Source organism: Rutidosis leptorrhynchoides, chromosome 7, assembly GCF_046630445.1.
Source record: "Rutidosis leptorrhynchoides isolate AG116_Rl617_1_P2 chromosome 7, CSIRO_AGI_Rlap_v1, whole genome shotgun sequence".
Taxonomy (NCBI): domain Eukaryota; kingdom Viridiplantae; phylum Streptophyta; class Magnoliopsida; order Asterales; family Asteraceae; genus Rutidosis; species Rutidosis leptorrhynchoides.
Genome location: NC_092339.1, coordinates 102,016,420 through 102,088,508, shown reverse-complemented (window position 1 = coordinate 102,088,508; position 72,089 = coordinate 102,016,420). Strand labels below are relative to the sequence as shown.

The window sequence follows — 72,089 nt, the reverse complement described above, 5'->3', positions numbered from 1 at the left end:
TAAAAATAAAGTAAAGGTAAAGTTTAAGTATAGTAAAAGTATAAAACTATGTACGTATAATACGCGTATAAATATATATAATATTAATTTAAATCGTTATATATATTTAATAAAATAAAATATAAATATTGTTATCTTTATCATACTGGTTAAGTAATGAGTTGTCAAAAGTGGTTCTAGATATTTATAAAAGTTATATACGTTTTAATAATAAAGTTCTTTTTAAACTGAAAACGTTTTTGTACGTTTGAAACTAAATCAAATAAATATGATAATTTTGTTTTCCAAAACTAAATATATTTAAGAATCATTTTGTTTAAAGGTTAAAATAATGAAAATCGTTATATCATAAAACGTTTTAGAAAAGTAGAATCATATATATTCATAATAGGTTTCAAGTTTTTAAATTACAGTCTGTTGGTGAAGCATGGGATAAAGTCCAAAGGTTAAATAAACGTATGAAATCATCTTAATGAAAAATGTCGAGTTACTTAACTTGTCGATATCCAACATCTAAGTTATTTACACTCCACGTTCTTACTTATAAATCACTTTACTATTTTCCGAATGTTGTCAAAAAGAATAGATTTCTTAAATTACAGTGGACCTCATAACATGGACTCGTAATCATATCACAATGTATCTGATAAATCAATTATTTGATATTATCTTCTAATTCCATTGATAAACATATTGAAACTAATACGTTCGTGTAAAGTATTATACGTTTAATACTTTATTAATATTCTCAAATTATAATATATATACACATATATACATATCTATTTATATATAACGGTTCGTAAATCGTCGAAATTTGGTCGAGGTTATAATGAATGTATGAACACAGTTTAAAATTCTTGAGATTTAACTTAACAAATTTTGCTTATCGTGTCGGAATAAAATAAAGATAAAGTTTAAATTTGGTTGAAAATTTCTGGGTTGTCACAGTACCTACCCGTTAAAGAAATTTCGTCCCCAAAATTTGATCGAGGTCGTCATGACTAATAGTAAGAATGTTATTATGACGAATATAAGCTGATACATAGAGTTTTATCATGATTAAGAAATACGGATAAAATTATTCGATTTCTTGAAGAGTATGAGTGAAGCTATCGTAAAAGAGTGAAATGAGAAAATAGAGATTTGCCTTATCTTTTGACGTCATCACAGTTGATTTTCGGTTTAAAGAAAATCTTTGTAATCTATATAGGATTTGATTTTTCGGTAATTAAGGAGATTATGATCTTCTTCGATTTAATGCGATAATCCATCTCTATTTCTTCGTCAGATATTTTACTATAAATCCACCTCCTTCGTTCCCTTACAACTCACATCTTCTATTCTTTCTCTCTCAACTCATGCTTTAAAGCATTCATCAATATGCTCCATTCAGTACCGATTCTTGATATACTCCTAACTTTTATATCTGTCATTCTTCTCTTTCATCTACCACCGGAAGATTTTATTTACTTTTACTATTACCTTGGGGTTATAATGTTTTTAATTCTCCCGTGTCTTTACGTTGCAATACGTATTGATATACACGGTTTGTAATTTCTGTGTTGTTATTGGCCTTTATATTTTCTCTTACATCATGCTTTTGTTTTCTCTTCCCGACTTCAAGTCAAGCGAATAATGGTCCTAAATTCGTAGGTATGGATTTTTAAATGAACATAGTTAATGTTCTAAGAGGGGAATTGTAATGGCATGATCTTGATTTGTCAAATTACCAGAATATCCGAAAAAGACCGAATCATCAAGAAAATATTTTCTTGATATTTTTAGAGATTAAATAGAATACAAGAGTCGTGTAACATGGCACATGATGACGTTTTGATATGTGAATCATCACGTTCCATTTAGAAACTCGGCATGACTTACTGTAATATAATCACGTTGATCAAGTATCATTATATTATACTAACTCATGCTTCAGTTCCCAACACTACTTCAAAAGCATTCATATTTTTAAACTTTGAAGGTTTCAGAATTTAGAAACTAAAATAGTTCCTTTACAGATAGCGTGAAGAGGTAAATAATTTCGGATAACAATAATTATGGAAATAACTTTAGAAATATGGAGGATATTTATAATGAAAGATATGATGATATCTTAGAATTTCTAATATCAGAGGATGATGAAGAATATTGTCCGCAAGAGTTGAGAGTAAAGAGCAAGGTATTCGATAATAACTTCAGCAGATACTGAATCATTTAGATTCTTTGAAGGCAGGTTTAGTCTTTGTGATTTGTCCACAACCTCCTTCATGGTCTGCCTAATCCATTTTTCAGTTCCAAACCTTCTCTTTTTCTGAGCTTTGTCAACACACTATTCTTTATCATTAAACTTTTTACTATTAAGGTCGTTTACAGTTTTTTGCTGCTTCATCAGCATTTTCTAAACTTCGGAGAACTAGTTCGCATTTTAGGGTATTTTTCAGAAACTTCACATTCGCAGTATGTAAGTCCAGGAGATAGACGTTATATGTATAACTGTTGGCGTCGACATGCTGCAAGATTTCAAAATACTGATTGCTAATTCCCAATGATTCGTATGGCAATTCTCGTTACAAGATGCAGATAAGTAAATGATGGGGTTTTGATAATTATAATGATTTTTCGGAAAATCAAAGATCAGTGAAGTTGTTGGTAAGTTTATTGCTAATGTGATAGAACATAAATGGTTCTCCGGTAACGTTGGCAAAAAGGTAACGTATATATCGAGGTTATAATAAGACTGTTTTGACTGAGAAGTCGAAGTTGACTTGCTGGAGCTGTTACAAAATTGACTACTTTGGAGAGGAATTGAAAAGTTATTTTAGCTAATAAATGCCAAAGAGTCTGACACAAATACATGTTAAACTATGACTTTGGTTTTGAGAGTTTTTCAGGTACATAACTGTGGTTAATATGTGGTTGGATCATCATCTCGATTGTTCATTATTTGAAGCGTCTTCAGGAATTTCGGAGAGTTTGAACACCGATTGTAATTTTTAATATACATATGATGTTCTAGCACAATTTTGAAGTCAAAGTATAACTTTAAAAGAAGTAGGAATCTAAGAGTGATGATACCGGTTATATCTTGAATTGAATTCTGCGATTTCAAAATCAGAATATGTAATTGAATTTGAATGAGTATGGTTATTTTGATTTTTATGAAAGAATGCATATTATTGAGAAAATAGTGAGTATAGTTGATGATTGTTGAATCAGATTCGAAGAATGTAACATATTAATTGTGAATTTATATATATCTCGGGTATTACCTACCCGTTAAAAAAATTTCACAATTAATATTTTGTACAAAAGAATTTTATTACAGTCTTTATGAAAATATATATTTGCATATTTTCTTTAGACTTAACATAGATTTAATGTGATGACCCGGAAATTTCCGATCAAATTTAAACTTCAATCTTTATATGTTTCTGACATGATAAGCAAAAAATCTGTTATGTTGAGTCTCGAAAGTTTTGAAATCTATATTCATGTAATCAATTACCCTTTGACTGTACCTGACGATTCACGAACAATTAATTGTAAATAGATATGTGTGTGTATATATATATATATATATATATATATATATATATATATAATAATTGAAAATATAAGTTGAAATATTATATGTTGTTGATATTAAAATAAATTATCTAAAATAAAATAAATATATGATATTATGATAATTATTATTTAAAACATATATATATATATATATATATATATATATATATATATATATATATATAAATAAAGTATATTAAATATATATTTTGTGATTTCGAATCTATTTAGTAAACAATAGTAACGTTCAATTATCATTCGATCGATATTAAACTAGTTAAAAGTGTCGGTATCACAATCCAAGAGTGGGATGGCTTTTCTGTTCAATTCATTGAATCTCTGCACATTTCATATGAACATATATGTATTATTATTATTTTAATTATATTATTACATTTATATTACTCTCTTTTCACACGTCCCTTTTCCAAGAAATTTACATATTACTATATTGGTGTTAGTGTGTTGTCTTGGCATATTTCTGTTTACCATCACATCATTTTAGAATCCGTGAATTTCATTTGTAATCTATCTCTGCCACCTAAAAGCATATATTTACATATGTAATGAGATACCACATGAATATCTTGAAAGTTAACCAAACAATTCATCACCTTTCTAACTTATCACCTACCATCTTCAAACCTCAAAAACCATATGCAAATTTGTTAATTTCTGTTTAATTTCAAGAACCATAGGTTACACAACCCACCACCAGTTACGTTATACCTGTTGCTACTCATCTCTTTTGTTACCCAATCATATACTATCATTACTTAACTGTTGTGGTTCGGTTCACAATAAACCCCAAGACCCAAACACTATTGAAACAGGTGGCAACCATCACTACTATCATCTAACAACACCATCAACACCATTTGATACCCAGCAAATTTCGATTCTCTTTCTTGTTTCATTCATAAATAATCCAACACCACAAGAATCAAACGACACATAACCAAACACTGCTACACCTGCTCCAACGATTCTGTTTCGATTAAACAACCATCTCACCACCTTCACCTTTTCCTCTCTCTCCTATCTAGCTTCAATAAATTTGTAAGCGATTATTATTCTTGCACACTCGGCCAAACAGCAGGAACCTGATAATAGTATCGAATGAATCAGATAGTCATATACTGCAGCTGAAAAACAGATAAATTGATATTTATTTGGCGTTTAAAAACTGTAACGATAATGGGCATGATATGATGAGGATCACAATTTCAAAAGTTGTCAACTTGGAAATAATACATATTACTTTACATCTTGTAAACTTTTCACCTAACTATCCTTCACAAAGCTCGGACCCACACATAGTGTTAGTGGGATTTGCTGTATGTATTTACTTTACTATTATTTATATCAAATGTGTATCAAGGGTCACGATTTCAAAATAACAGCTGGGTATTCTTTTTGAACCAAACATCATCATGATGACACCCTTGCTACACCTTTGGTTTCTATCCCTTTCGAACTCAACATCGAATCACAGCTGCAATTACTGTATATTTTTTTTTTCTTTCCGTTACATCAATAAAAGGAGTTGAAGAAGAGGAACAGTAACATTTCTCTGTTTCTATTTAAACCTTCGAAAACCCACACTTCCGGCTATTGTTTTCGTGTCTCTGTCAGGAGAATCATACCACGACTGCAGCTCCTACTGTTGTTATAGTGTTACTTCTACTGCTATCATCATTGTTACTGTTACGATGATGGAAAGTGATGACGAATAGTATTATGATGATAATTGTGATTTTATGTAGGTTAGGATTAGATGATGTTAAATCGATGATGATGATAGTTAAAGATATAGATAACGATGTGATGATGGGTACAAGGAGATGATATTAGGAAAATAATGAGGTGATGATTTCGGCTACAATATGAACCCGTTTTTGTTTTCATTAGATTAGCGATAATATTAATGATGTTATGAGATTATGATATTGATGAAGTAATAAGGACGATGGGCTGAGATTAACGGTATATAATGATGATGATCATTGTCTTGATAATTATTAACGATATATAGAATTGATGTTAAAAGTTGGTGATAATAATAATCGCTGTTATGATATCGAAGATGATGATTGATGTTATAATTAGTTTGATCATGGTCTGTGGTCGATTAGGCTTATGAAGAAGAAGATAGTGAAAACGTAAATTGAATTGGGGTTAAATTTATATTGGTTCTGTAATATTTCGGAAAAAGGGCACAGCCCAGCTGGTTTAAGTGTATGTCGAGGAAGTGTGAGGTCGCGGGTTCGAGTCCCGTCTTGGGCACTTTAAGTCTTTTTAATGCTACAAAGGTATAACAAATTATTATTATTATTATTATTATTATTATTATTATTATTATTATTATTATTATTATTATTATTATTATTATTATTATTATCAATTACTAATAAAAATATTAGTTATCACTTAATATTAGAAATATCTAAAACTACAATTATGATTACTAATATTATCATTATTATTATTTTTACAACAAATAAATGTTAGGCATATAAAATTATATTACATATAATATATATATATTTTTTTAATAAATATTCATATATAACAAATGATGTATTTTTAATATAATATTAATCATATATAAATATTAATATAACTATATAAAAATTAGTCATTTTAAAGATACATACAAATTAAATATATAATATATAATTTAAGATATAATAAATTTGTTCGATTTCGAATATATATATTAATATATATGAATAATATAGGTTCGTGAATCCGAGGCCAACCCTGCATTATTCAAAATTGTCATATGTATTTTTACTACAAAATACATTAGGTGAGTTTCATTTGCTCCCTTTTTAAATGCTTTTGCAATATATATTTTTGGGACTGAGAATACATGCGCTTTTATAAATATTTGATGAAATAGACACAAGTAATTGAACTACACTCTATGGTTGAATGATCGAAATCGAATATGCCCCTTTTTATTAAGTCTGGTAATCTAAGAATTAGGGAACACACACCTTAATTGACGCGAACTCTAAAGATAGATCTATCGGGCCCAACAAGCCCCATCCAAAGTATCGGATGCTTTAGTACTTCGAAATTTATATCATGTCCGAAGGAGGATCCCGGAATGATGGGGATATTCTTATATGCATATTGTGAATGTCGGTTACCAGGTGTTCAATCCATATGAATGATATTTTTGTCTCTATGCATGGGACGTATGTTTATGAGAAATGGAAATATGAAATCTTGTGGTCTATTAAAATTATAAAATGATTATTTATGCTAAACTAATGAACTCACCAGCCTTTTGGTTGACACTTGAAAGCATGTTTATTCTCAGGTACGAAAGAAATCTTCCGCTGTGCATTTGATCATTCTAAAGATATTACTTGGAGTCATTCATGACATATTTCAAAAGACGTTGCATTCGAGTCATTGAATTTATCAAAGATCATTAATAAGTCAATTATAGTTGAATATATTATGAAATGGTATGCATGTCCGTCAACTTTAGATAAAATGAAAGATTGTCTTTTCAAAACGAATGCAATGTTTGTAAAATGTATCTTATAGAGGTCAAGTACCTCGCGATGTAATCAACTGTTGTGAATCGTTTATAATCGATATGGACTTCGTCCGGATGGATTAGGACGGGTCCTTTCAGTTGGTATCAGAGCGGTGGTCTTAGCGAACCAGGTCTGCATTAGTGAGTCTAACTGATAAGTCGTTAGGATGCAATAGTGAGTCTGGACTTCGACCGTGTCTGCATGTTAAAAGTTTTGCTTATCATTTTGTCAGAAATCATCTGCTTATCATCCTTAGAAAAGTACTTGCTTATCATTCTTAGTCTAGACACCTCTTACTGCAATAGTTGCATGAATAGTGTATAGACATATCTTAACGTATCTGCTACTTCATATTTTAGCGTATCTGTTACTGTAACTTTGCCTGACAACATCCGTAGATTCCTGCATAACTTATGGGATTTTAGTATTATATATGCATATGTAAATTATGTATTGTAGGGTACTAATCTACATCCTATAATCTATTTCTTATCAAAAATACTTCATCTGATCGTACGGGATGAATCCCTAAACCAGTTCGAGTCCCTCAGATTCCGATAGCTATTCCGATAGTTATTCCGACAGCTATTCCGACATAGATGTTCACCTAAGCTCCGAAAACAGCGTCATCGGCATGAATCAACCAATCAGCCATTTTCAATTCATCTGATGGGTTCGTAGTCGACTTAATTAATGGAAACGTGAAGAAGGCAATCCCTTCCACCAACCGAATTCACCTCTTGACAATGAACCTGAAGCGTTTACCGGCGAACCTGCTCGAGACACCATTTTCAGTCTCATTTCCAGGGTAACTCGACAAGATCATATTCTATCCACAATTCTGAACCTTATTCATCCGCTCGTTCTGACCGACAATCATCCTGGAGTAATAAGTCAACGAACTTCGCGCTCGAATAATCAATTCGGAGAATATGGTTCAAAATGTACCAGCTTCAGCAACATCACCGACATCAACAGTACCACCAGTAACAACACCAGTACCATCAACAATCCATGCTTCAATATCATCATCTGTGCTTTGAGTATGATCTTCGTTCTACGTATCGTTCTACCTCATTTATCTTCGTTCGACCTGGCGAATATGTAATCTCTAAAGTTTTAGAGATTATTTATTCTATTCCCAACCGAAAATCAAATGAGTTTAATATCATATTAACTCATTAAATCCATGAATACATCTGAAGAAAATATATATGTATATATGTTTTCATAAAGATGGTAATTAAAAATTCTCTTGTACAAACTGCTAATGGTAAAAATATTTTAACGGGTAGGTAATACCCGAGGAATATTTAAATTTCACATTAATAAGTTACATTGTACGTTCTTCGAATCTGTTTCAACAGTCATTTACTATACTACTTACATCCACAGATATATGAATCCGTTCACCACAGAATAACCATTTCCATTCAAATTTCATATTTGGATTTTGACCTATCAGAATCCAACAAGTGGCATAATGAAGAAAACATTTGACGGAATAAAACTTGTTAGAAACAAACAAATTAACTATGAGAAATTTTGTTAAGAATCCACGCTAATAAAATCCTAGCTAACTGTTCCTAGCTAACTGTGGACTAATCAACTAAGGACTACCAACAATGGACAATTAAAATGAATCAAAATATTGTTTATAATATATGAAACTGAACATTTCTTCAAAATTGTCACTTGATTTCATCTTAAAGCTCATTTGTATCTTGACGATTATAATCTGCGTTCAAACCTTTCATGATTCTTGAAAATATCTCAATCGAAAGTATGAACCAACCGCACTTCATCTACGGAAGAAAAGATTGATGCATATAGTTATGCACCTGAAAATACTCGGAACCTGTGTAAACGTTCAACACATGTCTGTTCTAGCTCTTTTGACATTGTTATTACCAAAAATAACATTTCAACTCCTTTTTCCAATTAGCAAATTTTGTCATAGTTTCAGCAAATCAATATCGACTTCCATTCGAATTAGCCTTATTATAACCTCGATATATAAGTTTGCCTGTCGTCATCGTTACCGGGGAACCGTTTATATCTCACCACATTAGCAGTAATTTTACCAACAACTCCGTTGATCTTTGACTTTCTGAAAAAGCGTTATATTCAGTGAAACCCTAACATTTACTCATTTACTAACTACCGAGAATTAGCAATCAGTATTTCGAATCTCATAGCATTTCTATATCAATAGTTATATGTATACATATAACAATTATCTCCTAGAATTACGATCTTCAATTATGAAATTTTGAAAAGGCACTCAGTTTACGAATCGATACTCTGAATGTTGAAAAAGTTGAATGAAGCAGCATAAACTGTAGGCAACCGTAAACGACCTTAGTCGTCGGAAGTTTGATGATAAAGAATAATATGTTGGAAAAGTTCAGAAACGTTGGAACTGGAAAACGGATAGCATGAAGGAGACCAAGGACAAATACAAGGACCATACTCTATATACAAAGAATCCAGATAATTCTGGATCCGTTGAAATCTTTAGAGAATATCTTGCTCTGAAGTCATGTTAAAATCTTGCGGAAAATCTTTCTCCATCAACCATCGAACTTAGAAATTCCAAAATATCATCATCAATATCTTCGATATTTCTGAGGATATTTTCATAAATATTCTCGTTCGAAATTATATACCTCCTCGTGTTTCCTGTGTATCATTATATTGGAAACATTCAATAGAAAATTTTGTACCGAAATGCAGATTATGCGAAACTATAAGGGAAGCCGTGGTCAAATCACAAAGAATAAGTTTGACTTCAAAGAATCCAAATGATTCAATGTCTGCTAAAGTCTTTAGTGAATATCTTGCTCCTTACTCTAAACCCTTGCGGACAATAGTCTCCATCATCCTCTGATCTTAGATATTCAAAAATATTATCATATATTTCATTATAAATATCTTCGATATTTCTGAATATATTTTTATAACTAATACTATCTGAAATCATTTATCTCTTTGTGCTATCAGTGTTACATCATATAGAAACTGTTAGTTTCTATATTCTGTAAACTTTCGAGCTTAAAATATGAATGTTATTGAAGTAATGTTGGGAACTGATGCATGAGTTAGTATAATATAATGACACTTGATCAACGTGATTATATTACAGTAAGTCATGCTGAGTTCTAATGGGACATGGTGGTTCACAGTAGATCATACCACCATCATGTGTCATGTTACATAACTCTTTCATTCTAATTAACTTCTGAACATATCAAGAAAATATATTCTTGATAGCTCTATTCTCATTGATTCTATTAATTTAACGAATCAAATCGTGCTATTACGTTCTTTCTTGATTATAACATTAAATTCACTCGAAACTCCATACTTACAAATTCTAGACCATTACTCGTTTTACTAGAGATCGAGAGGAGATTAAAAAGACGAAGAGCTCCGAAACATAAAGGAAGATATAAAACTCGACAACAACACTGAAATTACAATAATTAAAAATTAAAACATCACGACAATTAAAAATTAAAAGATTACAATCAAACTACTCGTCGTCATCAATTATCATCTGCAAAGTAGCATTCACCAGTCATTTCATCATCTGTGAGGTACTCTGGAGACATCGGTATTTCTCTTGATGCCTCAACTGCTGCTTCAGCTGATTCATCGAGGTAACGATAACCCAACGTCTCTTCATCTTCAAGAACCGCATACAAAGAAATGCGTTTACCGCGATCTTCAATGGTATCTTTTATAAAGTACCATTGATCATCGGTACACAGAAAACTTGCCCTACAATCCGCATCATAATCGTCTTTATAAAAGAACACAGACGTGAATTCACACGGAACTTTTTCCTTCAGAAAGGATAGCAAGTCTTGTAAACCAACATCACGAATGTCGATATCTTCAAACGAAATACTGTCGCCCCACTCATATTCCTTCATTTGATTACGGAAATCACCTCCGTAATGAACATCGAATGAAACAATCATTGGGGGAAGTGTTAACATTTTTGCAGTTTGGGAGTGTTTGATTTTAATTTTGAGAAAGGTGGAAATATAAAAGAAATATATGTTTGAGTGTATAAAATGAAGTATATGGTTGGTGTTTATATAGTGTAAAAGTGACCGTTGGGATAGCCGTTGGAATATTTTTTATTTTTATTTTACTTACGGCTAAAAATTTGGACAAGTTTTTGGGCGAAGGTGGACGATGCCCGTAAGAACCTCTCTCATGATAGTTTCATTCGTGCTCTTCGAAGAATCGAATTATTTTATCTGTATTATTTTATAATGATGAAAACTCTAGTTATCAACTCATATGCGTCATGAAAACATACGTATTGACATCCATGACCATCCCACTCAAATTTTGGGACGAAATTTCTTTAACGGGTAGGTACTGTGATGACCCGGAAATTTCCGATCAAATTTAAACTTCAATCTTTATATGTTTCTGACATGATAAGCAAAAAATCTGTTATGTTGAGTCTCGAAAGTTTTGAAATCTATATTCATGTAATCAATTACCCTTTGACTGTACCCGACGATTCACGAACAATTAATTGTAAATAGATATGTGTGTATATATATATATATATATATATATATATATATATATATATATATATATATATATATATATGTATATATATAATAATTGAAAATATAAGTTGAAATATTATATGTTGTTGATATTAAAATAAATTATCTAAAATAAAATAAATATATGATATTATGATAATTATTATTTAAAACATATATATATATATATATATATATATATATATATATATATATATATATATATATAAATAAAGTATATTAAATATATATTTTGTGATTTCGAATCTATTTAGTAAACAATAGTAACGTTCAATTATCATTCGATCGATATTAAACTAGTTAAAAGTGTCGGTATCACAATCCAAGAGTGGGATGGCTTTTCTGTTCAATTCATTGAATCTCTGCACATTTCATATGAACATATATGTATTATTATTATTTTAATTATATTATTACATTTATATTACTCTCTTTTCACACGTCCCTTTTCCAAGAAATTTACATATTACTATATTGGTGTTAGTGTGTTGTCTTGGCATATTTCTGTTTACCATCACATCATTTTAGAATCCGTGAATTTCATTTGTAATCTATCTCTGCCACCTAAAAGCATATATTTACATATGTAATGAGATACCACATGAATATCTTGAAAGTTAACCAAACAATTCATCACCTTTCTAACTTATCACCTACCATCTTCAAACCTCAAAAACCATATGCAAATTTGTTAATTTTTGTTTAATTTCAAGAACCATAGGTTACACAACCCACCACCAATTACGTTATACCTGTTGCTACTCATCTCTTTTGTTACCCGATCATATACTATCATTACTTAACTGTTGTGGTTCGGTTCACAATAAACCCCAAGACCCAAACACTATTGAAACAGGTGGCAACCATCACTACTATCATCTAACAACACCATCAACAACATTTGATACCCAGCAAATTTCGATTCTCTTTCTTGTTTCATTCATAAATAATCCAACACCACAAGAATCAAACGACACATAACCAAACACTGCTACACCTGCTCCAACGATTCTGTTTCGATTAAACAACCATCTCACCACCTTCACCTTTTCCTCTCTCTCCTATCTAGCTTCAATAAATTTGTAAGCGATTATTATTCTTGTACACTCGGCCAAACAGCAGGAACCTGATAATAGTATCGAATGAATCAGATAGTCATATACTGCAGCTGAAAAACAGATAAATTGATATTTATTTGGCGTTTAAAAACTGTAACGATAATGGGCATGATATGATGAGGATCACAATTTCAAAAGTTGTCAACTTGGAAATAATACATATTACTTTACATCTTGTAAACTTTTCACCTAACTATCCTTCACAAAGCTCGGACCCACACATAGTGTTAGTGGGATTTGCTGTATGTATTTACTTTACTATTATTTAAATCAAATGTGTATCAAGGGTCACGATTTCAAAATAACAGCTGGGTATTCTTTTTGAACCAAACATCATCATGATGACACCCTTGCTACACCTTTGGTTTCTATCCCTTTCGAACTCAACATCGAATCACAGCTGCAATTGCTGTATATTTTTTTTTTCTTTCCGTTACATCAATAAAAGGAGTTGAAGAAGAGGAACAGTAACATCTCGCTGTTTCTATTTAAACCTTCGAAAACCCACACTTCCGGCTATTGTTTTCGTGTCTCTGTCAGGAGAATCATACCACGACTGCAGCTCCTACTGTTGTTATAGTGTTACTTCTACTGCTATCATCATTGTTACTGTTACGATGATGGAAAGTGATGATGAATAGTATTATGATGATAATTGTGATTTTATGTAGGTTAGGATTAGATGATGTTAAATCGATGATGATGATAGTTAAAGATATAGATAACGATGTGATGATGGGTACAAGGAGATGATATTAGGAAAATAATGAGGTGATGATTTCGGCTACAATATGAACCCGTTTTTGTTTTCATTAGATTAGCGATAATATTAATGATGTTATGAGATTATGATATTGATGAAGTAATAAGGACGATGGGCTGAGATTAACGGTATATAATGATGATGATCATTGTGTTGATAATTATTAACGATATATAGAATTGATGTTAAAAGTTTGTGATAATAATAATCGCTGTTATGATATCGAAGATGATGATTGATGTTATAATTAGTTTGATCATGGTCTGTGGTCGATTAGGCTTATGAAGAAGAAGATAGTGAAAACGTAAATTGAATTGGGGTTAAATTTATATTGGTTCTGTAATATTTCGGAAAAAGGGCACAGCCCAGCTGGTTTAAGTGTATGTCGAGGAAGCGTGAGGTCGCGGGTTCGAGTCCCGTCTTGGGCACTTTAAGTCTTTTTAATGCTACAAAGGTATAACAAATTATTATTATTATTATTATTATTATTATTATTATTATTATTATTATTATTATTATTATTATTATTATTATTATTATTATTATTATTATTATTATTATTATTATCAATTACTAATAAAAATATTAGTTATCACTTAATATTAGAAATATCTAAAACTACAATTATGATTACTAATATTATCATTATTATTATTTTTACAACAAATAAATGTTAGGCATATAAAATTATATTACATATAATATATATATATATTTTTTAATAAATATTCATATATAACAAATGATGTATTTTTAATATAATATTAATCATATATAAATATTAATATAACTATATAAAAATTAGTCATTTTAAAGATACATACAAATTAAATATATAATATATAATTTAAGATATAATAAATTTGTTCGATTTCGAATATATATATTAATATATATGAATAATATAGGTTCGTGAATCCGAGGCCAACCCTGCATTATTCAAAATTGTCATATGTATTTTTACTACAAAATACATTAGGTGAGTTTCATTTGCTCCCTTTTTAAATGCTTTTGCAATATATATTTTTGGGACTGAGAATACATGCGCTTTTATAAATATTTGATGAAATAGACACAAGTAATTGAACTACACTCTATGGTTGAATGATCGAAATCGAATATGCCCCTTTTTATTAAGTCTGGTAATCTAAGAATTAGGGAACAGACACCCTAATTGACGCGAACTCTAAAGATAGATCTATCGGGCCCAACAAGCCCCATCCAAAGTACCGGATGCTTTAGTACTTCGAAATTTATATCATGTCCGAAGGAGGATCCCGGAATGATGGGGATATTCTTATATGCATATTGTGAATGTCGGTTACCAGGTGTTCAATCCATATGAATGATATTTTTGTCTCTATGCATGGGACGTATGTTTATGAGAAATGGAAATATGAAATCTTGTGGTCTATTAAAATTATGAAATGATTATTTATGCTAAACTAATGAACTCACCAGCCTTTTGGTTGATACTTGAAAGCATGTTTATTCTCAGGTACGAAAGAAATCTTCCGCTGTGCATTTGATCATTCTAAAGATATTACTTGGAGTCATTCATGACATATTTCAAAAGACGTTGCATTCGAGTCGTTGAATTTATCAAAGATCATTATTAAGTCAATTATTGTTGAATATATTATGAAATGGTATGCATGTCCGTCAACTTTAGATAAAATGAAAGATTGTCTTTTCAAAACGAATGCAATGTTTGTAAAATGTATCATATAGAGGTCAAGTACCTCGCGATGTAATCAACTGTTGTGAATCGTTTATAATCGATATGGACTTCGTCCGAATGGATTAGGACGGGTCCTTTCATTTAATGAGTTAATATTAAATTAAACTGATTTGATTTACGGTTGAAACTAGAATTGAGTAATCCCTGAACTTTAGAAATTACATAACTTTTACGGAGTATTTCTTCAATGATATTATGAATCAATACTTTGTTATTTGTTGATGCATGATGTTGGTTTTCGTGAAATTCTTGTGAACTTCACAAGGTACGAATGATGTTCTTGGAAAAGTTCGAGTACATCGATGATGAAAGTGTAAAATCAAACATATATTTGATTAATACACTTATTTTATTATGAGATGAAATTCATTGAATTAAAACAGAGATTGTAGTTAACGATGGTTAAGTTGCGGACGAAGGACGTACCTCATTGCATATTAGTAATATGAATTAACCGAATAGTTAAGATTCACACATAATAGCTTAGTATGGAAAGATTTATTTTGATCTCAAAATTTATATATATATATATATATATATAAAATATACATATAATTTCTTCAGAGGGAGTGAGTTAATACTTCATAACTCGTTGATACAATATATGCGTTATTGATTCGTAATGATGTCCACAGTGATTCTTGAACTGACGGAGTTTGTGATGTTATAGGTGCTGCTAATTCTGATGACACTGACGGCACTGACTGTGATGGTGATGCTACGGTACTGTTGATGCTGTTGGTAAAACAAGTCTAGCTTATAAATCACGCATCATTCTTGTTAGGGTTTCTATTCTTCCTTCTATCATTTTGATTCACTCATCTGATTTATGGTTAGGGTTAGAATAGATAATCTCTAAGACTTTAGAGATTACATAATCGCCGCAGAGTGTTTCTCCAATGAAGTTATGAATCAACACTTCATCGTTTGTTGTTGTTGGTATTTCTTGGTATCTACAGGGCGTATGACATTGGTGCTCGTGGGACAGATTGTAAAGTTGAGGTTGACGACGCGGTTGTGGTTGGGGGTGGTAATGGTACTGTTGGCGTTGATGATGGTAGTACTGGTTATGCTGCTGGTGCTGCTGCTGGTGTTTGTAACCTTTGCACCATATTTTCCAAAGCCACTACCCGAGCGCGAAGCTCGTTGACTTCTTCTATTACACCGGGGTGATTGTCGGTTCAGACGAGCGGATAAATAAAATCTAGAATTTGATGTAGTATATAATCGTGACGAGATACTCTGAAAATGAGAGAGAAAATGGTGTTTCGGACAGGTTCGCCGGTAAGTGCTTCAGGTTCTTCGCCAAGAGGGCAATGTGGTGGATGGAAAGGATCGCCTTCTTCTTGTCTCCAATGATTGAGGAGGCTACGAACCCATCCCCAATTCATCCAAAATAGATGATGGCTGATTGGTTTATCCATTCCAGTCACACTGCTTTCGGAGCTTGAGTGGGATTCCATATCGGAATTTGAGGGACTTGAACTAATGACGAATTCCATTTCGTTCGATTGAATAAAGGATTTTTCGATATGAAATGATTTTCCGGCTATCGGGTGGTATTCTAATTACATAGAATATCTATATATATAGCGCAAAAGATTTCATAGATTACGGAGGAATTTACGGGATATGTTAGGCAAAGTTTACAGTAATAGATACGCTAAGATATGAATTTTGTCTATACACTATTCATGCAATCAATGCAGTAAGACGCGTCTAGACTAAGAATGATAAGCAGGCAATTTCCAACAAAAATGATAAGCAAAACTTTTGACATGCATACACGGTCGAAGTCCAGACTCACTAATGCATCCTAACGACTATCAGTTAGACACACTAATGCAGATCTGGTTCGCTAAGACCACCGCTCTGATACCAACTGAAAGGACCCGTTCATATACATTATAAACGATTCACAATAGTTGATTACATCGCGAGGTATTTGACCTCTATATGATACATTTTACAAACATTACATTCGTTTTTAAAAGACAAACTTTCTTTACATCTAAAGTTGACGGCATGCATACCATTTCATAATACATCCAACTATACTTGACTTAATAATAATCTTGATGAACTCAATGACTCGAATGCAACGTCTTTCGAAATATGCCATGAATAACTCCAAGTAATATCCTTAAAATGAGCTAATGCACAGCGGAAGATTTCTTTAATACCTGAGAATAAACATGCTTTAAAGTGTCAACCAAAAAGTTGGTGAGTTCATTAGTTTATCATAATCTATTAATTCCATAATTTTAATAGACCACAAGATTATCATTTTTCATAAATAACATTACACTTGCAAGTGTAATAAAAATCATTCGTATGATGAACACCTGGTAACCGACATTAACATAATGCATATAGAATATCCCCCGCATACTCGCAAGTATGCTATATAACGGCAATCACAATCACCTTTTTAAATCGAAGTACTAAAGCATTCAAAATTCCAGAATGGGGTTTGTTAGGCCCATAGATCTATCTTTAGGATTCGCGTCAATTAGGGGCCATTTTCCTAATTCTTAGGTTACCAGACTTGAAGGGGCTATATTCGGTTTAATAATCCAACCATACGATGTAGTTTTAAGTACTTGTGTCTATTTCGTCAAACATTGATAAAACAGCGCATGTATTCTCAGTCCCAAAAATATATATTGCAAAAACATTTAAAAAGGGAGCAAATGAAACTCACAATACTGTATTTTGTAGTAAAAATACATATGACGTCATTGAACAAGTGCAAGGTTGGCTTTGGATTCACGAACGTATCAATATTGAGATTCAATATTGCAGGAAAAGTACGTAGACGCAACGGGGATGATAAACACTAGTTTGACTCACGAGCAATACTCCCGAACCATACCCATAACCTCTATAGCTATAACCCATAATTTCCTTAGCTCTATCCCGTTCGAAAAACAATTTCGAAATCACTCGGACAGCACTCCGTCGTAATATTTTATGTATACTAATAATATCTTGAAATAATACGGAGTAAATATATATATGTAAATTGATTGAGAGAGTTTAGAGAATTTTTTTTTAAGTTTCTATGAAATAATGAAACATATTGAATTCTATTTATAATTGATTTTTGAATTATTAAAGTGAATTATTAAAATGAATTACTAAAGTATGAATTATTAAAGTGAATTATTAAAATATGAATTATTAAAGTGAATTATTAAAGTATGAATTATTAAAGTTAAAGTAAAGTAAAAATAAAGTAAAGGTAAAGTTTAAGTATAGTAAAAGTATAAAACTATGTACGTATAATACGCGTATAAATATATATAATATTAATTTAAATCGTTATATATATTTAATAAAATAAAATATAAATATCGTTATCTTTATCATACTGGTTAAGTAATGAGTTGTCAAAAGTGGTTCTAGATATTTATAAAAGTTATATACGTTTTAATAATAATGTTCTTTTTAAACTGAAAACGTTTTTGTACGTTTGAAACTAAATCAAATAAATATGATAATTTTATTTTCCAAAACTAAATATATTTAAGAATCATTTTGTTTAAAGGTTAAAATAATGGAAATCGTTATATCATAAAACGTTTTAGAAAAGTAGAATCATATATATTCATAATAGGTTTCAAGTTTTTAAATTACAGTATGTTGGTGAAGCATGTGATAAAGTCCAAAGGTTAAATAAACGTATGAAATCATCTTAATGAAAAATGTCGAGTTACTTAACTTGTCGATATCCAACATCTAAGTTATTTAAACTCCACGTTCTTACTTATAAATCACTTTACTATTTTTCGAATGTTGTCAAAAAGAATATATTTCTTAAATTACAGTGGACCTCATAACATGGACCCGTAATCATATCACAATGTATCTGATAAATCAATCATTTGATATTATCTTCTAATTCCATTGATAAACATATTGAAACTAATACGTTCGTGTAAAGTATTATACGTTTAATACTTTATTAATATTCTCAAGTTATAATATATATACACATATATATATATATATACATATCTATTTATATATAACGGTTCGTGAATCGTCGGAATTTGGTCGAGGTTATAATGAATGTATGAACACAGTTTAAAATTCTTGAGATTTAACTTAACAAACTTTGCTTATCGTGTCGGAATAATATAAAGATAAAGTTTAAATTTGGTTGGAAATTTCCGGATTGTCACATTATTTCTTAGTTATTATTATTAATAATATCTTGTATTGGGAAGGTTGGGTGTTGTGTTAAAATGGATAAAGAATATAATATTTTTACAAACCTGAAATGATGAAAGTGGGGCCAGATGCGCCGCATCTAGACATGATAAGGTAGTTTCTAATTTAAGTTTAATTCGTTGGAAGTGCAGAGGGTCCTTTGTAAATCCGATTATTTCAACTTTGTGTTTCGAGATTTTTCTTATCACTTTCACCACACCACAACTTTTAGGCAATTTTGTCCAGTTAAAATGGACACACTTTTGTGTAGTTCCATATTTTTCAATGCCATTGCCTTTTATTAAGATTAGCTATTTAGCGTTTTGATACTGTTGGTACGATTTTTCGTGTAGCGGTTGTAAGGTACCAATGCAATACAATAACTGCCTAGCGTATAGCGTATGATGCCGACTGATGTTTGCCCTCGAGAACTAGTCTCTGCAGACCCGGAATGAGACGACCCGACCCAATCCATAGGGACGAATACAATAACATATGATTACATCGCGAGGTACTTGACCTCTAAATGATACATTTTACAAACATTGCATTCATTTTTAAAAGACAATCTTTCATTACACCGAAAGTTGACATGTATGCATACCATTTCATAATATCCAAACTATAAATGACCTAATCTGTCATTTACTTAATAATAATCTTTAATGAACTTCAACGACTCGAATGCAACGTCTTTTGAAATATGTCATGAATGACTCCAAGTAATATCTTTAAAATGAGCTAATGCACAGCGGAAGATCTCTTTCAAACCTGAGAATAAACATGCTTTCAAGTGTCAACCAAAAGGTTGGTGAGTTCATTAGTTTAACTTAAACAATCGTTTCCATCATTTTAATAGATCACAAGATTTCAGATTTCCATTTCTCATAAACATACGTCCCATGCATAGAGACAAAAATATCATTCATATGGATTGAACACCTGGTAACCGACATTAACAATATGCATATATAAGAATATCCCCATCATTCCGGGATCCTCCTTCGGACATGATATAAATTTCGAAGTACTAAAACATCCGGTACTTTGGATGGGGCTTGTTGGGCCCGATAGATCTATCTTTAGGATTCGCGTCAATTAGGGTGTCTGTTCCCTAATTCTTAGATTACCAGACTTAATAAAAAGGGCATATTCAGTTTCGATCATTCAACCATAGAACGTAATTTCGATTACTTGTGTCTACTTCGTAAAACAGTTATAAAAGTTGCGCATGTATTCTCAGCCCAAAAATATAAAGGGTAAAAAGGTAAATGAAACTCACACAAAATTAGTTTTAGTATTTGTATCCATTTAGTAAAACAGTTTATAAAACTGCGCATGTATTCTCAGCCCAAAAATATAGTTTGAAAAAGGGATCATATGAAACTCACGCATATCAGTTTTAGTTTTTGTATTCATTTTATAAAACAGCGCATGTATTCTCAGCCCAAAAATATGTATAAAAAGGGATCAATGAACTCACACATATAAATATTGTAAATCAGTTAATAAAGCATTTGCATGTATTCTCAGCCCAAAAATGTAGAGATTAAAAGGGATCATATGAAACTCACCATACTGTATTTTGTAGTAAAAATACATATAACATCATTGAACAAGTGTAAGGTTGGCCTTGGATTCACGAACCTATATTAATTATATATATTTATGTATTTGTCAATATTTGTCTAATAAAGTAGGCCAAGTCATAGTGTACCACAATCCCAATGCTCGAGACTAATGTGCAAAAGTCAAAGGTTAAAGTAAAAACGAGGTCGCATGCAAAAATACAATAACTTGTACAACAAAATGATTTTTCGGTCAAACATGACTAAACGGCCCCTTCAACGATTTTTAGAAAAATTATCGGAACTCCGATTGATAAACGGCCAAAGATAAAAGTTAAACATTACCAAAAAGATTAAGTATACATTTTACAGAAGTAAACTAAACCTAGACAACTCGTAGTTGCCAACGCGGTTTCGGCGTTTCAAAGTTAATTTTTCATCTTTAATAAATTTACAAAAGTGACCGAGTAGCCTACTTTGGAGATTTTTAGAAAATTCCTCGAAACTCGGATTGACAAACGGTCAAAGCCTTCAAATTCTCGTTACCACAAAGATATAACATGATTTTTGGCAAAAGTAAACACACATCAGGTAGACCATGACAACTGATACAAAACTGACATTTTTAACAAAAAAGTTTCAGCTCTTTTTAGAATTTTAAAATGTGACCCAACAGTCAACTTTGACGATTTTTAGAAAAATCGTCGAGACTCGAATTGACAATTGGCTAGAGTGGTTTGTTAGACCTTACAGCAAAGAATTCAGTGGTATTTTTGTTTTAATCTAAAACAACGCAGATAAGCGAGAATTTCAGTTTCCGTATCGACGTTTCATCAAAATTTACAAAACTTCTTTTATCCATAACTTGACAACCGTTCAACGAAACGAGACGTGCTTTATATGAAAATTCATCTACTCGACGAGTAGAATCCAAATAACCACTTTTTATTACCCAGAAAATTAATTCACTAATTATTATCAGCAATTTTAATTACGAAATTAATTGTTTAATTCATAACTTTCTAACCATTCATCGAATCCATTCGATATCTAAATGAAAAGTTCTTAATTTTTCGCTAGCTTTCCAATGACATGCATATCTTATATCTTATTTCATCCCTAGTATAACAACCTTTAAGATTCAACATAACCTATCTAAGGGCAATATCAAATGTACAAATATGCATAATCCTAATTTCTCGAGCACTAGTCAGGGATACACTATTAGTATGTAAAAATTAAATTATGAGTACTCACATATCAATATTGAGATTCAATATTGCAGGAAGGTACGTAGACGCAACGGAGATGATAAACACTAAATTGACCTCATGAGCATATCCATGAACCATACCCATCACCTCCATAGCTATAACCCATAATTTCCTTAGCCCTATCCTACTCGAACCCAGTTTTGAAATTACTCGTTCATGACATCGTCGTAGTATTTTATGTAATACTACTAATAATAATACTACTAAATAATACTAATACTAATAAGTTTATTATTAATAATCTTTATATTAATAATAATAATAATAATAATAATAATAATAATAATAATATATATATTTATGCGTAGTGCAGAGGAGAAAAAATGAATCATTAAAACCAATTTCTCTCAATTTATAAGCATTGAATCTCACCTACCCCTCATGGATCCATTTTACAATCGACACATTCATATTATAATTATATATATATTATTTAATATTTAATCTTTAGAATTAATTAAATATTATATTATATTTACACTCATGGTAAAAATATAATTTTTACAAAAATGACACGGTCGTGGTCTCACGACTCATGTACCACTTTCGGTTTTTCGGGCGCACTTTCGTACGTTTAGAAAACTAGCCTTTTACGTTACGTGACGTGTACCTTTTACAAAAATTAGACTTACTCAACAATAAATTACCTTTATAAAAATATAACTTATAAAATTGAGCGTTGTGGTCATTTCCTTCTATAAATTAAAGTCTCGTTGTTTGTCAAAATATTTTATTTTAAATTAAACATTTTGTGACACGTACCTTTATTAATAACTAGACTTAAATTAATTAAAAACTAACCCACTCAAAGTGTAACTTAATCTTTTGAGTGTTTTGGTCATTTACTTTTATAATTCATAATCTTGTTATTTATCAAAGCCTATTTATTAATATTAGTTTAATATCAAAACGTTTTATGACTAATTTAAATTAAAATTTTATAATCTTATACATATTTTTGAAATATTTATCTAATAACATACTAGTTATCCTTTCAAAATAATTATATAATTTAAGATCCTTTACAAAATCGAAAAATCCTATAACGTTTATGCTTTAAAACTTAATTTGATTTCATTCTTTTATGCGTAAATGTTTAGTTTAATTTCTTTAACTTTCTAAATAATATATCTTAATATAACATATCAAATGGGTTTATCTAGTCAACGAATCTTATCCCAATTATTCCTTCTATATGATAAATCGAGTATTATGAAATTCGATTCTCCACTAACTTTTGTCTAACTCCCAATAAGTGATACTTTGTTCTTATTCGAAGATCACTTCACCATTATTTCCGAATACCGTTAAAAGTAAGAGTTCTCTAATTCAAAGTGGACCTCATAACCGAGACTCGTAATCCTAATTCAATGTATTTGATAATTCAATCATTTGATATTATCTTTTAATCTCGTCGATGAACTTACATTGAACAAATACATTCATGTAACATATTATTCATTCAATACATTGATAGCATTTCCAAGTTCATAAGATAGATCTCAGAGCTTATATTCATAATAACTAATCCGTTCAATGTTTCATTAATATAACTCAATTTAAAATCAGACATATGTATATGTATATATATATATATTTATTTACACCTAATTGTTCGTGAATCGTTTGGCATGGTCAAAGGATATTTGATTACAGAAATATAGTTTCAAAACTTTCGAGGCTCAACATTACAAATTTTGCTTATCGTGTCGGATATATATAAATATTAAAGTTTAAATATGATCGGAAATTTCCGGGTCATCACATTACCTACCCGTTAAAAGAAATTTCGTCCCGAAATTTGATCAAGGTCGTCATGGCTAACTAATAAAATGTTTTCATGGCGAATGTGAATCGATAATAGAGTTTTATCATAATTGAGTGATATAGATAAAACGATTTATTTTTGTGAAGAGCACGAATGAAGCTATCACTTAAGAGTGAAAATGAATAAATGCAGGTTTGACCTAACAGGTGGCGTAGTCAAGATTGATTTCCGAAATTTAAGGAATTTTGAAGAAGATCTCCATAATAAGATTTGATTCGTCTGTAATTAAGGAGATTAGGATCTTCTTTGGTTATATGCGATAATCTGCTTTGATTGCTCTGTCTATAAATCCACCCCCTTCGTTTCCTTACAACTCACACCTTCTATTATTTCTTCCTCAATTCATACTTTAAAGTATTCATTAATATGCTCCATCCCATCCTGATCCTTGATATCCTCTTAACTTTCATATCTATCATTCTTCTTTTTAATCTTCCACCGGAAGAATCTATTTACTTCTACTATACTCTTGGGTTTATAGTTTTTCTAGTCCTCCCGTGTCTTTATATTGCTATTTGCATTGACATCTACGGTTTATAATTTACGGGTGATTGTTGGGTTTTATACCTTCCCTTATACTTCGATGTCCCTGCTTCTGTCTTCTATAATCATTGTCATCCATAGTTAATGCTCCCTTCTATTTGTTGCGATCTATACTCCAATTTCTGTTTCGGAGCTTTGTCCTTTCGTTTCTTCTTCTTGCGATTAAATAGCTCTTGTAATGGTCCAGAATTCGTAGGTATGGATTTCAGAAGGAATATAGTAATTGTTCTAAGAAGGAAAGGGCAATGGTAAGTCCTGATTTGTTAAATTACCAGAATACCCTGAAAAAGACCGAATCATCAAGAAATAGTTCCTTGATATGTTTAGAGATTAAGTAGAATGTAAGAGTCTTGTAAATGGTACATGATGACGGTATATTCTGTGAATCATCACGTCCATTAGAAACTTAGCATGAATTACCGTAATATAATGACGTTGATCAAGTGTCATTATATTATACTAACTCATGCATCAGTTCCCAACACTACTTCAAAAACATTCATATTCGAATTTTTCAGAATTTAGAAACTAACACAGTCTCTTTTATTTTGCAGATATTACGGAGAGATAAATGATACTTGATAAGAATAGTTGTGATGATATTTCCAGAAATATGGAGAATATGTATAATGGAAGATACGAAGATATCTTATAATATTTAAGATATGATGATGATGAAGAATATCTGTCTGTGAAGGTTTAGAATAAGAAGTAAGGTGTTTGCTAACGAGTTCAGCAGGCACTGAATCATTTAGATCCTTTGAAGGCAGATTCAGTCTCTATGATTTGTCCACGGCTTCCCTCATACTTTGCTCAATCCGTTTTTCAGTACCAAATCCTTTCTTTTTCTGAGCTTTACCAACTCACTATCTTTTATCATCAAAATTTTGACCGTTTAAACCTTCTACCATTTTTATGTTTCCTCTGCATTTAATGCTATAATATCTGAATCTCTGGTTATCAATCCGAGGTGGGTTCAGAAGAATCGTGTTTCAGATGATTAAACGCTGGTGGTAATATGGTGGAATATGAAAGGTTCCCCAGTAATAATGATGAAAGAGCAACGTATCTATCGGGGTTATAATAAGACTAGTCCGACTGAGAAATCGAAATTGACTTGCTGGAGCTGTGACAAAATTGGCTACTTTGAAAAGAAATCGAAGTGTTGTTTTTGCTAATAAATGCTAAAGAATTCGACGAGGGTACGTGTTAAACTACGACTTTGGTTTCGAGAGCTTTTCAGGTACAAGACTTCGGATAATGTGTGGTTGGATCATCATCTCGATTGTTCAATGTTTGAAGTGTCTTCCAGGATTTCGAAGGGTTTTAAATGCAGATTGTCATAGTCAATATCCAAATGATAAAATCGTCCTGATTCCCGAATGAATTTCATCTATTTCTGAGTGTTACGAATAAAAGTGATGTTCTGTCACAGTTTTGAATTCAAAGTATGACTTTGATAGATGTAGGAATTCTAAGAGTGATGTCTTCTGTTAAATCTTGACTTGGATTTTTTTTTTTTTGATTTGTCAAAATTAGAATATGTAATCAAATTTGGATGAGAATAGTTATTTTGATTTTTACGAAAGAATGTATATTTTTGAGAGAGTAGTGAATACAGTTGGTGATTGCTGAATCAGATTCAAAGAATGTAACATATTAATTGTGAATTTAGACATCTCTCGGGTATTACCTACCCGTTAAAAAAATTTTACAAATAATGTTTTGAATAAGAATTTTCATTACAGTCCTTATGAAAATATATGTGAATATATTTTCTTCAGATGTAATACAGATTCAATGAGTTTAAATCATACTAAGCTCATTTGATTTTCAGATTGAATTAGAAATGAATTTTTTTTTTTTTTCGAAAACATTAGAGATTTCATAATCTTTGCGGAGTATTTCACTAATGTAGTCAATACTTCAATATTTATTCTTATTGATATTCTTCAGTGAAGGATGTTGACGCTTGAAGAATTCTTGCGAACTTCGCAAAGTACGATTGATGTTTTCTAGAAAGTTTCGAGTGCATCGAAGATGAAAGTGTAAAATCAAACATGTTATTGAATGATACACTTGACTTATTATGAGACGGAATTCATTGAATTGAAGCAGAGATTGTGGTTAACAATGATGAAATTGTTAACGAATAATGTACATCATAGCATATTAGTAATATGAATTAACCGGATAGTTAAGTTCCATACATAATAGCTTAGTACAAAAAGATTTATTATGGTTAAATTTTTTTTTTATATATATATATATATATATATATATATATATATATATATATATATATATATATATATATATATATATATATATATATATATATATAGGATATACATATAAATTCTTTGGAGGAACTGAGTTAATACTTCATAACTCGTTGATATAATATACTCGTTATTAATTCGTAATGATTTCCACAGTGATTCTTGAACTGGCGAAGCTTGTGAGGTTGGAGGTGTTGACGATTCTCACTATGTTGACAGCATTTGACTGTGTTGGTGAGGCTATTGGTACTGCTGATGTTGTTGGTAAAACAAGTCTAGCTTGTACCTTACGCACTAGTCTTGTTAGGGTTTCGGTTCTTCTCTCTATCATCTCTGTCCACTCATCTAGTTTTTGGTTAAGGCTGAGATAGATAATCTCTAAAACTTTAGAGATTACATAATCACCACAGAATGTTTCTCCGATGAAGTTATGAATCAATACTTCATCATTTGTTGTTGTTGGTACTCCTTGGTATCTTTGGTGCGTGTGACGTTGATATCATATATATAGATTGGGATATTGAGGTGTGTGATGAATATGTGATTGTTGGTGGTGGTAATGATCCTGTTGTTGATGGTGGTGTTGTTGATGCCGGTGATGCTGCTGGTGCTTAGGGTATTGAGGCTTGCGATGTTGATGTTACTGGCGGTACTGATTATGCTGCTGGTGCTGCTGATGGTGTTTGTAATCCTTGCACCATAAGCTCCAAAGCCGTCACACGAGCACGAAGTTCGTTAACTTCTGCTAGTATACCGGGATGATTGTTGGTTGGGACGAGCGGATAAATAAAATCTAGAATTTGATGTAGTATATAATCGTGACGAGATACTCTGGAAATGAGATAGAAAATGGTTTCACGAACAGGTTCGCCAGTAAGTGCTTCTGTTTCATCGCCAAGAGGGTAATGTGGTGGATGGAAAGGATCACCTTCTTCTTGTCTCCAATAATTGAGGAGGCTACGAACCCATCCCCATTTCATCCAGAATAGATGATGACTGATTGGTTGATCTATTCCGGTCACACTGTTTTCGGAGCTCGAATGGAAATCCATATCGACATAGCTATCGAAATCTGAGGAGTTTGAACTGGTTGAGGGATCCATCTTGTATGATTAGGGAAAGAATTTTGTTATGAAATAGATTATAGGAATTAGATTTGATATTCTTCAATACATAATTTACATATGTATATATATTATCAAAATCCCATAAATTACGGAAGAAACTTTGAAAGATGTCAGTCAAAGTTCACAGTAACAGATATGCCAGGATAAGATTTCGTCTATACACTATTATGCAATAAATGCAAGAAAACGCGTATAGACTAAAGAATGATAATCAGGTAATTTCCTAAGGATGGTAGGTAGATGATTTCCGACTAAATGATAAGCAAAACTTTTGACATGCAGACACGGTCGAAGTCCAGACTCACTAATGCATCTAAACAACTATCAGTTAGACACACTAATGCAAGACCTGGTTCGCTAAGACCACCGCTCTGATACCACATGAGACGACCCGACCCAATCCATAGGGACGAATACAATAACATATGATTACATCGCGAGGTACTTGACCTCTAAATGATACATTTTACAAACATTGCATTCATTTTTAAAAGACAATCTTTCATTACACCGAAAGTTGACATGTATGCATACCATTTCATAATATCCAAACTATAAATGACCTAATCTGTCATTTACTTAATAATAATCTTTAATGAACTTCAACGACTCGAATGCAACGTCTTTTGAAATATGTCATGAATGACTCCAAGTAATATCTTTAAAATGAGCTAATGCACAGCGGAAGATCTCTTTCAAACCTGAGAATAAACATGCTTTCAAGTGTCAACCAAAAGGTTGGTGAGTTCATTAGTTTAACTTAAACAATCGTTTCCATCATTTTAATAGATCACAAGATTTCAGATTTCCATTTCTCATAAACATACGTCCCATGCATAGAGACAAAAATATCATTCATATGGATTGAACACCTGGTAACCGACATTAACAATATGCATATATAAGAATATCCCCATCATTCCGGGATCCTCCTTCGGACATGATATAAATTTCGAAGTACTAAAACATCCGGTACTTTGGATGGGGCTTGTTGGGCCCGATAGATCTATCTTTAGGATTCGCGTCAATTAGGGTGTCTGTTCCCTAATTCTTAGATTACCAGACTTAATAAAAAGGGCATATTCAGTTTCGATCATTCAACCATAGAACGTAATTTCGATTACTTGTGTCTACTTCGTAAAACAGTTATAAAAGTTGCGCATGTATTCTCAGCCCAAAAATATAAAGGGTAAAAAGGTAAATGAAACTCACACAAAATTAGTTTTAGTATTTGTATCCATTTAGTAAAACAGTTTATAAAACTGCGCATGTATTCTCAGCCCAAAAATATAGTTTGAAAAAGGGATCATATGAAACTCACGCATATCAGTTTTAGTTTTTGTATTCATTTTATAAAACAGCGCATGTATTCTCAGCCCAAAAATATGTATAAAAAGGGATCAATGAACTCACACATATAAATATTGTAAATCAGTTAATAAAGCATTTGCATGTATTCTCAGCCCAAAAATGTAGAGATTAAAAGGGATCATATGAAACTCACCATACTGTATTTTGTAGTAAAAATACATATAACATCATTGAACAAGTGTAAGGTTGGCCTTGGATTCACGAACCTATATTAATTATATATATTTATGTATTTGTCAATATTTGTCTAATAAAGTAGGCCAAGTCATAGTGTACCACAATCCCAATGCTCGAGACTAATGTGCAAAAGTCAAAGGTTAAAGTAAAAACGAGGTCGCATGCAAAAATACAATAACTTGTACAACAAAATGATTTTTCGGTCAAACATGACTAAACGGCCCCTTCAACGATTTTTAGAAAAATTATCGGAACTCCGATTGATAAACGGCCAAAGATAAAAGTTAAACATTACCAAAAAGATTAAGTATACATTTTACAGAAGTAAACTAAACCTAGACAACTCGTAGTTGCCAACGCGGTTTCGGCGTTTCAAAGTTAATTTTTCATCTTTAATAAATTTACAAAAGTGACCGAGTAGCCTACTTTGGAGATTTTTAGAAAATTCCTCGAAACTCGGATTGACAAACGGTCAAAGCCTTCAAATTCTCGTTACCACAAAGATATAACATGATTTTTGGCAAAAGTAAACACACATCAGGTAGACCATGACAACTGATACAAAACTGACATTTTTAACAAAAAAGTTTCAGCTCTTTTTAGAATTTTAAAATGTGACCCAACAGTCAACTTTGACGATTTTTAGAAAAATCGTCGAGACTCGAATTGACAATTGGCTAGAGTGGTTTGTTAGACCTTACAGCAAAGAATTCAGTGGTATTTTTGTTTTAATCTAAAACAACGCAGATAAGCGAGAATTTCAGTTTCCGTATCGACGTTTCATCAAAATTTACAAAACTTCTTTTATCCATAACTTGACAACCGTTCAACGAAACGAGACGTGCTTTATATGAAAATTCATCTACTCGACGAGTAGAATCCAAATAACCACTTTTTATTACCCAGAAAATTAATTCACTAATTATTATCAGCAATTTTAATTACGAAATTAATTGTTTAATTCATAACTTTCTAACCATTCATCGAATCCATTCGATATCTAAATGAAAAGTTCTTAATTTTTCGCTAGCTTTCCAATGACATGCATATCTTATATCTTATTTCATCCCTAGTATAACAACCTTTAAGATTCAACATAACCTATCTAAGGGCAATATCAAATGTACAAATATGCATAATCCTAATTTCTCGAGCACTAGTCAGGGATACACTATTAGTATGTAAAAATTAAATTATGAGTACTCACATATCAATATTGAGATTCAATATTGCAGGAAGGTACGTAGACGCAACGGAGATGATAAACACTAAATTGACCTCATGAGCATATCCATGAACCATACCCATCACCTCCATAGCTATAACCCATAATTTCCTTAGCCCTATCCTACTCGAACCCAGTTTTGAAATTACTCGTTCATGACATCGTCGTAGTATTTTATGTAATACTACTAATAATAATACTACTAAATAATACTAATACTAATAAGTTTATTATTAATAATCTTTATATTAATAATAATAATAATAATAATAATAATAATAATAATAATATATATATTTATGCGTAGTGCAGAGGAGAAAAAATGAATCATTAAAACCAATTTCTCTCAATTTATAAGCATTGAATCTCACCTACCCCTCATGGATCCATTTTACAATCGACACATTCATATTATAATTATATATATATTATTTAATATTTAATCTTTAGAATTAATTAAATATTATATTATATTTACACTCATGGTAAAAATATAATTTTTACAAAAATGACACGGTCGTGGTCTCACGACTCATGTACCACTTTCGGTTTTTCGGGCGCACTTTCGTACGTTTAGAAAACTAGCCTTTTACGTTACGTGACGTGTACCTTTTACAAAAATTAGACTTACTCAACAATAAATTACCTTTATAAAAATATAACTTATAAAATTGAGCGTTGTGGTCATTTCCTTCTATAAATTAAAGTCTCGTTGTTTGTCAAAATATTTTATTTTAAATTAAACATTTTGTGACACGTACCTTTATTAATAACTAGACTTAAATTAATTAAAAACTAACCCACTCAAAGTGTAACTTAATCTTTTGAGTGTTTTGGTCATTTACTTTTATAATTCATAATCTTGTTATTTATCAAAGCCTATTTATTAATATTAGTTTAATATCAAAACGTTTTATGACTAATTTAAATTAAAATTTTATAATCTTATACATATTTTTGAAATATTTATCTAATAACATACTAGTTATCCTTTCAAAATAATTATATAATTTAAGATCCTTTACAAAATCGAAAAATCCTATAACGTTTATGCTTTAAAACTTAATTTGATTTCATTCTTTTATGCGTAAATGTTTAGTTTAATTTCTTTAACTTTCTAAATAATATATCTTAATATAACATATCAAATGGGTTTATCTAGTCAACGAATCTTATCCCAATTATTCCTTCTATATGATAAATCGAGTATTATGAAATTCGATTCTCCACTAACTTTTGTCTAACTCCCAATAAGTGATACTTTGTTCTTATTCGAAGATCACTTCACCATTATTTCCGAATACCGTTAAAAGTAAGAGTTCTCTAATTCAAAGTGGACCTCATAACCGAGACTCGTAATCCTAATTCAATGTATTTGATAATTCAATCATTTGATATTATCTTTTAATCTCGTCGATGAACTTACATTGAACAAATACATTCATGTAACATATTATTCATTCAATACATTGATAGCATTTCCAAGTTCATAAGATAGATCTCAGAGCTTATATTCATAATAACTAATCCGTTCAATGTTTCATTAATATAACTCAATTTAAAATCAGACATATGTATATGTATATATATATATATTTATTTACACCTAATTGTTCGTGAATCGTTTGGCATGGTCAAAGGATATTTGATTACAGAAATATAGTTTCAAAACTTTCGAGGCTCAACATTACAAATTTTGCTTATCGTGTCGGATATATATAAATATTAAAGTTTAAATATGATCGGAAATTTCCGGGTCATCACACGGAACATGGATGAGAGATCCGTGGGGTGGCCTCAATCAGTCTTTGGATCAATCTGTAGTTGATCCGTCTAGCGTTCTGATGCTAAGCGGTTAATGTGCTTTAGAGTGAGAAAGACTGTGTGAGAGAGAAAGTATAATTCTCTCTAACTGAAGTTCAGATGATAAATGCAGTGACCCAAGGGGTCTTTTTATAGGTGTAGAATGTCCGAAATTCTCGGGATACACGTGTCAAATCACTGATTAATTCTTTTATGCGAAGTATCCGGAACCGACCTTAGTGCGGCTGACGTGGCTGCGTGTCGCTCACGCGCCTAGTAAAACGGCTTAAGCATAGAAGCTGCCTACAGGGCTTACGCATGACGCTGGGCGGCCTACTGAGTGCTGGACGGCAAATGCTAAAAACTGTCAAATATTGCCATCTTTTATGCTTTTGGATCCATTCGTCTATATAAAAATGATGTTTTTATGCGTGTATCCCCTAGGATACATACAATTGGTACAAGTTTGAGTGTTTGAATAGAATTAAATTGAATAAGAATATTGATGAAATAAGTATAGTTCAAACAACCACAATTGACATTGGCCTACTTAACTTCATTTTGGTGAAACAAAATATTAGTTTTGCATCTTTTAGTTAATAAGTTGTAAAAAGAATATAAAGTGACTAATTTGTTGCTAAGAAAACTACTTGTTTTGTCGCGAATTTAAAAGATCTTTCGTAACTACCAAAAGTGAACACATAATAATAACAAAAAACGATCCAACCAAAACACGAGAGAAGTAGCTTATGATCAATGACTATGTGATCTCAATATTACAAACCAAAATGATCTGGAAATCATATGAAATCGAAGACATGTACATCATCAACTCTAAACGTACTTAGGAACAATATGTTACCATTATTACATTCATGTTGTAGATGAAACTCTTTCACTTAGTGCCATTACTGGTTCAATATTCCTTCAAATGTGCACTTGAAACTTCCATCTAGAGCTAGACGAAGGAATTTAAAAACACAAGCGTTATAATCTATTTTTCTCAATCTTTTTATTATCCTTATTGCATAATCACGATGATGATCCATAATCATGTAAAACATGAGACAAGCATAATTTGAAGAGAATCTTATTTCCATAATTGTAGTATATGCTTTCATAACCCATGCCCTCAAAAATACTAAAATGTGGTAAAAGCCCATAACAATAGACTTGGTTCATATAAAAAAAATAAGTCAAATTCAAATTACAAAAACAGGAGGTTACCTATCTACAAGAGAGGGCTGCATTTGTACAAGAAGAAACAATGACAACTTAATAAACTTCTACATTCCATTGTCCCTCCTTCTTCAACTGCTTCTTGTATTGTACCCAATCAATGCCTACCAAAAACACAAACACAAAAATGCATATCAAGAAACGCGAAAAGATAGTGCATTTGAGGGGTATTTTAGTAATTTGCCACCCCACTTACCATCTTCAGCAGCCAATGTGACCATAATGTCATCAATACCCTTTTCCATGCCCTTAAGCCCACACATGTACACAAAGGTGTTATCTTTCTTTAGTAATTCCCATAATTCTCTGTCATATTGAGCCATTCTTGTTTGAATGTACATTTTTTCGCCCTTCTCGTTTGTTTGCTCTCTACTCACAGCAAAATCAACACGTAGGTTATCCGGTTTCATCTCCTTCATTTTCTCAAATTCCTATAAGATTCAAAGACCATAATGTAACTTTAGACTCATTCTATACAGATTTTGATCTTGCAAGACGAAAGACAATAACTTTTGTTTACCTCTTTGTATAACAGGGAACTACTTGTGGGAACTCCCAAAAAGAGCCATGCCAAACCATTGAACTGCAATTTAGATATAAAGTTGAGATTATAAAGTCAATTATCATTCCACAAGATTCATTGAAGTCATGGGTACCTGATAATCTTCATGCTTCTCAAAGAACATTTTCCACATAAATGAACGGAAAGGAGCAATACCAGTTCCTGTTGCAAGCTGCATTCGTAGAAGTCAGTTAGCAAAGAAGCCGTGTTCTGTAATCATGTAAACTGCAACATTGTTTTTTAGAAACAGTTTGGTGAAAGTTTTCAGTCGTCCTAATTGAAAGTACTTTAGATAGCTCCCAACTCAAATGCATGATCGTCTCATTAATTTATAAGTTCATGTTCGAGATATAAAAATGGGTCATTATAAACGTTTACTTTTTCAATACATATAAAAAGATAATATTACTGGAGTACTAAAAAGTTATCATTATAAATAGCAAAATAAGTTATCATTGTTTCCAAGGTCCTTCAATCAAAATGACTTATGACTAAGGGTAATTTGTGTCAAAAGAAGAAAAAAACCTTCTTTGCTATTGCAAGCTTTTTCTGACCTACTTGAACTGATAGCAAAACAAGTATATAAAACGTTTCAGAATCTCGGGCCCTTTCAAAAATTTTGGCTCTGTTTGATGTCCTATTTTGCACACCCTCTAATACGCTACAACTCAAATGTTACTGTGAGTATGCCTGACAATCGAGACCCATACTCTCAAATTGGGTCAATTGGATCAAGCATTCGGGTCAACTAGAAAAATGAGGTCTAGTAATGTAAACCAAAACTTAAAAAAAGGTCCAATAGGTTTCCCTCCAACCTATTAGGTCCTACATAAAATATAAAGGAACAGGTCAACTGGGTATCAATTCCTAAAGCTCAATAGATATGGATAGGTCAGGTCAACTAGCTTAATAAATATGGACAGGTCTAATGGGTCATAAAAATCTTAACAAGTTTCATCCATCAAGCATAATTATAAACGTAAAAATCAAATGTAAAAGTATAAATGTAAAACTTAAATATAAACGTAAAACGTAATCATAAATGTAGAAGTATATGATCCATTTGGACCCATTTGACCTATGACCCGTTTCGACCCGTTTCGACCCGTTACCAACCTGACTCATTTGGACCAGTTTAAAAATCTGATCCGTTTGACCTATGACCCATTTCAACTCAAACCGTTTTGACCCGTTACCCAAACCGACTCAACCTAACCGGTTTGCCAGATATAAATGTGAGTATGAATATCTTATTTAAGAGCGACAAAACCACCATTATAACAGTTGCATTAGGATCCTTTGGCATAAGCATTTCTTTTCCAACTGGGCCTGTTATTTGCACCTCAGCTCCAGGCTTAAGGTCACCTGAATTGCCAACATAACATTGTATGCAAAAACCAACGTCAGAAAATTAAAGATTTATATCAACCAAAATAATCAGTAAATTATTCTTACATAAAAAGTTTGAGCAAACTCCTTTAACTTCTTCCCCTTGGTCATTCGTGTAGACGAGTCTTTTTACACATAAGGATACCTAATAAAATGCCAAGTTTTGCTACTCAGATACAGAGTGACATTTCCAGGATATCTTATTATAACAAATATATTTCTGCATTATAATATCAGCTTTTATTCTTAACTCTATATTATTATTGTTCTATTTATTTAATTATTTAAAGAGCTTACTGTTTTAGAGTCTCCAAAGTCACCAAGAGCACTGCTAGCAATGGAGTACAATCTCAGCTTGTGCGGCTTCCCGTTCTTCGGATCGATCCCATCTGGAATTACACCAATGGATTGTCCTTCCTTGTATGGGATCTCACCTGATAAGTCCAAAAAACACACAATTCTTATACCACTTTGCTTGCAAAATAAATCTTTATAAAGTTTGAACCTTTAATTTTTATAAGACAGTTTTATGCTACAAAAGTTTGAATCTTTAACTTCTAAAAGACGGTTTTATACTTAAAAGTTTGAATCTTTAACTTCTAAGGGACAGTTTTATACTTTAAAAGTTTCAATCTTTAACTTCTAAAAGACAGTTTTATACTTAAAAAGTTTGAGTCTTTAACTTCTAAAAGACAGTTTTATACTTAAAAAGTTTGAATCTTTAACTTCCAAAAGACAGTTTTATAGAGCCGTATCGGTGTTAGTTGATATCTTAACTAAGTTGACTTATAAGACTCGTAAACATACCCTCGGTGGTGAATACCATATGCCAAGTTTCACCGGGGGCATCATCACCGGTGATCTTAGTGTTGAGAAGGCACCGACCAACATATGGTTCCTTTGGCCGATATTTATTCGTAACCACACCTTCTTCTTGTTTCTTAGATATTTTTTCTACTTTTGCAGGAGGTGCCTCAGTATCTGCTGTAACTTGGGCTCTAATTGATAATGATTTACCACTTGTTGAAACATTTTTGTAATATGGAACCTGAAACAGCAATAAATTCAAAAACCTTCATTTCATTCAAAGTTCACATAAACAAGCTAGTGTACAAATATACAATGTCAATTGATGCAAAATTGATCACTTAATTAATGGACACAATATCACATGATAGACTTACATTATATATAAAATCTATATTGATTTATATCTATATTGTTTTCTAAAAACAAGATTCAATTTCTTTCATTCTTTGTAACCCATCCAACTCATAGTGGCAGTTATTATCACTAATGATCATGGTTTAGACTTACTGATCAATTCATATCATCTCTGTTACAGAAAATTGCAACAAGTTTCAGTCACATAATATGAAAGGTGTAATCTTTATAGAAAATGCTTTAAATTAAAGTTACTTAATAGCTTCTAAGTTTGTTGATCACATGATCTGTGAAGAACAATATATAATATAAGCTCTTATGTATTGATGATATAAAAGCATTTAAGTCAAGTGCAATCAAACTGTCTTCTAAATCTAAATATAAAAGAATAATCAATATTAAGTGCCATGTATTACAAATCACTAATAATCTATTAATGAAAATTAAATATACTAAACTAAGCAAAACCCATTTCAATATATACAAACCATGCAAAACCAACATGAAATGTATAATAAAAAAGTGAACTTTTTGTAATAAGTACCTTGGTAAAGGAGACTCTATCTTGAGGGATGAGTGATGATGCTCTAGATGAAATAGCAGTGGATTTTGAAGATGAAAGGGAGACAATTGCACTAACAGAAGAAGAAGCCATATTGGCTGATTGAATAAAATAAAATGAAGATTGAAAAGATTATAGAGAAATGGAAGATATAGTATGAGTGATGAAAAAATGTGATTGTGAATGAAATGGATATTTGTGAGTTTTGGATGGAGGAAACTAGAAAGCCAATGGCAGTGGCAGATGTAAGGATAAGAAATTTGTGTTGTCTTTTTACACTTGTGAGCTTATGTGGCCACAATTTTGAATTCTGATATATTAGCATTTAATTAGTTATATTATTACAAAATAAAAAGCATACATGATCTTTTTGTTTTAAAAAAATGAAAAAAACAACTTAAATTCTATACAATGCAAATATCCTTTTTGATTTTTTTTTTTTTTTTTTTTTTTTTTTTTTTTTTTTTAAGTTGCATGTTTGGCCCTTCAAAGATTTCGTGTTTATAGTTAGCTTCTACTAGTAGTGGCGAAACAGGACAGGCGGGGACAGTCGTTCCCAGTGAATTTGTAATATTCAGTATAAAATTTTTGGGTATTTTGAATTTGCCCCCAGTGAAACTTTATTTTTGTCCCAAAGTCTCCATATTTTGCCTCAAAACTTTTAAATTTTGCCCAAAAATCTCCAAATTTTGCCCGAAAACCTCTATATTTGCCCAAAAACCTCTATATTTGCCCAAAAACTTCCTTATTTTACCCAAAAAAGTTGCTATAATTTTTAAAATTTTTTTGCTCCGAGTGAAAAAAATTTATGTTGTTGCCACTGTTATACTAGGGATATAAGGAATTATCTTCCAAAGAAATAAGTAACATGACCATATACCCTTTTTTAAAGTCAAACTAACACACACATTACACCAATATTTACAATAATTTATGAAATATGTTCAGTGACGGAACGTCAAAAACTTTAGTAGAAGAGCCAGAAATAATAGTACCAATTTTTAGGAGGACCGTAAAGAGAAAAATTGTAAATCTATCTTAAAATATCACAAATTTTTACATTTGTAGTTCAAATTCTAGGTGGGCTATGGCCCTCTCAACAATACTCTATGTTTAGCCTCTGAATATGTCTATAGCGGGACTCGAACCCTCAATCTCTTAGTTGAAAGGTTCACCATAGTCATGACCATATACCATATACTGTATTACTTATCATCGCTGAATTAAGTGCTTAACATAACCTATTATAGAGTGAAATGGTAATGGTAATGGTAATTTAACATCAATGCTTTTAAAATGTTTTTGTTTGTAGCATTAACCTATGATTATAATTATAATTTTGTAATTATTATTATAATTGTAATGTAATGTAATTAGTTACAATAAAAATTAAGCTTACTGATATTAGGTAGAAAAAAATTCCCATAAGGCTCATGGGCCATGAATAGTCATAAGGCTACTATTGTTTTAAAATAAAATTTAATTTAATTAATGATTAATGATGGGATGAAAATACACTTTTTTTAAGCCTTCAAACAAAATACACTTTTTTAAAAAAAAATGTCTTTTTACACCATTCGGTAGACGGGATTTCTGTCTACCACCTTTATCTGTCGTCTACTACCATTTTTACAAAGTAGTTGACAGTAACAACAAGGTAGTAGACAGTGAGAACAAAGCAGTAGACAGTCAATTACAAGGTAGCTGACCGTCTACTGCCTTGTTGTTACTGTCTACTACCTTGTTGTAGGTGTCGACTGATATGTATTATTGGTGTCGACACCTACAACAAGGTAGTAGACAATAACAACAAGACAGTAGACGGTCAGCTACCTTGTAATTGGCTGTCTACTGCTTTGTTCTCACTCTCTACTACCTTGTTGTTACTGTCTACTACTTTTTAAAAATGGTAGTAGACGACAGATAAAGGTGGTAGACTGAAATTTCGTCTACTGAATGGTGTAAAAAGACAATTTTTTTTTAAAAAGTGTATTTTGTTTGAAGCCTTAAAAAAAAGCGTATTTTGAACAATTTCCCTTTTTTTATTCAACTTGGGATGAAAAGGTGTTGTCGTTGAGTTGAGCTAAAGTTGTTAGATGAGTTGGGCCAAAAGCCCAGAATTCTGTTCAAGTCGTAATTAAGCCTAGTAAAAGAAATACACTGCTTACAGATGCTCGGATCATGCACAATACTATTTATAGCCCAACAGTTTCCAAGTTTGAAGTTATAACTATGAAATAAACATGAATGCTTTCATACATAAGGAATGCTTTTCGTCCTGGAGTTTGTGCTTGTGGTCTTGTAGTTTCATACCTTAGTTACTATTGTAATTGACATCAAGGTTTTGTTTATAACCTATATATAGGTTATAACTTAAGTCTTGAATGCAATGAGGTGCTGGTTGTGACTTGTTTGTCAGATTCTGTGTAAATAGTATGAGTGTTTAAGTTGCATGATTCGAGTAATGATAAACTAATCATCATTCCTTAAAGAAATATATGTAATTGGCTGAAAAATAGAAATCATCTAGTTTCTAATTGGAACTTATGGATTCTAAAGCCCTTGCAATTCATCTCTTAACGCCTTGCTAGAGAGTTTTTGAGTAATAAAATTTTGCCGGTTAAAAAAGAAGAAGATGAAATTGGTAATTCTAGCCATCATAATTATCCAGGGATAACCAAGTTGTCCAAATGATTGTTGTCTAAAACTCAGGATTCTAATTTCTAAATCACACAAATCCAGTGATATACAAACATTGCATATCTTAAATAATCAATCAATCACATAAATGAGTGGATGATTTGAAATTGAACCAACAAGTGAGATAATAATAGAAGCCAATCCCAATCAGAATAAACAGAAAGAATCACAAAAATCAAGAAAATCAAGAAAATAATAAGCATCTCAAATCATTGATGCCATGTGCACCCAAGGAAAACAAATTATGTACAGGGAATCTGTTTTGAATAATAATGCTACACAATATATTTCACTTTAAACATTTCATGCTTAACAAAAACTTTGGTTCCACAAACTTTTTTTTTTCCACTTATTTTTCCAAGAATATAGTACAACTTAAATATTAAGTACAACCACAATAATGTGTGTAATTATCTGCCTTCTTTCTGATCCTACTTGTGTAGGACAAGTAACCTGTTATATGTATTAAAAAGTTGATATAGTAGTACATACCAGGGACATGAATCCAAAATGCTACTAACAGTTGAACATGATATATCATAAAAAAACACCATCAATTCGTTCCAGGATACAAATGATAAAACTAGAAACAATAATGTAAGAGCTTACTTATCTTTCTGGAGTAAAATTTGTACGGTGTCGACCCAGATCAATCACGTTCTCACGGGTCCTATATCCCAAATGTATGCACACATAACTGACCAAAAGTTTTGTGATTCAATAATTGTTCATATTCAACTTTGTATGCATAATAAAGATTATTGAAACTAAGCCAGAGTAACACAAGAAAATGATAAGTTACAGGTGAATCCTAATCAACTAATATGCTTTCATAATAAATTGAAGATCTTATTATGTCTTATGTCTGCACACCCGTAGACGTTTTAACTACAGACTGTTTGTATTTCTAAAGACATAAGATAAAATAATGTCTTATTCTGTCTACAAACTTGAATATAATTCTAAATGATGCAGACATGATTAAGTCATTTTGCAAACAAAAACAAACAATCTTCACTATTCAACATACAGTCCTTTAAGCCACATCTTCTCTACAGACATGGTCCACAGATTGACGAAAACATCTTATAAAACAACTAGCATCTTTATTCAAACAAAAGAATTGATATACAAGAATCAAAACTTGAATACAATTTGCAATTTAAATATATACATGTGACAACAGGTCTCATGTATACTCCGATTACTCCCCAACAGCAACAACAAAATATATTTATACATCTTAAATTAGAAAAACTAGAACAAGAAACAATTTTTGAGCTATTTAGAACTTGTGATGATAATCTAATGAAACCCGCGCGATCCTCGAGATTGATAGAGTTCCAACCTACCTTTTGAGTTCTGCAACAGAGACTCAACCGCTTCATCTTGTATAAACAACGATTGCTTTGACGCCCATTCAAGAACAGTAAGCACTTCAGCTTGCGCAAGATCTTCATTATCCGGAACATGCAACGCAACATAACACAACAACACCAAAGCAGGTGATTGAACCAATTGTTCCCCAAAGTAAACCAATTGAATCAAATGTTTTACACCCCCATTACTAATAATCGCTTTCGAATGATCAAGGTGTAGGTAGTTTTCCGTACACGCGAATTTCGTTAATGCGACGGCTGCAGCTTTAGTAATATCGGGTTCTCGTTCATCAAGAAGTTGAACCAACGGTTTAATCATTTGAGACTCGGTTGCACGAAACGTTCTAGCCAAATTCCCAATCGCTTTAACACACGGAAGCAAAAGTTTCGAGTCCGCTTTTTCTATAATTTTCAACAACTGCTCGATAACCGCTTTGCAAGCCGGCGCGTTCGGTTTAAACGCCGATCTTCTCAACTCAGAATCTTGTTCCGCTACACTCGTGATTTCCATTAACGCCATCGCTGAATTATACTGAACTTCTTCGGGACCTTTATCCAACAAAACGGCAAAACATAACAACGCTCGGGATTCAGTAATACTTTTACAAATACCCGAATTCCCGATCGCTAAATGCCATAAAGCCCTTGCAGCCATCGCTTTCATGTACGCTTTCGTCGCGGGGTCCTCTAATTCCCTCCCTTTATGCAAACTATTACCCGATAACGACACGTTCGTATAATGATGATGGTTTTGTTTCTTCACAACAACGTTTTCACCTTTTTGATTAACGTTCGTTAAAACACCATTAGTTTGATTCTTTATAGCCATTGTACTCGCTACAACACTATGCATCCTAAACGGTTGTTGACTATTGGTCCCACTAGGATGCACAACTCGATTCTTATCCTCCTCATCATCATTAATTCGACTCGTATTAACAACATTCGAACCAGTACTACTATTACTGTTACTATTACTATTAGCTAACACAACCGCATGAATTGAATTAACTTTATTACTAGTAATAGCATACTTACTATGTTCTTCAACCGTTTCAAACGCAAGATGACCAACTAACAACCGAACAATATTATGTTGAGCAAACAAATCTTGACATTTCGGATAATGCGAAACGAGCTCCGAAACGGCCCACGCGACAACTGCTTGAACCTTCATTGGACCTTCTTTTAAAATTTTAACAAAAACAGAACAAACTCCAGCATGAATCATATGTTCCACACTTTCAGGATCACGCCCCAATAACCCGATTGCCAGGGCAGCATTCTCCTGACCCTCTAATTTCCCCTCTTTCGCTAATTTTAACAACGGATTAACTCCGCCTTCTTCAATTATCAATTTACCGTATCGATCATTATCTCGCGCTAACGAGACGAGTGACGCAGCAGCGTCAGATCTATCGTCTAAACTTCCGGTATACAGGATTGCAATTTGTTCCCAAATTAAGCATAAAATCGGCTCGTTGGCTGCAATTGGGGGTAAACCTAGATACTCGTCGGTCGAATTATTCGGGGCGGATACTCGGAGCAACCAGGAGACATCTCCGATTGAATTCTCGAGCTGAGACGACATTTTGCGAAAAGCGGCAGCCGGAATGATTGTGAACACTCGTTTTACGATTCCGTTATTGCGACACTTGAGAACGAGTGATAACGCTTTATCGAGAACTTGTTCAGTGTCATCGATGATGCGTTTGGTAGGGCGTTCGTACAGATCGCTGCTGGCACGTGCGGCTTGACGGAGGAGTCCGGCGAGTTTTTCGGTTTTGGATTTGAGTTCGGTGCAGTCTTGTTTGTTGATAACGGCTTCATCTGAGGTTTTGATGACTTGATCTGCTAACTGGATCGGTCTGGTAAGGATCTGTTTGACTATATCGGCCATGATGATTGGTTGGGTGAAGTTGCCGGAAGTTGTGAGATTCCGGTGAGGGAGATCGGAGTTGAAGGAGGGATGGGGAAATTAGGTTTTATTTTTGTGGGAATCAATGAAGAGGTGGAGAAACAAAATACGGAGTATGGAGTAGGTGGTGACAGAGGTACGAGAATAAGTTCTAAAAGTCAAAAGTCTGTAACAAAAAGATACTTGTTTAAACTGGAAGTAAAAAGTAAAAATTAAAAAGTAAAAAGTATAAGGATTAGTTCGAGTAACATTCACAAAATTACTCCCGTCGTTCTAGAACATATAGTGAAATCATAGACGTCGTTCTCAAAGTTTTTTTTTACATTCGTTGTCACTGAACTTGCATTTTATAACTTGTGTCTTCCTTCTGTTAACTGTCCGTCTCTTTCCTCCGTTAACCTCCAGCATGTGCCAAACATGTGAGGGTAATTCTATCATTTTATATATTTTATAGTTCAAGGACGACAGGCGTAAATAATTTAAATCTACCTTTTTTCTTTTTATTTTCTTTTCTCTTTTAAAACCCATTTTTTTTTTTCTTTTTTTTTTCTATTTTCCAAGATGGTGAAATCCACTACATTCAACAAGAAAAATTACTACGTACCAAAAAATTAAATCTTTATTTATATATAATTTATATAAAAAAACATGTACTGTAAACTGATATTAATTATACCATCATCACCAACCTCAATCCTTTTCCTCTTTCTTTAAATACTCAGAAGTTCTTCATCCTAATTGTTCACCAAATCAACTATCTGGAAATGAAAAACTTCACTTTGATTCTTCTGTCAAAAAATCGATTGGGGTCACAGATCTGGTTGCAATTTCGATTTTGGGGTTATAGATCTGGATTCAACTTCATCATCGTCGTCTCAAATCCTAATTCTCCAAATCAAAATGATAGAAAGAAATGTAAAAGTTCAAAGTTGTGTGAATTTATCCGGTTAAACTACCTGGAAAGTCTCAAATCCTAATTCTCCAAATCAAGGATGAATTCATGAAGTCAAACTTCATCTCAAAAAGTCAACTGTATCGATCATGATAAAATTCGTGATGTATGATATGTTTCAGGTTCCGATTTCGATCAATGAATGTTAGACGCTCGATTTGAAGCATATTTTGTAAAGGAATCACGTACTAAAACGCAATGGATTTCGTTTTGGAATAAATAGAACAAAACAAAAACAAACAAACAAACCTAAGTAATTTTAGTCATCTTCTCCGGTGGTTTCATGGTGGTTTCGACGGCTGCAGAGGTAATCGAAATGCACCCTTTAATAACAACACCAAGGCACCCAGACCAGTCCCCAATTTCGATGATGGTGATTGTAAAATCGTATTTTCAGATCTGTCACCACCATCTCATCTTCGACCTCTACTGTTGCGTACCAGATCTGTTTCTAATTTATGCTTGGTTATTTTGTAATTGTAATATGTGTAAAATTAAATAAAAATTAAGTTGTAAAAAGAATTTGCAGAATATGCTTAAATGTTGATTCATTATTTGTAGAATATGCATTATTTGTGTTGTTTGCAAATCAATTGCAGAATCTATTTGTTTATATACTAATTTTTATGTTTAGATTTGGATAAAAGGAAGTGTTTGTGTGTGACGATCGCTCCAAATCCATATGGACAAACACGTCATTCATTGATTTCATTGCGAGGTATTTGACCTCTATATGATACGTTTTGTAAACATTGCATTCTTTTGAAAAGGCACACCATATATGAATATTTAAATTAAAGGTTTTCGACATCTGATGATTTCTACATATAGACAATCACCGTAAATAATAGTTTACAACAGTACTTCCGTTGACAATGAAGTCAAAATAAGATACATGGTGATGATTTGGTGAATGCAACGTTTTCTTGAAAAATATGCCATGTAAGACTCCATGCACATAGCTTGTCTATCATATAAGCAAACAGCGGAAGACTTCTAGGAAACCTGAGAATAAATATGCTAACAAGTGTCAACACAAAGGTTGGTGAGTTCATAGTTTTAGTGTTTCGTATAATCTGTATATAAAAGTGGATCACAAGATTTCCGTTGTTTCATCTAGAAACGTTTATCAAAATATTCTACGAAATTGAGCACCCTGGTAACTAAACTTAACGTATATATAATTTATACCCTTTGTATAATCATCTTAATAATACAAGCAAACCAACGTGTACGCTTCTCAAATAGCATACGTCCGTTAAAAGGCTAGTGCTCTAGCTCGGACGGGGATATCAAGCCCTATGGATCCATATACTACTACTCGCGCCCACCAGTTCTTATAACTGGCAGTTACTAGTTACCAAAGCTAAGGGATTTTCGGTTCAAACTCAGTGTAGAATTTAGTATGTACTTGTATCCATTGCGTTTAAAAATAAATTGCATGTATTCTCAGCCCAAAAATATAGATTGCAAAAGCAATTAAAAAGGGAGCAAATGAAACTCACTCAAATCCGTTTTAGTTTTTGTATTCATTTTATAAAACAGCGCATGTATTCTCAGCCCAAAAATATGTATAAAAAGGGATCAATGAAACTCACGCATATAAATATTGTATATCGGTTAATAAAGCATTTGCATGTATTCTCAGCCCAAAAATGTAGGGAGTAAAAGGGATCATATGAAACTCACCTTAGCAGCATATAAAGTTGTTCATCGTAATGTGACCGAAACTCGGATTATCAAATAATCGTAGATCTCAACATATCAATATTGAGATTCAATATTGTAGGAAAGTACGTAGACGTAACGGAGATGATAAACACTAGGTTTGATTCATAAATATATCCCCGAATATTACCCATAACCTCCTTGGCAATAACCCATAGTTTCCTTAGTTATAATCGGTTTGTAACCCGAATTAAAATACCCGTGTATCACTTGTTACAGTACCATACTACTAATTTAAAATTTTAGGCTAGAAAATATACAGAGTGATTTATTTATGTGAGTGTGTGAGTGTTTTTTTTTTAGTTCCTAATAAGTACTTCGTTCATATATATATATATATGTAAAATAATAATATAATAATATAATATATAATATAATAATAAGCCGCCATCACTTTTTATGTCGACAAACTTTTTATGTCAACAAACATTACGCGTTTCGCGTAGATAGGTACGCGGTTCGCGTATGGTGTCTTCACGAAAGTTGTAGATTTTTGAGTTACGGACGTCTGGACACCGGAATCACCCTTTTTCAAGTCAGTATGATTTAGTTATGATTTTTCTCGTGCAAGTGCGCAGGTTTAGTGATTTCCATCATTTTAACTTGAAATCTTGAGATGAAATGTTGTAATCTTTTAGTGCTCATTAGAAACCTTTATTTTATCTTTATTTTCATTTTCATATCATTGAAAATCCATAAAAATATTTTAACAATAAAATTCTATTATATCGAAAAATGTGTCCATACTAAATCGAATAACTATAGTTCTCTAAAACTAATTACATTTACATCTTTTTATCGAAACGTTATAATAATTAAAAATCTATTATTTCGAAGAATGCTTTCATATATTTGAACTAAATCGAATAAATATAATTTAGTTTTCCAGAATTAGTTATATTCAAAATCATTCTTTAAAAGGTTTCATCTATGTCGTAAAACGTTTTCAATATTAAGAAAACTAAATAGTTAACTTTATCAAGAGACACGAGACAATCATTGTGTTGAAAGTTAATCTCTACTAACCTTTGTTCAGTAATCGTTAATTGACATATTTGTTCTTACTTGTAGGTCACTTTACCATTTATTCCGAATATCGTTAAAAAGGAAAGGTTTCATAAATCAAAGTGGACCTCTCAATAGAGACTCACGATCATACAATGTATCTGATAAATCAATCATTTGATATTATCTTTTAATTCCGTTGATAATTATATTAAACCTATATCGAAACAAATACGTTCGTGTAAAGTATTATACGCCTAATACTTTGTTAACGTTTTCAAGTTATAATATATACACATATACATATATAATCATGTCCGTTCATATAATGGTTCGTGAATCATTGGAATTTGGTCGCGGTTAAATGAATGTATGAACATAGTTTAAAATTCTTGAGATTCAACTTAACAAACTTTGCTTATCGTGTCGGAATAATATAAAGATTAAAGTTTAAATTTGTTCGAAAATTTCCGGGTCATCACAGTACCTACCTGTTAAAGAAATTTCGTCCCGAAATTTGAGTGAGGTTGTCATGGCTAACAATAAAAATGTTTTTATGATGAATATGAGTCGATAAATAAAGTTTTATCATCGTTGAATAATATGGATAAAACAATCCAATTACTCAAAGCGTATGAGAGAAGTTATCGTAAAAGAGTGAAATGAAAGAATAGAGATTCGTCTTACCTTTTGACGTAGTTACGATTGATTTCCGGAATTTCAGGAATAGAAAATCTTCATAATCTAAATAAAATTTGATTCTTCGGAATTTGCGGAAATTAGGATTTTCTTTGATTAAATGCGTAATCTGCGTCGATTGCTATGTCTGATATTTCGCTATAAATTGACCTCTTCCGTTTCATTTATTTTCACCACTCCTATAATCTTCTTTCTTATTTCATACATCCCAATAGATTGTGAAAATGCTTAATCCAGTTCTGATTCTTGATATTTTCCTGGCTATCGTATCCTTCATTCTTCTTTTTCATCTGCCACCAGAGGAAGTTATTTTCTTCTACTATTACCTTGGGGTTATAGTGTTTTTCATTCTCCCGTGTCTTTATATTGCTATACGCATTGATATACACGGTTTGTAATTTCGGGGTTGTTATCGGGCTTTATATTCTCCATTATATTTAGGAGTGATATTGCTATAAATATACATATACTTCGTCGCAATATCAATCCAAAATGTTATGATTTTTATGTGTATTCGAGTAGTTTTCGGTTTGTAATTGGTAAAAATGTCCAAAGCGTCGAATGAAATGTTATTATGGATTTTCAATGATATAAAGATCAAAATGAAGATAAAATGAAGATTTCTAATGAGCAACAAAAGACTACAACATCGCGTCTCAAGACTACAAGTCAAAATGATCGAAATCACGAAATCAGCGCGTCTGCACGAGAAAAATCATAACTAAATCATACGGACTCGAAAAAAGGCGAATCAGGTGTCCAGACGTCCGTAACTCAAAAATCTACAACCTCAAAGAATTGTACTTACACGAAACGTGTACAACTACACGAATCGTGTAATGTTTAGCCGAGATTCAGTTTCAACTTGCAAATGGGGCGGCTACTTTATATATTTAAAATCAATTCTTTTGATCAGTTGTGGTACACCAAGGACTCCATTCATTCTTTATCACTTACCTACTACTAATCCTACATGTTAAATACGAAGTAGCATGCAGAGGACAGAGACACAGAGAATACAACATAAAATTACTATATCAAATTACTATTGTTATTTTTACTTGTATCTATTTTAATTAGTTTCAAGTATCAACTATTTAGGGGTATTGTTCGTGACAAAGGGTGTTATTGTACGCGTCAAAGGGGTGTTATTATTGTAATTTTTCTACCATTTGAAGTTAATGCAAGTGAAGATATTTTAGTAAGTTTACTCTGTTAAAATTAGCGTTGTTATTATGTTTGCATATCTATATTTTTATGTCTACCCTAGTGTAATGAATAGCTAAATTTCCCTAGTGTTTGCTTAAATGTAGAGCCCCTAGTGAAATGGATTGTTACCATTAGTAAAAGTTAAAATGTAACTTTAGTATTTTTAATATTGAGCCTAGTTAAAAGAACCATTTTTATGTAATTAGATATTTAACCCTTGCCACTTAATTTATTAAATTTAAATAACGAAAGTTATATTTATTTACATAAATTAAGCTTCAACATTAAAAAATGATCTAGACGAATTTATGGATAAGTTATTAACACCAATTTAGAAATAAACTTCGGTGGTTTGGGTGATATCAATAAATTATATGAAGGTGAAATTATAAAAAGGGAAACCGTTATAATTTGGGTATTGGCGAAGGTCAAAACTAGGCTAGGTCTCAATTTAAATACTTAGGGAATAGTAGCTTTCTAAAAAGAATCCAATGAAAATTAGATTTTATTTAGTTAAGTTGTAACCTTATATTTATTCGAGAGAAAAATGTAAAGTTCAATACTAAAACATTTTAAATAGGGCGTAAACTTAAAACAATCCATGGACCTAGGGGTGACACAATTAAGTAAACACTCCCAATTATCTTATTTATATTTCTTATAAAAGTATTATCATTATTATTTACGAATTATAGTTTTAAAGTATAAAAAATACATAAAAATAGTTATTTTTCGTAACAGTTAAGTTGTCACATATTTTTACACGTACACGAATCGTGTATGGTCACACGAATCGTGTAAGGCTAAAACGCGGCTACAGTACAGCTAGGTTAAAATTAGGGTTTTTGTTATTTAATTATATATATTTAGGTTATTAGTTATTTTAGTTATTTTAATTAAGTTAATTAGTTAAAGTTATTTAAAATACTTAAATACATGTTTTAATCCTAAAATTAGTATTAATCATTATAGGTTTATAAATTGTAACTAGTTTATAATTAGTAAATTAATTAAATTCCTTTTAATTTGTATTAGTTTTACTAAAAATGTATTTTAGTTAAATTAAATAAGTTTCTATTATAGTTGCTCAAAACAAAATTCTAAATATATAGTTTTATTAAAAATTACTATTTTACTAATTACCATCTAGTAATATAATTGTCGCATAAAAATTAGTATAAATTAATTTAGTTCCCTTTTAAGTTAATTATTGTAATCTTGTAATTTTATTTAGTAAATTAGTTAAGTTATTTTCTTTTACTGTTATACTATAAATTCCTAATCCAAAACCCCCTTTAATTAAGTTTGACATCAAAGACTATTAAAAACCATTAAACACTCCATCTCCCTGTGGAACGAATCGGATTTACCGACAAACTAAACTACACGGATAGGACTAGTTGCCTATATATATGTGTGAAATCAACCTAAAATCTATAAAATACCACATATACAATAAATCAGTTCGTGTAACAAAACAACTCAAATCCGTTCATAAATAAAGGTCTCGATCGCACACATCAACTTTTTGGCGCCGCTGCCGGGGAGTTGGCAGTTAAATAAATAGATAATTTTTCTGGTTCGTAGTAGTAGTTGGATTTGTACGTGGACCGGGTTGTTGGATCACCAATTTTATTGGTCTTTGAAGGATCCTGCCCCTCTGCTGCATCTTTTGGCTATTCGAAACGTGGGCAAAAATCAGAAGGATAATCTGTTTGTTTAAAGGTTTTTATCATTGTTTTTATGTTATTCGATCCTCTCGAGGAAATTCATTTCCAAGAAAGTTCAAAGTTTTTGAATAAATCCTTTAGTTCTTTGTACAATTTCCCAAATTGTATGATCCGTTCAATCCTAAACTCGTTAAACTTAATCCGGAATCTCAAAGAATTGATAAAGGACAAAAACAACAAAAAGAAATAGGAAGTACTAGTAATTTTAAAACACCGAAAAACACTAAAAAAAAAGAGAAACAAATAGGTAACCCTAGATAAACCTTTAGTGAAGTGATCTCATAATAGAAATTAATGTATGAACTTACGTTCCTCCAACGCTGAATTAACTCCTTCACATCCTGAACCCGAAAGAAGATTCCACGAACGCTTAAGAACTCAAGAAGTAGAATCTCTTGCTAAAAATTTAGAGTCACTTTTCTTAGAATCCGACTCTGAACCAATAATTCAACCAATCATAGAGCCGATTATTAAAAAAGAAGAAGAAATGGCTGATACAAATCAAACGATGGAAGCATTAATGAAGGCCACAAGAAAAGGTCAAGGCCACGCAATCATCCAACCCACGATGAGTGATGGCTTTGAAATAAAAGGTCAATTTTTACACATGGTAACTAATACATGTCAATTCGGTGGAGCCCCAAATGAGGATGCTAACGAGCATCTTCGTAAGTTTGTAAGCATTTGCAAGCTTTTCAAAATCAAAGATGTCACCGATGAAGTTGCATGTTTAAAAATCTTTCCATGGTCATTAAAAGATGAAGCTAGAGATTGGCTAGACTCATTACCTGAAGGCTATATTGAAGACTGGAATGATATGATGGACAAATTTTTGTCAGAATTCTTTCCTGCTTCAAAAGCAGCAAAATTACAAAGTGATATAAATCACTTTAAACAAAAGCCTAATGAAACTCTTTATGAAGCTTGGACTCGATTCAATAAAATGCTTCGAATATGTCCTCAACACGGGTTGAGTACATTCCAAAAAGTCTGTGTATTTTATAAAGGAGTCAATGTTGCAACTCGAAAAGATATAGATGTTGCAGCCGGAGGTTCAGTTATGAAGAAAACACCTGAAGACGCTCATACAATCATTGCTGATTTAGCGTCCCATTCTCATAACTGGCATCAAGAAATAGAATTTTCTAGATCATCAAATGTTGCTAGTATTGAAAGTAATGATGAAATTGCTTCTTTAAAAGTTCAAATAGCAAATCAAGCAAGGCAAATCGAGAAAGTAACCAAGGAAATGCATTCTATTAGAGTAGGATGTGAACTATGCCAAGGTCCCCATCTTACTAGAGATTGTGATAAAAGTACAATGGAAGAGCAAGCAAATTTCTTAGGTTACTTACGAAAAGGTGAAATGAACTTCAGTGATTTTCCAGCTATAGAAGCAAACAACCGAAAATATCCTCCTATAAATAGCTATCAAGTAGGAGGACCTTCAGGATCAAATAATAATAACTATCAAAATAACAATAACTATCAAGGAGGAAATCCAGGTTACCAAAATAACCGGAATTTACCAAATCAAAATCAAAGAAATGCACCACCAGGTTATAATCACTTAAATAACCGAAATCAACCTCAACGAAATTATCAAAATAATTTCCAACCCAATCAACCACAACCTCTAGCACTCATGCAACCACAACCATTAGCAATTATGCAACCTCAACCCGAGAGGAAATCTGGTTTAGAAGATCTCTTAAGAGATTTTATGGTTAAGCACGAGCAAAATGCAGAGCTCCAAACTCAGCAAATCCGAAATCAACAAGCCACGATTCAGATTTTAGAAAGAGATGTTGGAAGGATCTCACAGTTACTAACAGAGAGACCACAAATAGCAAGTAACCTTCCGGTTATACTAAAGAAGAATGATACTCAAGCTCCAGCATATTCACAAGTGAATGCTATTTATAGTTTCTGTGAGGATGAAGCAAGTTTCAAAACACCGGAGCATAGTCCTATTTTTACTCTTGGGTGTGAAGATGATGATGAAGAGTGTGATGAGTTTATATTTTCCGATTTATCCAATATGACGGATTACACTCCTTATCAAGAGATGGATGGTACCCGAGCTGAAAGTGTGAAAAGTATAACATGTGAAGATGAAGAGATCCGAGTTGGTGACATAACTCCCGAGTATGGTGATTATTTAATGAGGCTGATGTCAGGAAATCATGTGGAAGTGCAGAAAATAGAGATCACCGAGCCTTCCGAATTTAGGGTTAATGATAAGAAAACCACGGAAGAAGCGAAAGATATGGTAAAGCAAGCACCTAAAGTGGAAGACTACAAACCACCCATTCCATACCCGCAAGCACTTGCATCCGAAAAACCAAAGGAGAACCATTGTAAGCCTTTAAATACGGATAATATTTGTGTAGATGTACCTTTGGTTGATGTTATTTCAGGTATGCCAAACTATGGGAAATTCTTGAATGATTTGATGGCAAAAGAAGGAGTGTGTGAGCAAGCATCATCAGCATTCCTTGAAGCAGAATGTGCTGCTATTATGAAGAAGAATGAATTGCCACCTAAGTTAGGTGATCCCGGACCATTCATAGTACCTTGTAAGCTTAATGAATCTAAAACTCTTAGATCATTAGCTGACTCAGGTGCAAGTATAAATCTCATGCCTTATTCCATTTACTCGCATTTGAACTTAGGTGAACTTAAACCGACCAATTCAGGCATTAGATTCATTGATCAGTCGGTTAATAAACCTGTAGGGATTGTTGAAAACTTAGTAGTAAAAATAGGTGAACTTGAGTTTCTAGCTGACTTTGTAGTTGTAGACATGAAAGAAGATAAGTTTGTACCTATTATTTTAGGTAGACCATTCTTAGCAACTGCAAGTGCTTTAACAGATTGGAAAACAGGAAAACTAGTTTTGAAGGAAAGAGGCAAGAGTGCAACCTATCAAACTGAGTTTAGTATGAACCCTCCACCCACACCGATAGTTTCAGTGAATATTGTTGACAATGTCAAACCCATTAGTCAACAAGCTAAGTGTGGGGAGGGTGATGAGGAGAAACTAGATAGTAAACCGCCCAATGATAGTGTTGTTGAGAAAACCATGAAAAAGTTATATGGTAGGGTTAGAAATGCTATGTCGAAAAAAGATGAACCTTTGAGAGAGAGATTGGTGTCAAACTTATCAAAATTTGAGAAAGATAAGTTAAAAAATTTAGTTAAAGAGTCAAGATTTTCGGACTCTTGGTTATTGTCAAAAATTAATGGCGAGAATGGTTGCGGTAATGGTTCTATTGGAGTAAAGAAGGGTGATGTTTATCACCCCGACGTTAGTTAAAATTGGGATGGAGTCGCGTGAACGACTCGCTAATAAACTTCACACATTGTAAATAGTCCCATTCGTGTGTCTCGTTTTTATTTTAAATTCCTTTTTATTTGTATTCTTCATATACTTGTTTTAAAATTTAAAAATGTTAATCTTTTTAACACAAAAATAGAGTGTTTTTATTTTATTTTAAATTTGTTTTCGAAAAACATTAAAAACTTTAACTTTTAATGGATTAAATTTTATAAATTGAAATTAAAAATGTATAAACGGATTAAGATCAGGTATAACAACCGAATTTCCGTTACAAATATAAATCTATAAAAGATATTTTAAATTTAATTGATTATAAGTTATAAAAAAATATATATATATAAAAAGAAAAAAAAAATTTTAGTTTGTAATAACATAATTTTTTGGTGTGTATTGAAACTTATTATGTTTTTATTTTTTATATTAGCAAGAAAATATAGTGTGGGGTAAAAAAATGTGTTGTACGATTGAATTAAAACCCCATATTTTGTGTGTTTTTAACATGGTTTTGACAGGTACAGACGAAAATGCAATTAGACGAAACGAAACATCAAATTACGTTGTGATACAAACATTGGATATGATCATAGGTAAAACAATTTGAAAATCCAAATCGGTTAACAAAGGAAGTTCCAATTACTCTACATTTTTTGTCCTCTCAAATTTATACATTATTATCTGATTTTATGTAATGAGGGCATTACATAATCTTAAGTGTGGGGTGGAGATATATAAATTCTCGAGAACTTATAAGTTATTGGTTTTTATGAAAAATTTGAAAATTTTTAAACAAATGTATCTAATCAATTTTTAAGGTAACTACGAGCAATTAAAGATCAGGTGTAAAAACCGAAATTGTTGTCTCCATACATTAAAAATATATAAGTTTATTTGTTTAAAACTTATAAAAGAAAAACCATTTATAACAAGAATTTATAAATCCTTATATTGAGAACCATTTATCACATGTTTCTTTGAAGTTTATTGCAGATATCATTGCTAATGAACGTATAAACCTGAATATTCCATTAAACACGAGTAATAGAGGATGAATCAAGTCCATCCCGTAAGGAAGTAAAGTCTTCCGAATTGACACACTTGCTAACTTATGTTAGAAGATGTAGTCCAGGACAGCTGTAGGTTGACGAAAAATCTTGAAAAGTCATCCCTAAAATCGGCTGGAAATCCACCTAACCTCAGCATCAAACAGGGTTTTTGGTGGTCAGACTTATCCTAACCATGAGATGGATCTGTCTCGTACAATGGGGGGGCACAATGCAAATTAGCTTTTAAGACTAATGAATCTAATCCCCAGATGGATGATCTCCGTAAAGATCAACTGCATCTATATTTGACCGCGGTCAACATACATATGCCATAACAAATTGAGGTATGCAAACTCATGGTTCACCGATGATATTTGGACACGATATAATTTTGTTCTAAAACTTATGCTATTTTATGAATTATATTTGTGTAAAACTATTTTTGGACATTTGGCTTCAAGTTCCATGATACTACAATCATGGGGGCGAATAGCTTGTTAATCGCCGACTGAGACTTCGGTTTTCAGTTACCCTCAACCGGAATTTGAGGTTAAAACCGGAAAACGTGTCTAGTGTAAAAACTAGCATGACATTTTATAAAATCATAAAACGTTTTCACAAGGTCCAATTTTCCCTAAGGATCCAAATTTTTAAACCCTAATCACGAGTTTCATGTTTGTTTCTGTTGTCAGAATTTCATTTCGTGTGGTGTGCGTGTGATCCAATAAATACTGTGTTGTGTAATATATTTCATATAGCGTGTGTTTCATTTCGTGAAGTGTGTGTTGTGTGATCTAAATGTTCGATAAGAAAGATATATAATGTTCTAACTCTGTTAAAAGATGTAATTGCTTGAGGACAAGCAACGTTCAAGTGTGGGGTAATTTGATATTGCTATAAATATACATATACTTCGTCGCAATATCAATCCAAAATGTTATGATTTTTATGTGTATTCGAGTAGTTTTCGGTTTGTAATTGGTAAAAATGTCCAAAGCGTCGAATGAAATGTTATTATGGATTTTCAATGATATAAAGATCAAAATGAAGATAAAATGAAGATTTCTAATGAGCAACAAAAGACTACAACATCGCGTCTCAAGACTACAAGTCAAAATGATCGAAATCACGAAATCAGCGCGCCTGCACGAGAAAAATCATAACTAAATCATACGGACTCGAAAAAAGGCGAATCAGGTGTCCAGACGTCCGTAACTCAAAAATCTACAACCTCAAAGAATTGTACTTACATGAAACGTGTACAACTACACGAATCGTGTAATGTTTAGCCGAGATTCAGTTTCAACTTGCAAATGGGGCGGCTACTTTATATATTTAAAATCAATTCTTTTGATCAGTTGTGGTACACCAAGGACTCCATTCATTCTTTATCACTTACCTACTACTAATCCTACATGTTAAATACGAAGTAGCATGCAGAGGACAGAGACACAGAGAATACAACATAAAATTACTATATCAAATTACTATTGTTATTTTTACTTGTATCTATTTTAATTAGTTTCAAGTATCAACTATTTAGGGGTATTGTTCGTGACAAAGGGTGTTATTGTACGCGTCAAAGGGGTGTTATTATTGTAATTTTTCTACCATTTGAAGTTAATGCAAGTGAAGATATTTTAGTAAGTTTACTCTGTTAAAATTAGCGTTGTTATTATGTTTGCATATCTATATTTTTATGTCTACCCTAGTGTAATGAATAGCTAAATTTCCCTAGTGTTTGCTTAAATGTAGAGCCCCTAGTGAAATGGATTGTTACCATTAGTAAAAGTTAAAATGTAACTTTAGTATTTTTAATATTGAGCCTAGTTAAAAGAACCATTTTTATGTAATTAGATATTTAACCCTTGCCACTTAATTTATTAAATTTAAATAACGAAAGTTATATTTATTTACATAAATTAAGCTTCAACATTAAAAAATGATCTAGACGAATTTATGGATAAGTTATTAACACCAATTTAGAAATAAACTTCGGTGGTTTGGGTGATATCAATAAATTATATGAAGGTGAAATTATAAAAAGGGAAACCGTTATAATTTGGGTATTGGCGAAGGTCAAAACTAGGCTAGGTCTCAATTTAAATACTTAGGGAATAGTAGCTTTCTAAAAAGAATCCAATGAAAATTAGATTTTATTTAGTTAAGTTGTAACCTTATATTTATTCGTGAGAAAAATGTAAAGTTCAATACTAAAACATTTTAAATAGGGCGTAAACTTAAAACAATCCATGGACCTAGGGGTGACACAATTAAGTAAACACTCCCAATTATCTTATTTATATTTCTTATAAAAGTATTATCATTATTATTTACGAATTATAGTTTTAAAGTATAAAAAATACATAAAAACAGTTATTTTTCGTAACAGTTAAGTTGTCACATATTTTTACACGTACACGAATCGTGTATGGTCACACGAATCGTGTAAGGCTAAAACGCGGCTACAGTACAGCTAGGTTAAAATTAGGGTTTTTGTTATTTAATTATATATATTTAGGTTATTAGTTATTTTAGTTATTTTAATTAAGTTAATTAGTTAAAGTTATTTAAAATACTTAAATACATGTTTTAATCCTAAAATTAGTATTAATCATTATAGGTTTATAAATTGTAACTAGTTTATAATTAGTAAATTAATTAAATTCCTTTTAATTTGTATTAGTTTTACTAAAAATGTATTTTAGTTAAATTAAATAAGTTTCTATTATAGTTGCTCAAAACAAAATTCTAAATATATAGTTTTATTAAAAATTACTATTTTACTAATTACCATCTAGTAATATAATTGTCGCATAAAAATTAGTATAAATTAATTTAGTTCCCTTTTAAGTTAATTATTGTAATCTTGTAATTTTATTTAGTAAATTAGTTAAGTTATTTTCTTTTACTGTTATACTATAAATTCCTAATCCAAAACCCCCTTTAATTAAGTTTGACATCAAAGACTATTAAAAACCATTAAACACTCCATCTCCCTGTGGAACGAATCGGATTTACCGACAAACTAAACTACACGGATAGGACTAGTTGCCTATATATATGTGTGAAATCAACCTAAAATCTATAAAATACCACATATACAATAAATCAATTCGTGTAACAAAACAACTCAAATCCGTTCATAAATAAAGGTCTCGATCGCACACATCAAGGAGCTTCATGCTTTCGTTTTCTCTTCCCGACCTTAAGTCAAGCGGATAATGGTCTAGAATTCGTAGGTATGAAGTTTCAGATGAACATAACTAATGTTCTAAGAAAGAAATGATAATAGTACAATCTGACTTGTCAAATTACCGGAATACCTCGAAAAAGACCGAATCATCAAGAAAAATATTTTCTTGATATGTTTAGAGGTTAAATAGAATGAAAGAGTTATGTAACATGGATCATGATGAGGGTATGATCTGTGAACCTTTATCACGTTCCATTAGAAACTCAACATGACTTACTGTAATATAATCACGTTGATCAAGTGTCATTATATTATACTAATTCATGCTTCAGTTCCCAACATTACTTCAAAACATTCATTTTTCGAATTTTTCAGATTTTAGAAACTAAAATAGTTTTTTTATGATGTAACAAAGATAGCGTGAAGAGATAAATGATTTCAGATAAGAATAGTTATGAAAATATCTTCAGAAATATGAAGGATATTTATAATGGAAGATACGATGATATCTTAGAATTTCTAATATCAGAGGATGATGCGGAAAATCTGTCTGTGAAGGTTTAGAATAAGAAGTAAGGTTCTTACTAATGGTTTCAGTAGATACTGAATCATTTGGATTCTTTGAAGGTAGATTTGGTCTTTGTGATTTGTCCACAGCCTCCTTCATGGTCTGCTCAATCCGTTTTCCAGTTCCAAACCTTCTCTTTATCTCAGCTTTACCACCATACTATTCTTTATCATCAAACTTTTGACTGTTAAGGTCATTTACAGTTTTTGCTGCTTCATCAACATTTTTCCAAAATTCGGAGAACTAGTTTCGTAGTTTGGGGTGTTTTTCGGAAACTTCACATTCGAAGTATGTAAGTCCAGGAGGTAGACGTTATATGTACACATATAACTGTTGGCGTAGACGTGCTACAAGATTTCAAAATACTGATTGCTAATTCCCGATAGTTGGTATGTCAATTGCCGTTACAAGATGTGGATGAGTACATGATACGGTTTCAATGAGTATAAGGATTTTTCGGAAGGTCAAAGATCAATGAAGTTGTTGGTAAATTTACTGCTAATGTGGTGGAACATGAAAGGTTCCCCAGTAACAAAAATGTATATATCAAGGTTATAATAAGGCTAATCTGAAAAGTAGAAGTTGACTGGTTAGAAGTGTGGTAAAACTGGATACTTTGAACAGGGATTGCAAGATTATTTTCGGTAATAACAATGCTAAAGGATCTTTCGCCGTTTTGAAGTCAAAGTATAGCTTTGAAAGATGTAGAGATCTAAGAATGATGTCACCCATTAAATCTTGGCTTGGATTCTGATCTGTCAATATCAGAATATGTAATTGAATTTGTATGGAAACGATTGTATATCGCTGTGAGCATAGTTAATAATTTTTGAATCAAAGTTGAAGAATGTACAATATAACATATTAATTGTGAACTTATATATTTCCCGAGTATTACCTACCCGTTAAAGATTTCACAACTAATACTTTGTACAAAAGAATTTTTATTACCGTTTTTATGAGAATATATGTATGTATATTTTCTTCAGATGTAATACAGATTTAATGAGTTAATATCATATTAAGCTCATTTGATTTTTGGCTGGAATTAGAAATGAATAATCTCTAAAATATTAAAGATTACTTAATCTTTGTGGAGTATTTCGCTAATGAAATCAATACTTCATTATTTATTCTTATTGATATTCCTTGGTGAAGGATGTTGATGCTCGTGAAATTCTTGTGAACCTTACAAGGCACAGATGATGTTTTCTGGATAGTTTCGAGTACATCGAAAATGAAAATGTAAAATCAATTATGTAATTGAATAATACACTTGGTTTATTATGAAATGAAATTCATTGGATTGAAACAGAGATTGTAGTTAACGATGGTTAAGTTGTTAAGGAAGGATGTACATCATTGCATATTAGTAATATAAACTAACCGGGTAGTACCTACCAGTTAAGATTCACACGTAATAGCTTAGTACGAAAAGATTTATTTTGATTTCAAAATTCATATATATTAAATATACATAAAATTTCTTCAGGGGAAATGAGTTAATACTTCATCGGTTATTGTTGCTGGTATTTCTTGGTAACTACGGTGCGTATGACGTTGATGCTCGTGGAACAGATTGTAAAGTTGAGGTTTGCGATACGGATGTTGTTGGTGGTGATAATGGTATTGTTGGTGTTGTTGTCGGTGGTACTGTTGATGCCGGTGATGCTGCTGGTGCTTGTAACCTTTGCACCGTATTCTCCAAAGCCACTACCCTAGCGTGAAGTTCGTTGACTTCTTCTACTACACCGGGATGATTGGCAGTTCGGACGAGCGGATGAATAAGATCCAGAATTTGAGATAGTATATTATCGTGACGAGATACTCTGGAAATGAGAGAGAAAATGGTGTCTCGAACAGGTTCGCCGGTAAGTGCTTCAGGTTCTTTGCCAAGAGGACAATGTGGTGGATGGAAGGGATCACCTTTTTCTTGTCTCCAATGATTAAGTAGACTACGAACCCATCCCCAATTCATCCAAAATAGATGATGGCTAATTGGTTGATCCATTCCGGTTACAATATCTTCGGAATTCAGGTGAATATCCATATCGGAATAGCTGTCGGAGTTTAAGGAATTTGAACTAGATACGGGATCCATCTTGTATAATTAGGAAGATGATTTTTGATATGAATTAGATTATAGAATTTAGTTTGGTATTCTTCAATACATAATTTACATATGTATATATAATACCAAATTCCATAAATCACGGAGAAATTTTCGAAAGATGTCAGGAAAAGTTTACAATAACAGATACGCTAAGATATAAAATTTGGTCTATACACCATCTATGCAATCAATGCAATAAGACGCGTTTAGACTTAAGATGATAGACATGTAATTTTCGATAAGAAATGATAAGCAAAACTTTTAACATGCAGACACGGTCGAAGTCCATACTTACTAATGCATCCTAACAACTATCAGTTAGACACACTCATGTAAGACCTGGTTCTCTAGGAACAATGCTCTGATACCAACTGTGACGATCGCTCCAAATCCATATGGACAAACACGTCATTCATTGATTTCATTGCGAGGTATTTGACCTCTATATGATACGTTTTGTAAACATTGCATTCTTTTGAAAAGGCACACCATATATGAATATTTAAATTAAAGGTTTTCGACATCTGATGATTTCTACATATAGACAATCACCGTAAATAATAGTTTACAACAGTACTTCCGTTGACAATGAAGTCAAAATAAGATACATGGTGATGATTTGGTGAATGCAACGTTTTCTTGAAAAATATGCCATGTAAGACTCCATGCACATAGCTTGTCTATCATATAAGCAAACAGCGGAAGACTTCTAGGAAACCTGAGAATAAACATGCTAACAAGTGTCAACACAAAGGTTGGTGAGTTCATAGTTTTAGTGTTTCGTATAATCTGTATATAAAAGTGGATCACAAGATTTCCGTTGTTTCATCTAGAAACGTTTATCAAAATATTCTACGAAATTGAGCACCCTGGTAACTAAACTTAATGTATATATAATTTATACCCTTTGTATAATCATCTTAATAATACACGCAAACCAACGTGTACGCTTCTCAAATAGCATACGTCCGTTAAAAGGCTAGTGCTCTAGCTCGGACGGGGATATCAAGCCCTATGGATCCATATACTACTACTCGCGCCCACCAGTTCTTATAACTGGCAGTTACTAGTTACCAAAGCTAAGGGATTTTCGGTTCAAACTCAGTGTAGAATTTAGTATGTACTTGTATCCATTGCGTTTAAAAATAAATTGCATGTATTCTCAGCCCAAAAATATAGATTGCAAAAGCAATTAAAAAGGGAGCAAATGAAACTCACTCAAATCCGTTTTAGTTTTTGTATTCATTTTATAAAACAGCGCATGTATTCTCAGCCCAAAAATATGTATAAAAAGGGATCAATGAAACTCACGCATATAAATATTGTATATCGGTTAATAAAGCATTTGCATGTATTCTCAGCCCAAAAATGTAGGGAGTAAAAGGGATCATATGAAACTCACCTTAGCAGCATATAAAGTTGTTCATCGTAATGTGACCGAAACTCGGATTATCAAATAATCGTAGATCTCAACATATCAATATTGAGATTCAATATTGTAGGAAAGTACGTAGACGTAACGGAGATGATAAACACTAGGTTTGATTCATAAATATATCCCCGAATATTACCCATAACCTCCTTGGCAATAACCCATAGTTTCCTTAGTTATAATCGGTTTGTAACCCGAATTAAAATACCCGTGTATCACTTGTTACAGTACCATACTACTAATTTAAAATTTTAGGCTAGAAAATATACAGAGTGATTTATTTATGTGAGTGTGTGAGTGTTTTTTTTAGTTCCTAATAAGTACTTCGTTCATATATATATATATGTAAAATAATAATATAATAATATAATATATAATATAATAATAAGCCGCCATCACTTTTTATGTCGACAAACTTTTTATGTCGACAAACATTACGCATTTCGCGTAGATAGGTACGCGGTTCGCGTATGGTGTCTTCACGAAAGTTGTAGATTTTTGAGATACGGACGTCTGGACACCGGAATCACCCTTTTTCGAGTCAGTATGATTTAGTTATGATTTTTCTCGTGCAAGTGCGCAGGTTTAGTGATTTCCATCATTTTAACTTGAAATCTTGAGATGAAATGTTGTAGTCTTTTAGTGCTCATTAGAAACCTTTATTTTATCTTTATTTTCATTTTCATATCATTGAAAATCTATAAAAATATTTTAACAATAAAATTCTATTATATCGAAAAATGTGTCCATACTAAATCGAATAACTATAGTTCTCTAAAACTAATTACATTTACATCTTTTTATCGAAACGTTATAATAATTAAAAATCTATTATTTCGAAGAATGCTTTCATATATTTGAACTAAATCGAATAAATATAATTTAGTTTTCCAGAATTAGTTATATTCAAAATCATTCTTTAAAAGGTTTCATCTATGTCGTAAAACGTTTTCAATATTAAGAAAACTAAATAGTTAACTTTATCAAGAGACACGAGACAATCATTGTGTTGAAAGTTAATCTCTACTAACCTTTGTCCAGTAATCGTTAATTGACATATTTGTTCTTACTTGTAGGTCACTTTACCATTTATTCCGAATATCGTTAAAAAGGAAAGGTTTCATAAATCAAAGTGGACCTCTCAATAGAGACTCACGATCATACAATGTATCTGATAAATCAATCATTTGATATTATCTTTTAATTCCGTTGATAATTATATTAAACCTATATCGAAACAAATACGTTCGTGTAAAGTATTATACGCCTAATACTTTGTTAACGTTTTCAAGTTATAATATATACACATATACATATATAATCATGTCCGTTCATATAATGGTTCGTGAATCATTGGAATTTGGTCGCGGTTAAATGAATGTATGAACATAGTTTAAAATTCTTGAGATTCAACTTAACAAACTTTGCTTATCGTGTCGGAATAATATAAAGATTAAAGTTTAAATTTGTTCGAAAATTTCCGGGTCATCACATTGTGGTAAACTTGAACTTGTAAAATTTTGAGGAAGGTTAGGTGAAAAAATGAAAGAAAAATAATTGAGAAGGTTAGGTGAAGAAGAAATTAGGGTTTGTGAAACACTGATGATGAAGATTGATATCGGCTAAAAAGCCACATTTTTACCCCCCGATATTAAGTCCCAAAAGCATAAAGTTCAAAACTCTATCAGCAAAATAATCGCTTTTTCGGTTAAAATTGTAGGTAAAGTAATTACGAAGACAATGCAAAAAGAATCCAGAGAATCGGAGCCAAAACGAAGATTCTATAGCGAAAACGGTGAAAGACAAGAAATCAAGCTATGACCCAGTGAAATCAACTGACCAGGCAAGCCAAACGGCCTGCCAAACGGCTGCCAAACAGCTTGCTTGGCTCACAAACGGCTTGCCACACTCCCTCAGCAAACGGCCCTTGCAAACGGCTTGATCTGGCAAACGGCCCCTGCAAACGGCCTGCCAAACGGCCTGCCAGCCGTTTGCAGGGAAATTCCAAGTCTATTTAAAGGCTTTTTGTCATCCAATTTCAACACACCTCTCTTCACTCTCTCACTACATACACTTTCTCTCACTAGAGCTTTCAAGGCCTTCTCACCTCCGAGCGGGATTAAGACCTGGAGGCGAACGCCGAAGATTGTAATAGGAGCGGTCTAGAGGATGTCAGCACTTGTAATGGTCCGGATCTCGTCTGTAAACGGTGAACGCTTTCCTTAATTTAATAAAGTTATCTTAAGTTGCTTTCATCGTGCATGCTTTTCTATCCATTACGAATGTTTATTATATGTTGAATACTCTATCTGAAACTTATGTTGTTGTTATGCTGAAACCTTGACGGTTTAGAAGTCTAATTTACGGATCACCCTTTCTGCTTATTCACGTGGCTATAACCTAGTATTAGGACTTGATCAACCCTATGATACGGGTAAGTAGTTATGTGTGCTTAACGTCACAATAGGGATATAGAACCTACGTACGAATAATCATTTATTCGTCAAAGAAGAGATGCCCATTTAGGTTGTGATTAGAGCATACAATATAGAGTTCAGTGAACACTGGTCTGCTCAGAAGCATGATTCACGTCAGAAGCAACGTTCTTGAGATGTTGTAAGATGATACGGGGTTGAGTAAGTGATCGCAAAGGAGAGACCTCTAATCCAATTAGCAGTACATTATAATACCTAAGATTGCACATCTGTTAATGTTAAGGCATAGCTTAGTATTAAGTGGTGGAATATTGCTTTGGTTAGACCAACTAGGATTAAGAAAAGCTGAGACTTTCCTTTAGGGATATACCACTTTGGTCATGTACCTAGGATTCTATCCATAAGATCGTTTAACCCCTCTAGGTTAACGTTGAGAGTAGGGATATCTGTCTTAGCCAGAATCTTCAAGGCCTAAACTCTTTGTGACAAATCAGTTAGGATTAAAGCCCAATTGATTGAGGTTTAGTGTTTATTCTAGGAATTTAAACTGTTGTGATAATTCCCCATCAGAGCTCTATTCTTCATACCTATCTATCTTTATAATTATAGTTATATTAATACATTAGTAGTTAATCTTAATCTATCACCACTTGTCACTAGGGTTAACTATATAGGCACTTTTGTCCCACATTACTGAGCAAACATACAAAAATACGAACCTGAGTTCTATTTACCATTTACTCGTTAAAAAGAAGAAAAGTAGGTGAGTTATAGCTAGGAAACCCCAGCTAAATACAAATAATAAAATCATTACTTCCTTTTGGTAGTCAAATCTGATGTGTTGCGACCTAACGACACCGCACAAATAAAACCATCCGTTTTGGCCATATCAAAGATGAAGACAAGGGAAGAAATGAAGAAAGTCAAAATTACACCGGTCGTCCTTGAACTATAAAAGATATAAAATGACAGAATTGCCCTCACATGTTTGGCACATGCTAGAGGTTAACGGAGGAAAGAGACGAACAGTTAATAGAAGGATGACACAAGTTATAAAATGCAAGTTTAGTGACGACGAACGCAAAAAAAAAACTTTGAGGACGACGCCTATGATTTCACTATATGTTCAAGGACGACGGGAGTAATTTTGTCTATTCTCAATTCAAACTTCTCTCTTTTAAAAAAGTTTTAAGAAAAACACATGGTGTTTGGGTAATATCGGTTATATCTGTTCCATCCCACGGAGTGGGATCCTACATGGCAAAAGCAACATGTGTTGAAATCAAGTATCAATGCGTTGGTTTGTGGCGTTTGGGTGCTGCGCGGCGTAAAGCAACTGAATAAGTAATCAGTAACGCAATTGCTTGATTTTTTATAACTTTTTTATTAATTTAAAAATATTATTTTTATCCCCTTTTAATATCTATTCAATTATATTTTAACACCTCATCACAATACTCTTAATCCACACCAAAAACTCACACCACCACTAATTCACAAAAAAACCCACACGTCCTAGTCATCAAAATAGTGCAAAAAGTAACCCACACCACCAACTCACACCACCAACCACTACAAATAGTCTAATGCAGAGTTTAAAGATTACGTAAAACAAAAAGTTACCTAGTTAGTTACACCATTCCCTACACAAAGGGTCATTGTTGTGCTGTTGTGATGTTGTGGGGGGAATTTTTCCTAATGTGGCATTGTTGTGAGAGTGAATGAATGTTGTGGTAAATGTATTGTTGTGTTGTTGTGCGTTGTGGAGTGCTGATATGGCTTTTATTTCTCAATTGTTTTGTAGTTTTAACATAATTATAAAAATAAAAAAATACATAATATTAAAATAAAACTTACATAATATTAAAATGATTTAACTAAAAATTATATAATCATTAAAATACTTAAAATGAAAATTACATAGATTGAAATTTTAGTTAACACTACGAAAGTTTGTTGGCAAGTTCCAAATGAGCTCGGTAAGGTCTTCTCAGAGTTCATTGTGCACTCTCCGATCGCGTATCTCTCTATTAATCGTATCCCGATCTCTTGATCCATTTCTAATATTCCTTCTTGAACAATTATTTGGATCAGCAAGCATTGCTTCTTCAATTGAGCTAATTTGAAATCCGTTATCCTTTTGAATCATATTGTGCAACAATATACAAGTATTCATGCATTCTCTTAGTTTATTAAATCTTATTGATCGGGACGAGCATTTCAATATAGCAAATCTACCTTGAAGAACACTAAATGTTCTCTCAACATCTTTGCGGGCACTTTCTTGAAACCTTTTGAACTTCACACGTTTCTCATCCGTTGGTTGTGAATATCCTTTAATCAGTTACACAATGACAAATTTAAAGACATGTAAAAGATGAGGTTTCACTCATTTGCAAATACTCATCTAGTGAATCTGGTGCAACACCATACGCCAATTAACGTATAGCTGATGTAATCTTTATGAAAGATTGTTAGCCCTTGCTGACCAAGTGCATCAGTTCTTTGTATAAAATATAAAAAGTGAGGGGGACAATTTTCACTGAAAAATACCTGAGTTATATCACCTACGATTCGCATGAATAATTGACAATGCATTTGAAAAAGGCGTTTGAATTTTCCCGGGAGATAAGTTGGTGTTTCAGAAAAATAATCATTTCATAAACGTTCCCCGACACCTTCTCGATCTATATGGATATAAATTCGTGGTATTTTTTCTCTTTGATATTTCAACGGCTTCTTCATCATCCGAATCCGATTTCATTACGTAATTAAACATTTCATAATCTTTTTCAACTCATTTTCCTTTATCCATCTGTATAATTTTATCAAGAGAATGATGAAGATGAAAGAGAATGATGAAGATGAAAAAAAATGAGTGTGTTTTAGGTGTATATAGAAGTGCGGTATTTATATTGAATATATATATATATATATATATATATATATATATATATATATATATATCTGTGTGTGTAATTAATTTTTTTATTTGAAACAAGCCAACGGATAGTTTTCTTCTTCCAATCAAACTGTGCCACGTAAGCTCGCCGACCGTTGTCTCTCTCGTGGTTCGACACCACCACGACACAACGACCACGACCACAACGGCTGCACAGTGGCCGTTGTGGAATGACGAGAAGCCATCGTTGAGCAGCGTAGGGAATGGTCTTACAATTATACAGTGTTCAAATGGTAGCCTGAAAGAATCAAGTAAATTTGAATACCACAACGTACCGAACCGAACCTAAACAAAGTAGACGGTTTAGTTGGTGACTTATGAAACGAGATGCAGGAGTTGAGTGTCCAGCATAATCTCGAGAGAGAATCGTCCCTCATAAGTCAAAGCAATGGGCTAACTGGATATTTCAAGGTTTCAATCAAAAATCATGGTAAAAATATTAATTAGCCTTTATTTTAAGGTTATACGGGATTTAAAATTTATATGATTGGTCGATGTAGAATGGTGTGTTACAATCTAAGTTCGATTGTAGGGTTAGGTCTGCGAGGGTTAACTTTATTTATGGTTTTCTTATATATATATATATATATATATATATATATATATATATATATATATATATATATATATATATATATATATATATATATATATATAGGGGTGTGCATGGTTCGGATAGAACTGAAAAAGACCGAGGACCAAGGAGGAACTGAACCGAAACTGAAATACCCAAAAATATTCGGTCTGGTCCTTTGTCCTTATATTTTCATTATTCCGGGTTACGGTCCGGTCCGAGCCAAACCCTAAAAGACCAATATTTTGGACCGAACCAAATTATTGTACGGTGTATCTTCCTTAGAAATGATTTCCTTGTTCATCTTACATTTGAAAAAGATATGTACGCTAGAAGTGCGTTTGTGGGAATGAAATTCATACATAATGAACCACAAAGAGATGCCTTTAAAATTATTTTCATAAAAAATGATGTGTAAAAAACGGATTCCACGTGAAAAGACGATACTTTTATTATATTACATTATAAATATACATATAAAATCATAAGTCAAAAGTGTACTGATAAAGATGATTTTATATAACTACAATGGAATTATATAAAATATTGAGTAAAATTTATTAGTATTTTTGACGTTTTAACCTTATGAAAATATCTCTTTATTTCCACCCCTTATTACTCTTGTATACTAAGTTACTATATGGGTCCGGTTTTTAACCGAACCGATTGAACCGAAGCTCGAACCGGACTGGACCGAACTATATTTGAATGGTCCAGTTCTTGGTTTCAATTTTCAAAAAAATTTGGATTTTGTTCTGGTTCGGGTATTAGCTGGTCCGGTCCAGGTATGGACCATATATATATATATATATATATATATATATATATATATATATATATATATATATATATATATATATATATATATTTATATAGTGGCGAAACTACTTAGAGGCAGGGTGTAACAACCCAAACCAACCCGCGAACAACCACGTGAAAATACAAAATAAAAAAAATTTCCTGTGCAGCATACCCGCGCGGCGCGCCATGTAGGGGCGCGGCGCGCCAAAGTGGTCTGTCCGGAAGGTCTCAAAATGCGAAAAAGATTGACTAGTTCCCGACACTTTTAGACGAAACGCTTTTTACCATACATCCAAATATGTAAAACTAACATGTTTCAATTATAAAATCAATGTTTTACAAGCGGGGCCCACATCGGCCATTTTACGAGTTTAGTACAATTTACGAGTTTCGACCACCAAAAAGTTTAAGTTCCAAACTACACAATGAGCATGACGTTTGGGATTAAACTACCCAACTATCGGTCAAACTCCAAGAGCTACTAAAGCCAAAAGCGTCCCCTAGCATCAAGCGGGATCTCTAGTCCAAAACGAAGCCCTTACCCTTGTCCAAAACCGAACCTATAAAAATAGTAAACAACGAGAGGGTAAGCAAAGCTTAGTGAATGCAATAATTATACGAATACATATATAATTATACCTACTTGCATACACTTACACACCAAACCGCAAACACGCTAGCATACACATTTAGCTTATCGTCACAATAGAAAGCTATAAATCTCCAATACCACAAGCTAGCATAACAACCGCATATGAATATAACTCGAATAATATAATATGCTTACAACACAAATAACCATGGTTAACCAATAGTACAAGGGAACGGCGCTCGCGAAAACGCCATCGGTGTTCATAACATCCGTTAGGGCACTTAACACCTCGCACCACTAACCCCTAGGGTGGCACCTTAACACCTCGGCACATCACCCTAAGTGGCATCTTAACACCTCGATGCATCACTCATTATTTTTACGGAGTGGTGTCTTAACACCTCGACACTACACTCCTAGGTGGCATCTTAACACCTCGATGCTACACCCTTCACGTGAAACGTGGTGTCTTAACACCTCGACACTACACATTTCACGCTACAACAAATAGATACATTATATACCTACACATATAATTATTCCACTCACCTCAAAGTCTTGTGAAAAGATACCCGAGCTTGCGAAACCTCAAAGTAACGTACCTATCACATTATACATATAATCAAACGCAAACTCAAGTTGGTCAACCGATCCTTTCACCATTCCAAAGCCATTTTGACCCAAGGCGCAATTTCAACCCATTTGAACCCTTAACCCTAATTTTGGGTCAACACACACCAAAACCCTAATCATTAACCAAGATGGGTTTAAAACACTTTTAAATCACGAAGTTAACTCATTTTCACACATGCAAGACCACTTAGGTCATTAAAGACCCATTTGACCCATTTCAAGGTCAACACACCTATTTGGGTCATCCATGCCCAATTAACACCCGTTTACATATCATTGAAGTGTTCTAGTACTTTAACTAACTAATTAGGTTCATAAACATAAATTAACACTTTGAAAACCCTAATTAATTACCTTTGAGTCCACATGACCCAAATTCACCCAAAACCCCCAATTTACTAGCAAATGGGTTTTGTGTGCTAACTAACCCAAGCCCTAACCCTTAATACAATTAAAGTAAGAAATTGGGTCTTAGAACGTACCAACACAATCACTACATAGCTAGCGACTAGATGAACGACTTTAAAACACGCACCTAGACCCGATTCAACCTCCTTCTTCTTTTAATGGAGCTTGCTCACTCTTGAAGTGCACACTCTCTCTAAAATTGAAGTGGAGAAGATTTGGTGGTTGTGAATGGAGTAATGAAGTTCCCAAAACTGATCTAAGGCATTTAATTCGGCCCTTAAGTGTTTTTACCAAAATACCCTCAAAATATCTAATTTAAAAAGAAAGGGGAATCTGTCGCAGGCAAGTGGCGCGGCGCGCCAGAAGGCTGCGCGGCGCGCAATATCACCAGGCCAGATTCTGACTTCTTTTTAAATGTACAACAAGAACCCCACTTCAAGTAGCTTATTTACACATGTGTACACAACAAATATTCGGGTCTTACAACTCTCCCCCACTTAGATTAGATCACGTCCTCGTGATTCGCACCAAAACTAGAAGTTAAACATTTCTACCTTGAACATTTCCGTCTCCAATGCGGAATTGCACATGTAGCAATCACCCATCCGGGTTCTCATTTCCATTCGATCAAAATTCTCACCACTCACTCGGAAGTATACCGTGGAAACACCATAATATTTTTTTCCAAAAGCCTTATCATTTTATCATAACAACGATATCGGGTAATCAACCCGACAAAACAACCACAACTGCTTGCTCCTACGCCGAGTATCCAAACTAGTACCCTACACTCCACAATCGTCCTAAAAGTAGTACAATCCATCGACAATCATTGTCGTCACGTCTAACAATCATGGAATATTCGGGAATCATCCCGACACTTTCCGAAAATCTCTCGTATCCCTCTATCGGGAACTTCGCCATACCGTCTCACGTTGCTAACTACCTTCGCAATTAACCCCAAAGTCCAACTTGGGACTTTTTCGAAGACCA

The 72,089-nt window shown here is 32.4% G+C and overlaps 2 protein-coding genes across 2 annotated transcripts; both read right to left on the bottom strand.

Annotated features, from left to right (window-relative positions):
• Positions 1 to 33,483: 33,483 nt before the first annotated feature.
• On the bottom strand, positions 33,484 to 37,856 carry LOC139858748 (ferredoxin--NADP reductase, leaf-type isozyme, chloroplastic-like). Its single transcript, XM_071847586.1, has 10 exons — positions 37,659 to 37,856; positions 36,758 to 36,998; positions 36,248 to 36,384; positions 36,017 to 36,095; positions 35,835 to 35,926; positions 34,656 to 34,733; positions 34,520 to 34,582; positions 34,196 to 34,430; positions 33,988 to 34,103; positions 33,484 to 33,718 (listed from the first exon to the last, which is right to left on the bottom strand). Exons 1-9 carry the CDS (start codon positions 37,767 to 37,769, stop codon positions 34,036 to 34,038), a joined length of 1,104 nt encoding a protein of 367 aa, XP_071703687.1. The 5' UTR covers positions 37,770 to 37,856; the 3' UTR covers positions 33,484 to 33,718; positions 33,988 to 34,035.
• Positions 37,857 to 41,479: 3,623 nt separating this feature from the next.
• On the bottom strand, positions 41,480 to 43,745 carry LOC139857767 (uncharacterized). The gene has a single exon (XM_071846603.1). It carries the CDS (start codon positions 43,653 to 43,655, stop codon positions 41,682 to 41,684), a length of 1,974 nt encoding a protein of 657 aa, XP_071702704.1. The 5' UTR covers positions 43,656 to 43,745; the 3' UTR covers positions 41,480 to 41,681.
• Between the last annotated feature and the right edge of the window lie 28,344 nt (positions 43,746 to 72,089).

Bases quoted from the DNA above. Each gene is read 5' to 3' on its own strand.
- LOC139858748 (XM_071847586.1), bottom strand. From the start codon at position 37,769: ATGGCTTCTTCTTCTGTTAGTGCAATTGTCTCCCTTTCATCTTCAAAA. The intron at 34,583-34,655 runs GTACCCATGACT...TCTAAATTGCAG, and splicing joins AGAAGCATGAAGATTATCAG to TTCAATGGTTTGGCATGGCT. The intron at 34,104-34,195 runs GTAAGTGGGGTG...TGTTTTTGGTAG, and splicing joins CACATTGGCTGCTGAAGATG to GCATTGATTGGGTACAATAC.
- LOC139857767 (XM_071846603.1), bottom strand. From the start codon at position 43,655: ATGGCCGATATAGTCAAACAGATCCTTACCAGACCGATCCAGTTAGCA.